At 47.3% G+C, this 63076-nt stretch overlaps 4 protein-coding genes across 4 annotated transcripts; 3 read left to right on the top strand and 1 right to left on the bottom strand.

Annotated features, from left to right (window-relative positions):
- The first annotated feature begins 20733 nt into the window (after positions 1–20733).
- LOC120109199 lies at positions 20734–23082 on the top strand. Its single transcript, XM_039122944.1, has one exon. The coding sequence runs from the start codon at positions 20734–20736 to the stop codon at positions 23080–23082; it is 2349 nt and encodes a 782-aa protein (XP_038978872.1).
- Positions 23083–48104: 25022 nt separating this feature from the next.
- Positions 48105–48898, top strand: LOC103695908 (protein RALF-like 33). The gene has a single exon (XM_008777354.4). It carries the CDS (start codon positions 48299–48301, stop codon positions 48656–48658), a length of 360 nt encoding a protein of 119 aa, XP_008775576.1. The 5' UTR covers positions 48105–48298; the 3' UTR covers positions 48659–48898.
- Positions 48899–54050: 5152 nt separating this feature from the next.
- LOC120109198 (translocator protein homolog) lies at positions 54051–54602 on the top strand. The gene has a single exon (XM_039122943.1). The coding sequence runs from the start codon at positions 54051–54053 to the stop codon at positions 54600–54602; it is 552 nt and encodes a 183-aa protein (XP_038978871.1).
- Positions 54603–58171: 3569 nt separating this feature from the next.
- On the bottom strand, positions 58172–60819 carry LOC120109197 (pollen-specific leucine-rich repeat extensin-like protein 3). Its single transcript, XM_039122942.1, has one exon. The coding sequence runs from the start codon at positions 60765–60767 to the stop codon at positions 58383–58385; it is 2385 nt and encodes a 794-aa protein (XP_038978870.1). The 5' UTR covers positions 60768–60819; the 3' UTR covers positions 58172–58382.
- Between the last annotated feature and the right edge of the window lie 2257 nt (positions 60820–63076).

Here is a 63076-nt window from a genome sequence, read left to right as displayed (position 1 = left end):
AGTGCTGTCATTTTCTTCGTACTGTACGTAGATGACATTCTCCTGATTGGGAATGATATTCCCATGCTAACCTCGTCAAGGTCTGGTTGTCAAAAGAATTCTCCATGAAAGACCTTGGGGAAGCATCCTATATTTTGGGAATAAAGGTCTATAGAGATAGATCTAAAAGGATGCTTGGCCTTTCACAGAAGATGTACATAGAGGAGGTGCTGAAGAGGTTCAGCATGGAAAACTCCAAGAGGGGTCTCTTACCCCTAAGGCATGGAATTCATCTCTCCAAGAAGATGTGCCCCAACACATCTGAGGAGATTCAACGCATGAGCAAGATTCCTTATGCATCGGCAATAGGAAGCCTCATGTATGCCATGCTATGTACACGACCTGATATAGCTCTTGCTGTGAGTGTCACAAGCAGATATCAGTCGAATCCAGGTGAAGAACACTGGACAGCTGTGAAGAATATTCTTAAGTACTTGAGAAGAACTAAAGATTTATTCTTGGTTTTTGGAGGATCATCAGAGTTAAAGGTAGAAGGGTACACAGATTCAGACTTCATGACTGATGTCGATGAACAGGAAGTCAACATCTGGATACGTGTTCTTGTGCAATGGTGGTACGGTGAATTGGAAGAGTTCTAAACAACCGATCATTGCTGATTCGACTATGGAAGCCGAATACATCGCCGCCTCTGAAGCTGCTAAGGAAGGCTTCTGGTTCAAGAAATTCATTGCAGAGCTGGATGTGATGACATCAGATGCCATAACACTCTACTGCGATAACAATGGCGCCATAGCCTTGCTAAGGAGCCAAGGTCTCATCAGAAGTCTAAGCATATAGAGCGGCGCTTCACCTCATACGCGACTATGTGGAGAAGTATGTAGAGGTGCAGAGAGTAGACTCCGCGGATAACGTGGCAGACCCTTTCACTAAGCAGCTGAGTCAGCAAAAGACTGAAGCCCACCTTGAGAAGATGGGCCTAAGATATATGACCAATTGGCTTTAGTGCAAGTGGGAGATTGTTAGATGTATGCCTAGAAGCCAATTTGGCTGACACATTGTTGATTCTAGGGACATAATTTGTACTTGACTATTTATTATTGAAATAAAAAGGCATCTTTTTCATTCATATTGTTTATGTGTCTATGAATCGTCCAAGAAATTAATAAGATGATGATACATATTCTCAAGAGTTGAGAATTTGAGCCATGTATCATTGGTGATTAATTTCTAAATGCTCCTGATCAAAGGATCATCACGAGGACGGTGATCGATCCGATCAGTGCACAGATCACTCTCCTTCTGGATGGACGAGACTTGAGTCCACAGTGTAGGGACACTGAAGTGATAGTGCAGGTGCTTGTTAGAGAACAAGGGTACTGAGCGTGACAATACAAGAAGTCACTTGGATGTCTATCCACTCGTCAGTGACTTGCTTGATGTTGCAGTAGTGTGACTGGTCCTTTGACCTGCGGCGCTTCGGCTACTCACAGTGAGGTTATTGTAGTTTGACTGCACACATACATGGTCTCTAGCCATATGGGTCCATGCAGTGTAGATTGGCTGCAGTAAGTTCACTGTAGGAGTAGGGTATGCACCTATATGGAATCTATCGACCTTGATAGATAAGGAGAGATCCTATGTGATTTATAAGACTGAGTTCGTAAGACCTCGGCCGGGGCAGTATGCACAGTGGAGAAAGAGTTTTTTCACTATCGAACTCGAGTCGAATAAATCTTGACATATGACAGACGATGGGGTTTGACGAGTTGTCCATGACCTCCGTCCTGTAGGGATCCACGATAGTAGGACTGTATCACATGTTTAACTGCACCTAGAGGTTCATCATTCCATTCTGCTGGGTAGCCACTACATGCTGCTAGGTGTCACTGGTGGATGGTGGGACTCATAGGGATTATCTTGATGATCGATAAACCCCAATGAGTTGAGTTGGAATCGTTCCAACCCATTGAAAGGAGTTTTCAATGATATAGTGATAGAGATCACAATATATCTCACTACCAGTCAAAATAGAACCTATGGGGTCACACACACTAGAAGTATTGACCGATCCGATGGTTGAAATCGTGATTAGGAATCACAAGAAATCAATTTGATTGATAAGAAGTTGAAGAAGAACAAAGGGAATTAATTAATTGGACTTGAAACAAGAATCCTACTTCGGATAGGATACCTAGAGTTCTAATTGGATTAGGACTGGGATTCCTACTTGGAATAGGATTCTTCAATCCTAATGAGATTAGGAGTTTTGAATTAAAATTGGATTCCTACTTGGAGTAGGATTCCTAGAAATCCTAATAGGATTAGGACTTCGGATTCAAATCTAATCCTAATTGGATTAGGACTAAATACATCCTAATATGGATTAGGGTTTCTTAAGTCACAATTAATTATTAATCTAATGAATCAATAAGACTCCTAATTGGATTAGGATTGAAGAGTTCAATTGAGTCAAAATTGATTCAAGTTCTAATTGGATTAGGACTTACCTAGATTGGATCCATTGGTTCACCCTTGGCTAAACCTAATAGGATTAGGGCTTGACCACATTAGGGCAATGCAAACCCTAATGGGGACTAGGGTTTACCAAGAGGGAGGGGCGCAAGCCCCTCCCCCTTGATCCATTGGTGCGGCACAAGAGAGGGGGCCGGCGCCCCCTCTTTGGAAAGATGTCTAGGGCTCCTACTTAGTAGGAACCCTAGATGGCTATAAAAGGAGGTGTGAGGCCGGCGCCCTTTGCATAGAAGAACTCCTCCTTCTCCTTGCCGTGAGCCTCCCTCTCCTCTCTTCTTGTGATCAGCCGCAAGCAAGGAAGACCAAGGCCAAAGGTTGGCGGCATCCTCTTCCTCCCTTCTTCCTTCCAACGCAGGGAAAAGAAAGAAGGCTGCGTGGGGATTCTTCTTCTTTCTCTTCTTCAACCTTCTTCTTCCTCCTCTCAAGCACTTTCAAGAGTTGAAAGAAAGAGAAGAGATCAGCCATCAAAGGAGTCTTTGCAAGGGAGCTAGCACCCCGGGAAGACAAGAAAGCTTTGATCGGTTCTCTACTTCGTGTGGATACCCGTAGAGGCCGGACGTTTGAACGGCTTCAAGCGAACCCTCTTCCAAAACCACGAATTCAGATTCGCGGTGATCATCTACCCGCGCAAGGTGAAGATTTGATCTTCCTCTTAGTTCTAAAAGTTTTAATTCTTACCTAATTACGAAAGGTCTCGAAACAAGCGTTCATGCGATGAACGTCGAACCCGTGCATGCTGATTCCGCTGCCATCTGAAAATTTTTGAAATATCAGCGGCATGGGCGGGTTCCCAACACTACCACCGAGGGGGCCGAGCGCTTGTCGAATGTGCTCATCGACAAGCTGGACGCACTTCAGACCTCGGTGACTGGGCTTCAGACGTCGGTGACTGAGCTCTCCACTACACATAGCAGAGCCACCACGTCTATTATCACGCAGCTGGGCCATGTTACAGAGGCAGTCGCCCTCCTCATGGAGCAGAGCCGATTGAGAGGAGGAGTCACATCCTCGAGAGGAGGAGCTACATCCTCCAGAGGAGGAGATGTATCCTCGAGAGGGGGAGCCACATCCTCCAGAGGAGGAGATGTATCCTCGAGAGGGGAGCCACATCCTCGAGGAGGTCATAGATGATTTTGAGTTGTGTTTTGTCTTCTTTTGTATTGTTCTTGCTTTACCTATTGTATGCTCAAATGTATTCACCTTCATATCAATACAATGAGTAGACATCTTATCTTCATTTCTGTGCCATTTGATGATTGACTGTGCCATTTGTGCCATTGATTGTGTGTGATTACCTCCTCTTTGGTATGATGACAAAAAGGGGGAGAAATGTGTAAGTATAAAATATGTAAAGGGGAGAAATATTAAAAAATATGTAAAAGAAATCAATGGAAATAAATAAAACGATAAACTCTTAAAAACACACATAAATTTGTTCTAAGTGGATTCGGTACCTCGAGGCTCATTATCTCTCTTTTGGGGCTCCTAATGGAGTAATCTCCAGAATCTATTCAAGGGATATTCGGAGATTAGCTGAATCCTACTCAAGAACAAATTGACAGATTTTTCCTCTAAAAACAAAAATTTTAGTTCAAAAATTTCAAAGCATTAAAAGAAAATTCAGAAAATCAAAACATAGTTGAATGCATATGTTGAGGGGGAAAATCTGAATTTTAATCAAGCTAAATCATTAATGTCATATAAGCCAAACAATTGATTGCAGAATATGAAGGCTTATATAATTCCAAATGAAAGGGAGAACTTTAACTCCGAAATTTAATGTTTCACTCCTTTCAAACTTGGATAAATTAAATTATCAGACATTTGAATTCATTTATGGAGTTTATTTCATTATTTACTGAGCAACTCATTTTACATATACTCAAAGTTTTGTCATCATCAAAAAGGGGGAGATTGTGGAGTGATCGATTAAAACCCCGTTTGATTTTGATGAGCTCAAAGCATTTGAGTATATCTTGTGATTACTAATGAATTCAATTGAGTGTTTCAGTGAAAATCCTGTCCAAGTGTCTCTAGACTTGGTTCATAGCATTTTGGATAAGTTAAGAAGTCTGCATGAACCAATGTCTGAGATACGAGTCGACTCCCGAGTTTCACGAGTCGACTCCAAACGTATCAAGGTCACTGGCACGAGCTCGAGTCGACTCCTGATCAGTACGAGTCGACTCCGACTGAAAACAGACAGAAGGACAGAAGAGCAGTTTTTCAGGTCTGAGATTCGAGTCGACTCCAGTGGAATGCGAGTCGACTCCCAGCGGTACACACAGAAAAAGTCAGAGAGCGTTTTATGGACTCTGAGATTCGAGTCGACTCCAGTGGAACGCGAGTCGACTCCCAGCGGTACACAAAGAAAAAGTCAGAGAGCTTTTATGGACTCTGAGATTCGAGTCGACTCCCGCAGTACGCGAGTCGACTCCGAGACTGTGCGACCATCGACAGACAGAAGACCATGTTACTGCCTCTGAGATTCGAGTCGACTCCCAGACAGCTCGAGTCGACTCCAAGACAAGCTTCACGTCAAAAGGCAGAAGACCAACTTTCGGAAACTGAGAGCCGAGTCGACTCCAAGGAAGTTCGAGTCGACTCTAAGACTGGATGAGCCAAAAGACAGAGAATCGGGAGTTCGGGCTCTGAGATTCGAGTCGACTCCCAGGACAGTCGAGTCGACTCGAGTGGACAAAATTCAAATTTGGATCCACGGACTACAGAGGATGAGCCGACTCCAAAATTGCCAGGTCAGCGCCAGAAGTTGGCGAGTCGACTCCGGGTCAAGACGAGTCGACTCCCAGTCAAGACGGCAACTTTAATTCAAACTGGGAACAGTTGCCGAGTCGACTCCGGAAAAGCTCGAGTCGACTCCTGCTACAGCCGAGTCGACTCCTGATCGCGCGAGTCGACTCCAACCCACCAACGGTCACATTGTCAGGCTGCGCAGAGTGTGCAGAACGGCCAGAAAAAGCAGAGTAACGGCTAGTTTCCGTGGGGGTTGGCTTAAATAGCCACAGAAGACTGTAGCAGGTAGAGAACACACATTCCACTCCTAGCATTCAAGTCTTCAAGCCTCTCTAAGTGCTCTTCACCGAGAAAAGGGAAGATCTGCATTTACTTGCTCCACCCAATATCTTCCCAGCATTCAAAGCTTCCTCCTTCTGCTTTCAAGTCGATCACTCTTTCAAGAGGAGACCGGAGTCCAGAAGCCACACCTCTTCACCATCTTAAAGCGTTTGAGGCTTCTAACTCCTTTACGATTATATTGTTTTTAAATCTGCTTTTTGAGAAGCTATTTTTTGTTTTCTTCTATCTCGTGTATTTACTTGATTCAATCGGAGGATTGAATCAAGGGGGGATTAAGGTTGGTTGGTGAGCCGGTTTAAAACCAACGAGTGTAAGGTTTGATTATGAGCCCGGAAAAAACAATCGGGGTTGGTTCTAGGTCGTGAGCCTGGAAAAAACCGACCGAGTTCGTTGTGAGCTCGTAAAACAACAAGTTCGGTTGTGAGCTTGCAAAACAACCGGCTGTAATCCAAGGGGTTTATAGTGAAATTTCCCAAGTGAGACTTGGGGAGTGGACGTAGGAGCAAGAGTTAGCTCCCGAACCACTATAAAACTTTGTGTTTGTAGTGCATTGTCTCTCATCTTCTTCCCCACACATTACTCACAGCACTTAGCTTTTAATTAAATAACTGGCTATGTATTTAGTTAATCATCCACAAAGTTTTAATTAGCTAAGTTAATTTTAAAAACCCATTCACCCCCCCCCCTCTTGGGTTGTCTATCTGGGCAACAGCGGTGCAGGCGGGCGGGCGCCTGGGCGCGCCATGGGCGCGCGCGGAGGCACGTAGTGGGCCGCGCACGGTCGTGCCTTGGGCCGTGCACGGGCGTGCCGTGGCTTGGGGCTGCTGGGCCTTGCCTTGGCCGACCTCGGGGATGCTTGGCCAAGGCTTGGCCACTCCTCCAAGCCAATAGTTTGGCCGGGGCCTTGTACTTGGCGATGCTCTCTTGTGGCCTTGTCTAGGCCTTGAATCCTCCTTGGTTGCGAGCTCCAATGGCGGTGGTCATGCACGGACGAGCGCACGACTTTGGCCATGGTTTGGCCCTCCTTTGGTACCCTCAAGGCCCGAAGTCTTCCATGGTTGGCTTCTTGGCGGTATGGCGGGGTTGGGTCCGCAACATTCCCTCCCCCTTGAAAAACTTCCTTGACCTCAAGGATGATGATTGGCCACCGCCAATAGGGTTCCCACGAACATCCTTCTCTTGGTCTTCTTCTCCAATGGATAAGCACTTGCCATCTCTTTCGTTTCCTCCAATCTTTTCTTAAGCATAAGGGAAGCTCTTCTTGGATGATGTGCTCCAACCGATCAATCCCATGGTTGTTGAAGGGCTCATACTCCATGTTTATTATTTGAACATCCCTCCACCTTGATGCTTCATGGGTCGTACTCTTCACCATACTTTTGGCACCCTTAAGTGCCCCATCATCACTTTCTTTGGCTTCTTCCATTCCTCCCCTTGGGAGGTAGACAAGCTTGAACTCAAACCGCTGCAACAACTCCCTAAATTTCTGCTGTTGTGGAGTTAGGATCTTCTCTAATAAGTTGGTTTTGCAGCCATGGTCATACGTCAACAACTTGCTGCTGCTAAGTGTGGCACCAATGTGATCCTCCATGTCTCCAGCTATTCCCCAATTTGAGCCTCCCGCAACAGCCATCTCATATTGCTTTGCTTCTTCTAAACTTGCTGCTGCAAGTTGTGCTGCAGCATCTTCCTTCTTGTTGCTTGCCTTCACTTCATTGGGTTGGCTGCAAACTTTCTTAGCGTGGCGTTCCTTGTTGTCATCTTCAAATAAGCTCACTTGAACGCCCTTGGGAGATGTCAATTTGCTGCTGTCCACTTCCAAAGTTGCAGCAGCTTCTTCCTTGCTGTCTTGGTCCAACAAATTGGCTCGGTTGAGGGTAGTAGGGGCTTCTGTTTTGCTGTTGTCACCCACAGATTTTTTTGCAGCAACTTAGGCCTCATGAGCTTCTATATCTTGATTGTAATTAGCCCAAGTTTGGAGGAATACCTCAGCTTGAGTTGTGGTTGGGAGGGCTGCAGAATTTGCTGGAATTTCTGTGGTTGCAGAATTTGCAGCTGCAGAATCATGCTCGTGCACGGCCACGGGATGCTGAATTTCTTCTTCATGACCCTCCACTGCGTACTCCGTTGTAACAGCAAATGGGAGTGGTTTTGGTGCCACAAGATGGGCTTCAAAATCAGCCCGTCGAGTCGCCTCCGTATGCGAGTAGGGAAGGCTTTTGCTGCAGAAATTTTGGGAATCAAACTTGGGTTCTGTGGGCTCCTTCTTGGGTTCTTTCATACTAGCATGGTTTGCCCCAAGCTTCATGCACTCCCGGGTTTCTCTAACTCCCTTTTTATCATTATCAATTGGGCCTCTCTCCACCTACTTCCCCCATAGCCATGCTCCCCATGGTGGCTAGCATAGCTACTTGCTCCTTGAGTACTCCTATACCCCCAATTCCTTATCTTTTCTTCTCTTCCTTTTTCTTCATCCCTCCTTACTTCTTTCTCCCTTCTTCTCTCATCTATTCTTCTTTCTTCTCTTTTCCTCAAGAATTCATCTTTCCTCTCTCTTTCTTCCCTATCCTTTAGATTCTTTCTAATTTTAGATAGGGTCTCGTTTGCCCTCTTTAAACAAGCCTCACTCTCTTCCATGATATTTACCACATCTACCCAATTCTTTCACTCTAACCTCCTTTGGTCGTCACCCAAGGGATGAACCGACCCTCCTTCTTATAAGATTGTGATAGATACACCACTCAATCACCTTCAATTACAACAAGGGTTTACAACCAATAATCCTCACAATCCGAGAGAAACGTGTTGTTGATCTACTTGCTCCCTACCCGGTGTAGTTAGGAGGGCACGAGGTACTACCAGTAGCCTCCCTCTTGTGCCGTCCCTCTATACCCTAACACCAAATAGTTGGGTCAAATAGTGCCGGGTACTACCAGTAGCCTCCCCGTTGGCACTATCCCTATATTGAGCAAAATAGAAAACAAACCGTCCTCTTTACAAGAAAATTTTCTCCCTCCCTTTTGCAAGCAAGGAATTTAAAATGCTGAAATTTAAGTGCTACTTGCAAATAAAGTACTTCTAGCTTACCCTCCCACACTCACACAAGAAAGTTTAAGTGCAAGAAGTAGTAAGAATATTAATGCTCACCTCTAAGTATGCGAGAATGTAGTGCTCCTTAATCCCGACCCGAATCGAAAATTTCTTGGGTTCAAGGGCGTTACCTCTTTGGAGAGACCTCCCTTGGAAGTCTCTCAATGAAAGCACCAATGATGGAGGGTGGCTGTCGGCCCCAAGCCACCACACCAAGTCTTGCACGATCGCTTCCTTGCGGATGACTTAGAGTTGTAAGAAATGGGCCGATCGGGTAACGCCGTGATGGTTTGAGCTTGCGCCGCGGTGTGCCAAGCTCTTAAGTGACCGTGGGAACCAAGGCAAGGGGAGGGTCTGCTGGTTGCAGCTTGGCCCGACCCTTGTCTGAATGAAAACAACTCAAGAACACAAGTGGATTTAGAGGAAAGCTTGAGGTGGTTTCTATTCCCAAAATGAAGCTTACAAAGCATAATCTAGTGGAACTATGATGGGTTCTCACTAGCCCAAGTCCTTAGAGAAACTCTAGGACCGAATACATAGGGACAAAGCCCTCCAAGCCTAAGGCCCGAAATACAAGAGACTTCAATGTTCAATGATCTAAGCTTACAAGCAAAACATCTAAGGGACACTATGATGGGTTTCCCCTAGCCCAGTCTTGGACAAACCCCAAGACCGAATACAATAGGGACAAGTCCTCCCAAGCCACTAAGGCCGAATGCACAACAATGCTAAGAAGCAAGATGAAAGATGTATGATAAGATCCCCAAATGATCCCCCCCCATGGCTCATTTATAGCCTTTCTAGTGTGCCCAAGGGTGGCTAAGGCATTGAGGTGTTCATGGCCCATGTAGGGCCAAAGGCTTGGCCAAGGCATGGCCAAGCCTTAGGCATAGGCTGGCAGCAGGTCTGGCCCTTGGCTGGCCCGGCTGTGGCCTTGGCAGGGGCTAGGAGGGCGGCTGGCAGGGCCTAGGCGCGGCTGGGGCAGCAGGCTGGGCGGCAGGGGCCTGGCCAGGGCGCTGGGCGCTGTGGCAGGGCGCTGGCAGGGCGCCTGGGCGCGGCGGGCGCTGGGAGCGCGCGGCAGGGCGCCATGGGGGCGCGGCAGGGCGCGGCACGGGCGCCGAGGCGCGACGCGCGCAGGCGGTCGGGCGCGCGCAGGCGGCGTGCGCAGGCGCTGTCGGGTGCGCGTGGGCGCGCGCGCAGGCGGGCCGGTCGGGCTCGGCGAGGTTCGCTGGGCCGAACCTCGCCCGGTCGTGCGGGCGGGCGCTGGCGGGCGCGCGGTGCGGGCGGGCGGGCGCCTGGGCCCGACCAGCGCGCGCGCGGCCAGCTGTTGGAGGGCGTCTCTCGGCCCCGAGCCGCCACAACCAAGCCTTGCACCTTGGCACCTTGCGGATGCCTTAGAATCGTAGGAATGCGGGCCGAACGGGTAACGCCGGTGGATCGAGCTTGTGCCGCGTTGCGCCAAGCTCTTAAGTGACCGTGGGAACCAAGGCAAGGGGAGGGCCTACTGGCTGCAGCTTGACCCGACCCTTGACTTGAGAAGAAGACAATCAAACACAAGAAGATATTGGTAGAGGAAAGCTTGATTGATTCTATTCCCAAAATGAAGCTACAAGCATAAATCTAGAGGAAACTATGATTGGTCTCCCCTAGCCCAAGTCCAAGAGCAAGCTCAAGGACCGAATACAATAGGGCAAAGCCCTCCCAAGCCTAAGGCCGAAATACAAAGCAAAGACACTTCTAAGACATAAGATGTAAAATTCTCCTCAAGACCCTCATTCCCTCCCATTTATAGTGATCTCCAAGTGGCCCAAGAGTGGCCAAGGCATAGGGGTCTTCATGGCACAAGTAGGGCCAAAGGCTTGGCCAAGGCATGGCCAAGCCTTGGGCATAGGCTGCTGGCCCGGCTGGGGCCTTGGCAGGGGGCTGGCAGGCCATTGGCAGGGCCTGGGCGCGGCTGGGCGCAGGGGCTGGTCGGCTGGGGCCTGGGCAGGGCGCTGGGTGCTGCTGGCAGGGCGCCTGGGCGCTGGGAGGGGCGCTGGGCGCGCCTGGGAGCTGGCAGGGGGGCTGGGGCGCTGCAGGGGCGCGGCAGGGGCGTTGCAGGGGCGCTGGGGCGTGGCAGGGGCGCGGCAGGGCCGCTGGCAGGGCGCTGGGGCGTGGCAAGGGCGCAACAGGGCCGCTGGCTGGGCGCTGGGGTGCGGCAGGGGCGCGGCAGGGCCGCTGGCAGGGCGCTGGGGCGCGGCAGGGCGCGGCACGGGCGCCGAGGCACAGCGCGCGCAGGGGGCGAAGCAGGGCGCGGCACGGGCGCCGAGGCGCAGCGCGCGTAGGGGCGCTGGCAGGGCGCGGCACGGGCGCCGAGGCGCGGCGCGCGCAGGGCCTGTCGGGCGTGCGGGCAATGCACGGGCTTCGACGAGGTTCGTTTGCCTGAACCTCGCCAGGTGCGCTGGCAGGGGCCTGGCACGCGTGGGCGGCCGTGGCAGGCTGCTGTCGGGCGCGGCAGGCTGGGCAGGGCGCGCGGGCGGCGCGCGCAGGCGGTGCGCGCAGGTCGCTGTCGGGCACGCGTGGGCGCGCGCAGGCCGCTGTCGGGCGCGCGGGGGCGCGCGCAGGCCTCTGTCGGGCGGGTGCGCGACTTGCGGCGAGGTTCGCTGAACCGAACCTCGCCAGGGGCGCTGGCGGGTCAGGCGGGCGCGCGCGGGTGCGCAGGCGGGCGGGCGCGCGCGGGCTGCTGGCAGGCGGGCGTGCGCGGGCTGCAGGCGGGCGGGCTCGCGCGGGCGGCTGGTGGGCAGGCGTGCGTGGCCTGCAGGCGGGCGGGCGCAGTGTGCGGCGAGGTTCGCTGGCCGAACCTCGCCCGGGCGCGCTGGGGGGCGCGCGCGCGCGCGGCGCCTGGGCGTGCGGGCGTGCGGCCAGGTGCCCAGGCTGGCGTGGTTCGGCTGGCTGAACCTCGCCAGGCCTGTGCCCAGCCAGATTTGGCCGCGGCAAGGCACGGGGCTGTGCGCGGCGGCTCGGACGGGCGCGGCATGGGCCGTGCATGGGTGCGCCGTGCTTTGGGCATGCTTGGCCGACTCTTGGCTGACCTTGGACATGCTTGGCCGAGCATTGGAAGCCTTGGCTTGGTCAAGGCATGGCCAAGTGTGTTGAGGCTTGGCCAAGGCTTGGCCAAGTACGAAGAGGCTTGGCCAAGGCTCGGCCACCCCTCCAAGCGAGGTAGTTGGCCCGGATCTTGAGTTGGGCCGTTGCACGACCCTCCTTTGGCATCATCCGGGCACGGGCTCCCCCATGGTTGTGGGATCCGACGGTGGTGCATGAGGGGGGTCCGCAACATTCCCCCTTCCTTAAAAATTATCCTTGTCCTCAAGGATATAGCATGGATACCGTCGGATAACTTTGGCATGGTCTTCTCAAATAGCTTCGTTCCTCTCCATTGCATGAACACTTGCCATAACTTTCTTCTTTCTTTCTCCTTCAATATCCCCCGGTGAGCTTCAAGCAATCTTCGAACCTTTGGAGGTAGCCCCTCCAACTCTTTTTCTTGCCGGTTGCCTTCATGATGTTGTGGGCCGGTCAACTTTAAGAATCTTTTTGATGCCGGCTCAACCTTGGGCAAGGGCTAATTAATCATGGCCTCTAACTTGAGGGTAGAGCACTTCAACTCCAGGTGGGTGAGGGTGTGTATTGCAAGTTTGATGTGGAAGTGGTGTTCATCCAAAATGGTCAACACAACCTCCACATGTTTCTTGTGTTGCTCCATGGGTTGAGAAGGAACCAAAATGTTATCAAAGGAAGCAAACTTTGTCGAGTAAGGCTAAGGTACCTCATTTGTTGTAGCTTGAAGGATGGACGATCTTTGCAAGGCATGCAAAGGGGGCTCGGCCTCCTCCTCTTTTGAACTACTTCCGGCCTCGTCATCATGTTCAAGCTCTTCCTTTTCTTCTTCCAAAATTTCAGATTTGGTGGCTTCTTCTTGGCTATCCACTTCTAAGATAGATGCTTGCTCGGTCTTGCATTGGTGCTCGGTGCTCCACTCGTCCTCATGCTTGGAGCATAGCTCCCTTTCTTCAATAACTTGTGGCTCTTCTTTTGGCAAGCTCTCGACTTCCTCGGGTCGGTCATTATTGCCATTTTCAACCTCTTCTTTATCTTCGGAAGGGGTTTGCGGTTGCAAGGAAGAAGATGCATGCTTGTTGAATTTTTCTTCGATGCATGTTTGCACTATCTCTTCTTGCTTCTTCTTGATGATATGCTCATGGCTTGCCCCAAGCTTCAAACATTTTCGGGCCTCCTCTAACTCCCTTTTTATCATCAACAATTGGCCCTCTCTCCACCTTCTTTCTCCATAGCCATGCTCCCCATGGCGGCTAGCATAGCTACTAACTTCATCACTCTTCCTCTCCCTTCTTCTCTCTTCTTTTCTCCACCAACTCTCTTTATTTTCTTCTCTCCTCACTTCTTTCTCTCTTCTTCTCTCTTCTTTTCTCCACCAACTCTCTTTATTTTCTTCTCTTCTCTTTTCTTCTCTCACCCTCATGTACTCATCTTTCCTCTCTCTTTCTTTCCTAGCCCTTAGATTCATTCCAATTTTGGCTAGGGTCTCATTTGCCCTCATCAAACAAGCCTCACTCTCCTCCAAAATGTTTACCATATTAACCCAAAGTAGAATTTGAAATTATTTTTTTAGGGTTGTAGGCGTTACCTCTTAGGAAGAAAACTTCCTAATGAATTCTCTCAATGAAAGCACCATTGTTGGAGGGCGTCTCTCGGCCCCGAGCCGCCACACCAAGCCTAGCACCTTGGCTCCTCGCGGATGCCTTAGAAACGTAGGAACGCGGGCCGAAAGGGTAACGCCGGTGGATCGAGCTTGTGCCGCGTTGCGCCAAGCTCTTAAGTGACCGTGGGAACCAAGGCAAGGGGAGGGCCTACTGGCTGCAACTTGACCCGACCCTTGACTTGAGAAGAAGACAATCAAACACAAGAAGATATTGGTAGAGGAAAGCTTGATTGATTCTATTCCCAAAATGAAGCTACAAGCATAAATCTAGAGGAAACTATGATTGGTCTCCCCTAGCCCAAGTCCAAGAGCAAGCTCAAGGACCGAATACAATAGGGCAAAGCCCTCCCAAGCCTAAGGCCGAAATACAAAGCAAAGACACTTCTAAGACATAAGATGTAAAAATTCTCCTCAAGACCCTCATTTCCTCCCATTTATAGTGATCTCCAAGTGGCCCAAGAGTGGCCAAGGCATAGGGGTCTTCATGGCACAAGTAGGGCCAAAGGCTTGGCCAAGGCATGGCCAAGCCTTGGGCATAGGCTGCTGGCCCGGCTGGAGCCTTGGCAGGGGGCTGGCAGGCCATTGGCAGGGCCTGGGCGCGGCTGGGCGCAGGGGCTGGTCGGCTGGGGCCTGGCCAGGGCGCTGGGCGCTGCTGGCAGGGCGCCTGGGCGCTGGCAGGGGCGCTGGGCGCGCCTGGGAGCTGGCAGGGGCGCTGGGGCGCTGCAGGGGCGCGGCAGGGGCGTTGCAGGGGCGCTGGGGCGTGGCAGGGGCGCGGCAGGGCCGCTGGCAGGGCGCTGGGGCACGGCAGGGGCGCGGCAGGGCCGCTGGCAGGGCGCTGGGGCGCGGCAGGGGCGCGGCAGGGCCGCTGGCAGGGCGCCGGGGCGCGGCAGGGGCGCGGCAGGGCGCGGCACGGGCGCCGAGGTGCGGCGCGCGCAGGGGGCGCGGCACGGGCGCCGAGGCACGGCGCGCGCAGGGGCGCTGGCCGGGCGCGGCACGGGCGCCGAGGCGCGGCGCGCGCAGGGCCTGTCGGGCGTGCGGGCAATGCACGCGCTTCGGCGAGGTTCGCTTGCCCGAACCTCGCCAGGTGCGCTGGCAGGGGCCTGGCACGCGTGGGCGGCCGTGGCAGGCTGCTGTCGGGCGCGGCAGGCTGGGCAGGGCGCGCGGGCGGCGCGCGCAGGCGGTGCGCGCAGGTCGCTGTCGGGCGCGCGCAGGCCACTGTCGGGCGCGCGGGCGGGCGCGCGCGGGCTGCGGGCAGGCGGGCGGGCTCGCGCGGGCGGCAGGCGGGCAGGCGCACGTGGCCTGCAGGCGGGCGGGCGCAGTGTGCGGCGAGGTTCGCTGGCCGAACCTCGCCCGGGCGCGCTGGGGGCGCGCGCGCGCGCGGGCGCCTGGGCGTGCGGGCGTGCGGCCAGGTGCCCAGGCTGGCGAGGTTCGGCTGGCTGAACCTCGCCAGGCCTGTGCCCAGCCAGATTTGGCCGCGGCAAGGCACGGGGCTGTGCGCGGCGGACTTGGACGGGCGCGGCATGGGCCGTGCATGGGTGCGTCGTGCCTTAGGCATGCTTGGCCGACTCTTGGCTGACCTTGGACATGCTTGGCCAAGCATTGGAAGCCTTGGCTTGGTCAAGGCATGGCCAAGTGTGTTGAGGCTTGGCCAAGGCTTGGCCAAGTACGAAGAGGCTTGGCCAAGGCTCGGCCACCCCTCCAAGCGAGGTAGTTGGCCCGGATCTTGAGTTGGGCCGTTGCACGACCCTCCTTTGGCATCATCCGGGCGCGGGCTCCTCCATGGTTGTGGGATCCGACGGTGGTGCATGAGGGGGGTCCGCAACACCAGCGCCTGGGCGCGCGCGGGCGCGCACGGAGGCACGCAGTGGCCGCGCACGGTCGTGCCTTGTGCCGTGCACGGGCGTGCCTTGGCTTGGGGCTGCTGGGCCTTGCCTTGGCCGACCTTGGGGATGCTTGGCCAAGGCTTGGCCACTCCTCCAAGCCAAGAGTTTGGCCGGGGCTTTGTGCTTGGCGATGCTCTCCTTTGGCCTTGTCTAGGCCTTGAATCCTCCTTGGTTGCGAGCCCCAATGGCGGTGTTCATGGGGGCTCCTTAGCACATGGTCATGCACGGGCGAGCGCAAGACTTTGGCCATGGTTTGGCCCTCCTTTGGTACCATCAAGGCCCGAAGTCTTCCACGGTTGACGTCTTGGCGGTGTGGCGGGCTTGGGTCCGCAACACGGGCGCGCGGGCGGGCGCGCGGGCGGCTGCGGTTGGCGGCGAGGTTCGCTGGCCAAACCTCGCCTGGGCGCGCGGGCGGGCGCCTGGGCGCGCGGGCGGGCGCCTGGGCGCGCGGGCGGGCGCTGGGCGTGTCTGGGCGTGGCCTGAGTGCGGCTGTGGCCTGGGCTCGCCCAACCATGGCCTGGGCGCGCCCAGCAGTGGCCTGAGGCGTTCTTGGGCATGTCTTGGGCGCGCTCGTGCGTGGGCGCGGGCGCGGGCTTGGTTGGGCACGGTCATGGGTGAGCTTGGCCGAGTGGAGAAGAGCTTGGCCAAGGCTAGGCCAAGCATGGAGGGGCTTGGCCAAGAGTAAATGGGCTTCGGCCAATGCTTTCTAAGCAAAATAGTAAACTCATACCTTGGCATGTCCTTTCGTGGTCCTCCTCCGGGCCGGTATTCCCCCTTGGTTGAAGGCCCCGACGGTGGCGCTTGCGAGGGTCTTCGATATTCTCCCTCCCTTGAAGAATATCCTTGTCCTCAAGGATAAAATGTGGGTATCGCCGGGTCATTTCTTCATAATTCTCCCAAGTGGCCTCTTCTTTTGGCATACCTTCCCATGAGATTAAGACTTGCCATTCTTTTCTTCGTTCTCTCCCTTTCCTCCAAATGCGGTATTTAATGGCTTCCTTGGGTTGGAGTAATAATCTTCCATCATGATCATAGGTGGGTAAGTCTTTTTCTATCAATGAAGGGTCACCCACCGCTTTCTTGAGTAGAGACACATGAAAGACCGGATGTAGCAATGAAGTAGTGGGCAAGTCCAACCGATATGCTACTTCTCCCATTCTTTCCACTACTTTGAATGGCCCATAAAACCTTTGAGATAGTTTGTGGCTAAAATTCTTCTTGAGGGATTTTTGAGTATAAGGTTGTAACTTTAAATAAACAAAATCCCCGGGATTGAAGGTTACCTCTCTTCGGTTCTTGTCATAGTACCTCTTCATCCTTTCTTGGGCCTTCTTGAGCTCCCTTGGGTTCACTCCCCTCTTCACTATGGCTAGGTCCCTCTTCTTCTATCCACCTCTCAATTTCTATCCCCCGGGCTTCAATTCTTCCTCCTCTCCTCCGAGGCCTCCGGTGATCTAACTCCTCCATTCGGTTAGCCCGTAGGCTTCCCGCATCACTCCTCCTCTCATCCCTTCCATGACCCCGCCGTGAGGCGTGCGACCATGGCTCCTCATCATTTGATCTTTTATGCTTTCTCTCTCTTTCTTTTTCTCCAATCCTCCTCTCTAACCTCTCCAAGTGAGCATTCATCCCGGCCAGGGTATTGGATAGATTTTTTAGGGTTTGATTTTGGCTTTCAAGGGTTCGGTTTAGGTGGGCCGAACTCCCCTCCAATGCCTCTAGCCGAGCATGGTGAGAATTTGAATTAGCTCCCGACTCCATTGTTTTGCTTCTAACAAATGCACCTCCAAACCTTCTTTGGCCATCACCCAAGGGATGAACCGACCCTCCTTCTTATATTTGTTTTGAAAGGTACACCACTCAATCAACTCCAATTACAACAATGGTTTACAACAAATAAGCCTCACAATCCGAGAGAAACGTGTTGTTGCTCTACTTGCTCCCTACCCGGTATAGTTAGGAGGGCACGAGGTACTACCAGTAGCCTCCCTCTTGTGCCGTCCCTCTATACCCTAACACCGAATAGTTGGGTCAAATAGCGCCGGGTACTACCAGTAGCCTCTCCGTTGGCACTATCCCTATGATGAGCGAAATAGAAAAACAAACCATCCTCTTTACAACAAAAATGTTCTCACTCCCTTTTGCAAGCAAGAAATTTAAAGTGCCGAAATTTAAGTACTACTTGCAAGTAAAGAACTTCTAGTTTACCCTCCCACACTCACAACAAGAAAGTCTAAGTGCAAGAAGTAGTAGGAATCTTAAGGCTCACTTCTAAGCATGCAAGAAAGTAGTGCTCCTTAATCCCAACCCGAATTGAAAATTTCTTGGTTTCAAAGGCGTTACCTCTTTGGAGAGACCTCCCTCGGAAGTCTCTCAATGAAAGCACCAATGTTGGAGGGTGGCTTTCGGCCCCAAGCCACCACACCAAGTCTTGCACATTTGCTCCTTGTGGATGACCTAGAGTTGTAGGTAAAGGGCCGAGCGGGTAACGCCGTGGTAGTTTGAGCTTGCGCCGCGGTGTGCCAAGTTCGTAAGTAGCCGAGGGAATCAAGGCAAGGGAAGGGTCTACTGGTTGCAGCTTGACCCGACTCTTGACTTGAGAAGAAAACAATCAAACTCAAAAGGATATTTGTGGAGATATTTAGAGGAACGCTTGATTGATTCTATTTCCCAAAATGAAGCTTACAAGCAAAACATCTAAGGAAAACTATGATGGATTTCCCTTAGCCCAAGTCTTGGACAAACCTCAAGACCGAATACAAAGAGACAAGGTCCCTCCCAAGCCACTAGGGCCGAAATACAACAAGTGCTAAGATAAAAGATGTAAGATGTTCAAAAGAGCCTCATTCCCTCTTATTTATAGTGCTCCCCAAGTGGCCCAAGAGTGGCCAAGGCATAGGGGTCTTCATGGCATGAGAAGGGCCAAAGGCTTGGCCAAGGCATGGCCAAGCCTTGGGCATAGGCTGTTGGCCTGGCTGGGGCCTTGGCAGGAGGCTGGCAGGCCTATGGCACGGCCTGGGCGCTGTGGCAGGGCGCCTGGGCGCGCGGCAGGGCGCCTGGGCGCGCGGCAGGGCGCCTGGGCGCGCGGCAGGGCGCCTGGGCGCGCGGCAGGGCGCCTGGGCGCGCGGCAGGGTCGCGTCAAGGCGCCTGGGCGCGCGGCAGAGTCGCGGCAGGGCGCCAGGCGGCGCTGCAGGCGGCGCGCACAGGGACGGTCGGGCGCGTGGGTGCGCGCGCAGGCCGCGGCACGGGCACCGAGGCGCGGCAGGCGGCGTGCGCAGGGGCGGTCGAGCGCGCGTGGGCGCGCGCAGGGCCGGTCAGCGCGCATGGGCGCTTGCGCAGGCGGCGCGCAGGGCTGGTCGGGCGCGCGTGGGCGCGCGCAGGGCCGGTCGGCGCGCGTGGGCGCTCGCGCAGGCGGCGCGCAGGGCTGGTGTTGAGGACCCCTGCAAGCCACGCCGCAAGAGGAGCAACAGTCGCACACCAACTGAGGGCCAAAGTAGCCATGCCAACCAAAGAGGGCCATCGGACCACAAGGAGGCCAACGGGGGGTCAAGCCAAGGCCAACTACTTTGCTTGGAAAGCCTTGGCCAAGCACCTTCATGCGGCCGAGCACGCCCAACCTCGGCCAAGCCAAACATGTGCCCATGCATGCCCAAGCCTTGGCCAAGCATGCCCAACCTTGGCCGAACCCGCCGCGCGCACCGCCCCGCCAAAGCCAAGCCACAGCCAAATCCTGCCGCAGCCAACCTCGCTTGCTACAGTGCGGCCAGGCCGCCAGCAGACAGCTACAGTGCGGCGAGGTTCGGCAGGACGAACCTCGCCTGCTACAGTGCCCGCGCCCACAGTGCCCGCGCGCCCAGGCCCGCGCACGCCCAGGCCCCTGCGCGCCCAGGCCCGCGCCCAGCCGCGCCCGCGCGCCCAGGCCCGCGCCCAGCCGCGCCCGCGCGCCGGCCCGCCCGCGCGCCCAGCAGCCCGCGCGCCCGTGCCCGCCCGCGCGCCCGCGCCCGCCCGCGCGCCCGCGCCCAGCCGACCGCGCCCGCCCGTGCGCACCCGCCCGCCTGGCGCGCGCCCAGTCCCAGTCCCGCCCGGACTGGGACACGCCCAGCCGGGATGCGCGACCCGGTCAACCGGGACACGCGTCCCGTGCGTCCGGTCCGCGGAACCCATGCAGATCCCACCCTCCATCCCTTTCCATCCAATGGCCAAAAAGCAAGCCAAAGTTCAGCCGCGGGAGGGCCCTTCTTGGGTGATCTTTAGCCATCCATCTCATGCCAATCAATGGTGGAAAAGCCTTGGAACCATGTGAAGACAAAGTGCCATGTTTTGTCTAGGGCTTAGGCTATAAAAAGAGATGTAAAGGGCCATTAAAAGGCATCAAGAGTTCTTCTAGAGTCATGTTGTTATGTCGGCCGTAAGGCTTGGGCGGCGTTTGTGCCGAATTCGGTCTTAGATCTTGTGTTCTAGGACTTGGGCTAGTGGTAGATCCATCAATCTCCACTAGATTGGGCTAGGAAGAGATCTCTTCAATCTCTTTCTAGATTTCTTTTGCTTTCTTTACTATTGTTCTTCGTTATTCAAGTTAGTGGAATATAAACCAAAGTTTGCTATCATTGTTGATCCTCTTCTTGAGTTATTCCACCGGGCGTTGCCTACAATCGGTCCATCATCAACGTTCTCAAAGGCACACGCGAGGAGCGCAAGGAAAGGGGCTTGGTGAGGGGCCTTGGACCGTGAGCCCCCATCAAATTGGTGCTTTCATTGAGAGATCCTTTCAAGGAGGTAACGCTTGAATACCAATCTTCCAGATCTGAATTTACGTTGCATATTCTGTTTGATCTAAAGTTAAAATTCAGATCATAGTTGTTGGGGAAGTTCATAAAAATTCTGCATCCTATATTGGGCTTGAATTTGTATTCGATTGGGGGATGTTTAATTTCTGTTTTTATTATTGTAAAACCCCTGTCGGAGGCTGATTGAGTGGTGTACACGTCAGAAGGGTTGGTTCATCCATTGGGTGACAACCGCAGGAGGATTGGGGACTGGTTTGTGAAGTTTCTGTGTTGCAGAAAAATTCTGCAACTAGGTGTTTGCTTGGGGTGTTAAGAACAGGGTTCTGAAGCTTTGATTTTGAGTTTTGGTGGAGAGTTTCAGAGCTTATTATTCACTGTAATAGGCATCCTCACGTGTTGATTTGGTTCTGTTTTGAGGGAGATATTGGCGGCTGAAGTCAGTAGACTGCTGCAGAAACTTTCTGCTATCCAGAATTTTTTTTGTACAGCAAGTCTTTGGGGCTTGAGTGGCTCTGGTTTTTGGGAGTTAAGAGGGGTTGTTGTCTCAAGGTTTTAGAGTCCTAAAACAGAGAGTTAAAAGGAGATGGAGTCCCCCCATTATAGCAACCAAGATAGGAGGTTAGAAGCCCTTGAAGTTAGTTCAGCCAACCTTAACCGGGCATTGGAAACCTTGTCCAATACTATGGCTGCAAATATGGCTGAAATAAGGAGAGAAAACAATGCCAACATGGAGAGGTTGGAAAGGAGGATGCTAGAGAGGGAACATAAGAGGGTGCAAGAAGAAGTGCCTAGGTCGCATGCCGCACGGCAGGGCCGGGCAAGGTATGAGAGCGATGCCATTAGTGTTCAGGGTACACATCATGTAGATCATGGCATTAGGCACCATGGGCGAATGGGAGGAAGGATTGAAGCCGAAGGCTTAGTGTTTGAGAGGTGGCTTGATGATGAGCGGGTTAGTAATGGCCATAACAATCATGATGAGGCCGACAGTGAACCCGAAGAACGTCCCTTCCATGCTCAAAGGCCTCATGGCCGAAGAGAACCCATGGCAAGGAGAGGAAGAAACATACGGGGTAATGACTTTGGAGATGATGACTATAGGGGTCCACGGCCTAGAGAAGAAGGGCTTAGGAAATCCAAAATTGACTTCCTAAAGTTTGGTGGAGGAGACCCGTATGAGTGGCTTGACAAGGCGGATCAGTACTTCGACGTTTATGACATCCCACGGGCTGATCGGGTGACCTTAGCCAGTTTCCACTTAGAGGGTAGGGCTAGCCGATGGTGGAGGTGGATCCGGGCCTTGTATGAGAAAGAAGGGAGAAGGTTAGGGTGGACGACCTTTATGGACGAATTCATGAAACAATGGGGACCATCCCCCGTTGTCAATCACCATGGTCAACTTGCAAAACTTAAACAGGAGGGCAAAGTCCAGACCTACATCGATGAGTTCCGGCAATTACAAACTATGGTCAGCGGATGGTCCGACGAAGCTTTGCTTGGTACCTTCATCGACGGCCTCAAACCGTGGCTAGCCAAGGAGATCAAACTCAAACAACCAACACGGCTACAAGAGGCGATGCGCATGGCGGAGATCCTAGACCAAAGCTACAACCCGGAACGACGTTCAACCAAGGATGGTGCCATCAGCAAGCTCACCAAACCACAACCATCCAAGGTAAATTTCAGATCAAAAGATATAACTTCAACAGGTTCCAAAAATCAGCAAAGGGAGGTAAAGAAATTGTCACGTGATGAGCTGCAAGATTACATAAAAAAGGGTCTATGTTTCAAGTGCGGTGAAAAGTGGAGCTGGGAGCATCGTTGTAAGACCGGCCAAGTCTATGTCCTTGATGCAAGCAGCGACGAAGAGCCCGCTGCATCTGAAAATTCAGATAGCAGCAGCGAGGAGGAAGATCACCCCGAAGAGACCGAACCATGTGCAGAAAATCAGCATGCCGAATTGTCACTCAATGCACTTTGCGGCGCACCAAAACCCTCCACAATGAGGCTCATGGCTTGGATCGGCAAGCATGAAGTCTCCTTGTTAGTGGACAGCGGCTCTTCTCACAATTTCATCAACTCAGCAATCGTACGAAAGGTTGGACTCAAAGGTACATCGGTTTCACCGTTTGAAGTCAAAATTGCTAGTGGTGAAAAATTACTATGTGCTGAAATTGTTAATAATGTAAAGATGAATGTACAAGGGGTGAGAGTTAAAGCCGACCTACATGTACTTCAATTAGTCGGCTTAGACATTGTCTTGGGAAATGCATGGTTACGTAGTCTAGGCCGGGTGGTGACCGACTTCGATGCAATGACCATGGAGTTTAAACTCGGTGGCCGAAAGAGGACATGGACGGCCTTGAGCAGCAAGGAAGTACGGCCTTGCGAGGCCAACATGATAGAAAAACTTTGCAAAGGAGGGGCTAGCTGCTTTGCCGTTGTTATGGCTAGCCCAAACCAAGATGGTCCTCTCCAAGATGATGCAGAAATCCAGCAGCAGCAGCAAGCACTTGAGGGGCTGCCACCACCAATCCGAAGGGTGTTAGAGGCTCATCAAAGTGTCCTCCAGAAGCTTACTTCCCTCCCGCCACAACGAGACTTTGATCATCCGATTTGGATGAAAGATGAAGCTGCTGCGGTCAATGTTCCACCATACAGGTACGCACACTTTCAAAAGAGAGAAATTGAGCGTCAAGTTGATGAAATGCTTAGCCAGGGGCTGATCCGACATAGCTCGAGTCCCTTCTCCTCACCCGTTCTATTGGTGAGAAAGAAGGATGGCTCATGGACGTTCTGCACCGACTATCGAGCTCTTAACGAAGCAACCATCAAAGACCGTTTTCCGATCCCAATGGTGGACGAGATGCTCGATGAATTGCATGGTGCCAAGTTCTTCACCAAATTGGACTTACGAGCTGGCTACCATTAAATCAGAATGAAAGAGGAGGATGTGCACAAGACGGCCTTCAGGACACATTCCGGCCACTACGAGTACTTGGTGATGCCATTCGGTCTATGCAATGCGCCATCAACATTCCAAGCGGCCATGAACGAAATTTTCAGACCCTACTTGCGAAGGTTTGTCTTAGTATTTTTTGATGACATCTTGATATATTCCAGATCCATGGACGAGCACCTTGAGCACTTGGAGATTGTTCTACGCACCTTGGAGGAGCACCACTTTCACATCAAGCCTTCAAAGTGTGCATTCGCACAAGCGGAGCTCGAGTACTTGGGCCACATAATTTCAGCTGAAGGAGTTCGTGTGGATCAGCGAAAAATTCAGGCCATGGCCGAAGGATATCACGGCCCTAAGAGGATTTTTGGGGCTAACAGGCTACTACCGACGATTCGTAAAGGATTATGGGCTGATTGCAAAGCCACTGACCACCATACTGAAAAAAGGAGGTTTCATGTGGACCATTCAAGCACGCAAGGCATTTGAAGACCTCAAGGAAGCTATGACACAAACACCGGTACTTGCCTTGCCCGACTTTTCCAAACCGTTCGAGGTCTACACCGACGCTAGTGGCGAAGGTATAGGTGCTGTTTTGGTGCAGGAACGACGACCCTTGGCCTTTATTTCCAAAGCATTAGGGCCAAGAAAGAAAGCTTGGAGCACCTACGCAAGAGAATTGTTGGCGGTTGTACATGCGGTGAAGGTTTGGAGGCCATACCTTCTCGGCCGACGCTTCACCATCATCACGGACCAGCAAGCCCTTCGCCATCTACTTCAACAGAAGATAGTGACTCCCGAGCAGCAAAAATTTCTTGTCAAGTTGCTGGGATTCGAGTACGACATCATCTATCAACCCGGCAAAGAAAACAAAGTGGCTGACGCGTTGTCGCGAAGGGAGAACGACCAGATGTTGTGGGTGGCTGAAGACATGAATGAGCCGCAGAATTTTGCAGCAATCAGCGGCGTTGATTGGAGGATTTGGGACCGAGTTCGTGAGGCATCAAAGCTTGACGCCCGAGCACAAGAAATCCAAGAAAGGAAGGTGGCCATTCAGGTTGGCTTCGCACCTATCTTCGTGTGAAGCACTTTTTCTATTGGGAAGGGTTGAAGCGCGACGTCAAAACCTTGGTGGCCGAGTGCGAGACATGCCAGAAGACCAAATACGATCCACGGGCACCCACCGGACTGCTGCAACCACTTCCCATCCCGAACATGATATGGGAGGATCTGACCATGGACTTCATCGAGGGTCTACCAGCAAGCAAAGGCTACGAAGTGATCCTAGTGGTGGTTGATCGGCTAAGTAAGTATGCACACTTCATACCTCTTAAACATCCTTACACAGCCAAGTCAGTTGCACATGCATTTGTGGAGACCATTGTTCGACTCCATGGAGTACCAAGGAGCATCGTCACCGACCGAGATCGAGTCTTCATGAGTACTTTCTGGAAGGAGCTGTTCACCTTGCAAGGAAGCAAACTGAAAGCCAGTTCCTCTTACCACCCGCAGACGGACGGACAAACAGAGATAGTCAACAGGACCTTGGGGCAATACTTGCGCTGCTTCTGCCATGAGCAACAATCACGATGGGAAACTTTCATACCCTGGGCTGAATTCTGGTATAATACTTCCTACCACTCATCCATTAAATTGAGTCCTTTTGAACTTGTGTATGGGAGGCCCCCTCCACTATTGACTACATATGAGAGGGGCACGACCCGAAGTGAGGAAGTTGAACAAGAATTAATGGCAAGAGACGAAGTCCTAGCAAATGTAAAAAGAGAGCTTCGGAAGGCACAAGAAAGAATGAAAAGGTACTACGACCAAGGTCGCCGAGAAGTTGTCTTCAACCCTGGCCAGTTTGTCTACCTAAAGCTGAAGCCCTACCAACTGAAATCATTAAAAGACAAGTTCAGCCACAAGCTATCTCAAAAATTTTACGGACCGTTCAGAATCATAGAACGCATCGGAGAGGTTGCCTACCGACTGGAGTTACCCGCCTCATCTCATCTGCATCCAGTCTTCCATGTGTCGTTGCTCAAAGAGAAGGTTGGTGACCCGACATTAGTTGCACCGGACCTACCCACATTTAAGAGGGTCGACTGCTTCTACAACCAGTTGAAGCTCTCAAGTACCGCATATGGAGACTAGGCCGAGAACGACGCAAAATCTGGCAAGTCTTGATTCAGTGGGGCGGCTTGCCCAAGGAAGATGCTACGTGGGAGGACTATGACGAGGTCTCTCAGAGGTACCCTAACTTCATCCTTGAGGGCAAGGATGTTCTTCAAGGGAGAAGGAATGTTGAGGACCCCCGCAAGCCACGCCGCAAGAGGAGCAACAGTCGCACACCAACTGAGGGCCAAAGTAGCCATGCCAACCAAAGAGGGCCATCGGACCACAAGGAGGCCAACGGGGGGTCAAGCCAAGGCCAACTACTTTGCTTGGAAAGCCTTGGCCAAGCACCTTCATGCGGCCGAGCACGCCCAACCTCGGCCAAGCCAAACATGTGCCCATGCATGCCCAAGCCTTGGCCAAGCATGCCCAACCTTGGCCGAACCCGCCGCGCGCACCGCCCCGCCAAAGCCAAGCCACAGCCAAATCCTGCCGCAGCCAACCTCGCTTGCTACAGTGCGGCCAGGCCGCCAGCAGACAGCTACAGTGCGGCGAGGTTCGGCAGGACGAACCTCGCCTGCTACAGTGCCCGCGCCCACAGTGCCCGCGCGCCCAGTCCCCGTCCCGCCCGGACTGGGACACGCCCAGCCGGGACGCGCGACCCGGTCAACCGGGAAACGCGTCCCGTGCGTCCGGTCCGCGGAACCCATGCAGATCCCACCCTCCATCCCTTTGCATCCAATGGCCAAAAAGCAAGCCAAAGTTCAGCCGCGGGAGGGCCCTTCTTGGGTGATCTTTAGCCATCCATCTCATGCCAATCAACGGTGGAAAAGCCTTGGAACCATGTGAAGACAAAGTGCCATGTTTTGTCTAGGGCTTAGGCTATAAAAAGAGATGTAAAGGGCCATTGAAAGGCATCAAGAGTTCTTCTAGAGTCATGTTGTTATGTCGGCCGTAAGGCTTGGGCGGCGTTTGTGCCGAATTCGGTCTTAGATCTTGTGTTCTAGGACTTGGGCTAGTGGTAGATCCATCAATCTCCACTAGATTGGGCTAGGAAGAGATCTCTTCAATCTCTTTCTAGATTTCTTTTGCTTTCTTTACTATTGTTCTTCGTTATTCAAGTTAGTGGAATATAAACCAAAGTTTGCTTTCATTGTTGATCCTCTTCTTGAGTTATTCCACCGGGCGTTGCCTACAATCGGTCCATCATCAATGTTCTCAAAGGCACACGCGAGGAGCGCAAGGAAAGGGGCTTGGTGAGTGGCTTTGGACCGTGAGCCCCCATCAGCTGGTCGGGCGCGCGTGGGCGCGCGCAGGCGGGCAGGTCTGTGGCGAGGTTCGCTGGGCCGAACCTCGCCCGGGCGCGCGGGCGGGCACGCGGCGGGCGCGCGGGCGGCTGCGGTTGGCGGCGAGGTTCGCTGGCCGAACCTCGCCTGGGTGCGCGGGCGGGCGCTGGGCGTGTCTGGCCGTGGCCTGAGTGCGATTGTGGCCTGGGCTCGCCCAACCATGGCCTTGTTGGGGTATGTGGAGACCTTTAGTGATGAAGAGAATTGAAGGAGAATCAATTCTGAATAGTTCCGTCTGGTGGACTGTCGGAGTCGACTCGAGCTACAGTCGAGTCGACTCGGGAACAGTCGAGTCGACTCGAGGTCTGTCGAGTCGACCCGAGAGGAGAAAGCCGCAAAAACCATGTTTCTGTCTGGACTGTCAGAGTCGACTCGAACTACAGTCGAGTCGACTCGGAGCATCGTCGAGTCGACTCGAGATACAGTGGAGTCGACTCGAGATCGTGCCAGTTAAACTGGAAGTTGTTCAGACGTGCCAGAGTCGACTCGGACTTCAGCCGAGTCGACTCGGGCTCGCGAAAAATCGTACGGACGATTTTCTTTTGGTGTTTTTGGTGGCGTTTCGACGGCTATGATCATCTGAAGGTCTTGAGACTATATATAGGACTCATGAGAGCCCTAGGGTAGTGTGATTGGCCGTATATTTGAGAGAGACTCTTGTTTGTGAGGCTAGGGTTCTAGAGAAGAAGAAGGATTGGGATCCTACTTCTTGTGCAAAGGGAATTCTGTGTGAATCTCTTGTAGATCGATCACTTGTGATCGTTCGGGTGTGTGCTATCTCTGTAATCAGTTCATCCTTATTGAGATTTGGAGCGGTGGAGGATGTAGGCTATTTGTAGCCGAACCTCGTTACATCTTTGTGTTTGCTTTGCTATTTTCTTCCTTCTTCTTCCTTTGATCTTTGATAATCCGTTGCGGTGCTCAAGTGTTTTACCCTACTGATACCAAGGGGTAATCTTTTGCCCTTCGTAGGCGGAGCGAAGAGGTGATCCTTGAGTCCGGAGTCGAGGGAGCGAGAGAGTGCTTATCCGTTTGTATCTCTCTTGCTTGTCCGACGTCGGTGGCGGCGCTGGTGTGAGTGGGTTCCGGCGTGGGGCGCCGACAACAATTGGTATCAGAGCTATTGGTTATTCTGCAATGGCGGATGAAGGGAAGTTGCGAATTGAGAAGTTCAATGGCACGAACTTCGGGTTTTGGAAGATGCAAATAGAAGATTACCTTTACCAGAAGGATCTCTATTTACCTCTTGGAGGTAGAGCAAAGAAACCAGAGAAGATGTCCGATGAAGACTGGGAGGTCCTCGATCGGAAGACGCTCGGCACCATCAGATTGTCACTTGCATCCCAAGTGGCATTCAACATCAAAAACGAGAAGACGACGATGGAGTTGATGGCAACATTGTCGCGGATGTACGAGAAACCCTCAGCATCAAACAAGGTATTTCTCATGAAGAGGTTGTTTAATCTTCGTATGAAAAATGGCGGCAGCGTAGCAGAATACCTCAACGAGTTCAATGGACTCACGGCCCAGTTGGAGTCAGTGGAGATTAGTTTTGACGATGAGATTCGGGCATTGCTAATCCTCTCCGGATTGCCTGATAGCTGGGAGGGCCTGGTGATGGCGGTGAGCAACTCTTCGGCAACGGGGAAGTTGATTTTTGATGACGTTGTGGGAGTGCTTCTGAGTGAAGAAGCAAGAAGGAAATCTTCTGGAGCTACGGAGTCGTCTGGAAGTGCACTAAACACCTCTGACCGGGGAAGACAAAAGAAGGACGGTAGATTTCGAAGCGACTCGAAGTCGAGATCCAGCAGGTCTCGAGCACCTCAGAACAAGGGAGCGAAGTGCTGGAACTGCGGAAAGACGGGGCACTTTAGGAGGGATTGCAAATCTCCTAAAGGGAAGCAAGGCGACCACACCGAAGGAGTCAGCAAGGATCTGGCAAATCTTGCTGAAGACGGTGATATGGATGCCCTCGTTCTATCTTTGTCTACCTGTGACGAGTCTTGGGTGATAGACTCGGGCGCGTCTTTCCATGCTACATCCCAACGGAAGCTTCTTGAAGGATATGAGAAGGGAGACTTTGGCAAAGTCTACCTAGGGGATGGAGAGCCTTGCACCATACAAGGAAGGGGAAGCGCGGAAGTGAAGTTGGTTTCTGGATCTTCACTTGAGCTTGAGGACGTACGGCACGTACCTCAACTGCAGAGGAATCTGATTTCTGTTGGACAGTTGGCGAGCCAGGGGTACAAGGCTACTTTCACAGCTGATCAGTGGAAGATATCCAGAGGTTCGTTGACGGTGGCTAGTGGCAAGAAGGTTGGGACACTTTATGTCACCAACGGCACGGAGAACTCTATTGGAGTTGTTGCAGCAGATGTGGACACCAAGTTATGGCATTGTAGACTTGGGCACATGAGTTATCAGGGACTGGAGGTGATGCACCAGTTGGAAAAGCTGCAGGGTCTCAGGAGTGTTGAGATGGACTTCTGTGAGGATTGTGTTCTCGGAAAGCAGAAGCGTGTTTCATTCAACAAAGAAGGTAAACCTCGAAAGCAAGAAAAGCTAGATCTCGTGCACACGGACGTGTGGGGGCCTGCACCAGTTTCTTCCATTGGTGGATCTCAGTACTATGTTACTTTTATTGATGATGCTACCAGGAAGCTTTGGGTGTTCTTCTTGAAGCACAAGTCAGAGGTATTTGGGGTCTTCAGGAGATGGCAGGTGATGGTAGAACTTGAGACAGGAAAGAGGTTGAAATGCCTGAGATCGGACAACGGTGGTGAGTATTGTAGCAGGGAGTTTGAGGACTACTGTGCAGATGCTGGGATCGTCAGGCAAAGGACAGTTCCAGGAACACCACAACAAAATGGAGTTGCTGAAAGGATGAACAGAACAATTAATGAGCGTGCCAGGAGTATGAGGATACATGCTGGATTGCCACAGCAGTTTTGGGCGGAAGCAGTTAACACTGCTGCCTACTTGATCAACAGAGGGCCATCAAAGAAACTTGAATTTGGGATTCCTGAGGAAGCATGGACAGCGAAGAAGATTGATTTGGCGCACTTACGAGTATTCGGTTGTACCAGTTATGTCCATGTTGATTCCAGTCAAAGAAGCAAACTAGACGCCAAATCAAAGAAGTGTATTTTCGTTGGATACGGAGGTCAACAGTTTGGGTACCGGCTTTGGGATCCCGAACACAAGAAGATCATTCGTAGTAATGATGTGGTATTCAATGAGAAAATGCAGCAGAGCACTGAATCAGAAACAAAACCTGTTGAGCCGTGTTTTGTGGATCCTGAAGAGGAGTCTACAAATTCTGGTCAGAAGACTCAGTCAGAGCAAGAACCTGAAGCATTGGCACCCCCTCCACAACTAAGAAGGTCCACTCGTAGTACTCATGGGAAGCCTCCTCAAAGTTATGATGGGACTCTTAGTTATTTGCTGCTCACAGATAATGGCGAACCTGAATGCTTCACGGAGGCATTGGAGGTTGATACCAGGAAGGAGTGGGAGTTGGCCATGGATGATGAGATGAAGTCATTGGAGCAGAATCAAACGTGGGATTTGGTGGATCTGCCCAAGGGGAAGAAAGCACTGTCAAACAAATGGGTTTACAGGCTGAAGGAAGAGCAAGGCGGGAAGAAGCGATACAAGGCCAGGCTGGTTGTAAAAGGATTTCAGCAGAGAGCAGGTATCGACTTCACAGAGATCTTTTCTCCTGTAGTCAAGATGAGTACTATTCGAGCGGTGCTGAGCATGGTGGCAGTAGAGGATCTTCACTTAGAGCAGCTTGATGTGAAGACGGCCTTTCTCCACGGAGATCTCGATGAGGAGATATATATGCAGCAGCCGGAGGGATACATTGCAGCTGGCACGGGTGACTTAGTCTGCAAACTAAAGAAAAGCCTCTATGGTTTGAAACAGGCACCCAGACAATGGTATCTCAAGTTCGATAGTTACATGCTTGAGATAGGATACAGGAGATGTCAGGAGGATCACTGTTGCTACTTCCGGAACTTCGGTACATCTTACATTATCTTGCTATTGTATGTTGATGACATGTTAGTTGCAGGAGCTAGCATGCATGAGATTGCAAAATTGAAGCTGAAGCTGTCAAGAAAATTTGCAATGAAGGATCTAGGAGCAGCAAAACAGATCCTTGGGATGCGGATCAGTAGAGATAGGTCTAAACATATCCTCAGACTATCTCAGGCGGAGTACATCAGCCGAGTACTCAGGAGATTCTGCATGGAGGGTGCCAAACCTGTTGGCACACCGCTGGGTGCCCATTTTAAGCTCTCAAAAGGGCAAAGTCCGAAGACGCGGGTGGAGGAGCTCAATATGTCAAAAATCCCGTATGCATCGGCAGTGGGGAGCTTGATGTACGCTATGGTGTGTACGAGACCAGACATTGCTCAAGCAGTGGGAGTTGTGAGTCGCTTCATGAGCTGCCCAGGCTTAGAGCATTGGCGCGCGGTCAAATGGATACTGAGGTATCTGAAAGGCACTGAGCACATGTCATTGTGCTATGGAGGTTCTGAGATCCGGTTACAGGGCTATGTGGACTCAGACATGGCAGGGGACTTGGACGGCAGGAGAAGCACGACAGGGTACTTGTTCACCTTGGGCAGTGGAGCCGTCAGTTGGATTTCCAGGTTGCAACCAGTTGTTGCATTGTCGACTACGGAGGCGGAGTATGTGGCAGCCACAGAGGCGTGCAAGGAACTAATATGGCTTCAAGGCTTGATGAAGGAGCTTGGGAAGGAACAGAAGGATTGCATGTTATATTCAGACAGTCAAAGTGCAATTCATCTGGCGAAGAATTCAGCTTTTCATTCAAGGACGAAGCATATTGACATACGGTACCACTTCTTGAGGTCATTGCTCGAGCAGGGACTCGTCAAGTTGGAGAAAATTCATACAAGTCAGAATCCTGCAGATATGTTGACGAAGGTCGTCACGGTGGAGAAGCTGAGGAGCTGTTCAGCTTCTGCTGGTCTTCATGCTTGAAGACGTTGAGGAGGCATCGTACCGATTTCACTAGGATGATCCAGTTTCAGTGGGAGCACAGAGGAGAACCAAGTAACAAGAGAATATACCCAAGGTCTCCAAGTGGGAGATTGTTGGGGTATGTGGAGACCTTTAGTGATGAAGAGAATTGAAGGAGAATCAATTCTGAATAGTTCCGTCTGGTGGACTGTCGGAGTCGACTCGAGCTACAGTCGAGTCGACTCGGAAACAGTCGAGTCGACTCGAGGTCAGTCGAGTCGACCCGAGAGGAGAAAGCCGCAAAAACCATGTTTCTGTCTGGACTGTCAGAGTCGACTCGAACTACAGTCGAGTCGACTCGGAGCATCGTCGAGTCGACTCGAGATACAGTGGAGTCGACTCGAGATCGTGCCAGTTAAACTGGAAGTTATTCAGACGTGCCAGAGTCGACTCGGACTTCAGCCGAGTCGACTCGGGCTCGCGAAAAATCGTACGGACGATTTTCTTTTGGTGTTTTTGGTGGCGTTTCGACGGCTATGATCATCTGAAGGTCTTGAGACTATATATAGGACTCATGAGAGCCCTAGGGTAGTATGATTGGCCGTATATTTGAGAGAGACTCTTGTTTGTGAGGCTAGGGTTCTAGAGAAGAAGAAGGATTGGGATCCTACTTCTTGTGCAAAGGGAATTCTGTGTGAATCTCTTGTAGATCGATCGCTTGTGATCGTTCGGGTGTGTGCTATCTCTGTAATCAGTTCATCCTTATTGAGATTTGGAGCGGTGGAGGACGTAGGCTATTTGTAGCCGAACCTCGTTACATCTTTGTGTTTGCTTTGCTATTTTCTTCCTTCTTCTTCCTTTGATCTTTGATAATCCGTTGCGGTGCTCAAGTGTTTTACCCTACTGATACCAAGGGGTAATCTTTTGCCCTTCGTAGGCGGAGCGAAGAGGTGATCCTTGAGTCCGGAGTCGAGGGAGCGAGAGAGTGCTTATCCGTTTGTATCTCTCTTGCTTGTCCGACGTCGGTGGCGGCGCTGGTGTGAGTGGGTTCCGGCGTGGGGCGCCGACAACAGGCCTGGGCGCGCCCAGCAGTGGCCTGAGGCGTGCTTGGGCATGTCTTGGGCACGCTCATGCGTGGGCACGGGCGCGGGCTTGGTTGGGCACGGTCATGGGTGTGCTTGGCCGAGTGGAGAAGAGCTTGGCCAAGGCTAGGCCAAGCATGGAGGGGCTTGGCCAAGGCTTGGCCAAGAGTAAATGGGCTTCGGCCAATGCTTTCTAAGCAAAATAGTAAACTCATACCTTGGCATGTCCTTTCGTGGTCCTCCTCCGGGCCGGTATTCCCCCTTGGTTGAAGGCCTCGACGGTGGCGCTTGCGAGGGTCTTCAACACTCGCCCGATAACGGGCGCGCGGCAGGGGCGTGGCAGGGCGCGGCTGGCAGGTTGTGGCGTGCGGCAAGGGCGCTGGCAGGGCGCTGGGTGCTCGGCAGGGGTGTTGGGCGCTCGGCAGGGGCGCTGGGCGCGCGGCTAGGGCGGCAGGGGCACTAGCCGGGCGCCAGGGCGTGCGGCAGGGCGTCGGGGCGCGCAGCAGGGCGTCGGGGCGCGCGGCAGGGCGCGGCGGGTGTGGAGTGATTGATTAAAACCCCATTTGATTTTAATGAGCTCAAAGCATTTGAGTATATCTTGTGATTACTAATGAATTCAATTGAGTGTTTCAGTGAAAATCCTGTCCAAGTGTCTCTAGATTTGGTTCATAGTATTTTGGATAAGGTAAGAAGTCTGCTGAACCAAAGTCTGAGACTCGAGTCGACTCCCGAGTATCACGAGTCGACTCCAAGCGTATCAAGTTCACTGGCACGAGCTCGAGTCGACTCCAGATCAGTACGAGTCGACTCCGACTGAGAACAGACAGAAGGACAGAAAGCTTCAACTCAGAAACTGTCAACGAGTCGACTCCCGAAGTGCGCGAGTCGACTCCAATGTTCAACGAGTCGACTCCAGGGTAGTAAGAGTCGACTCCAAGAGAAACACAAAGAAAAGTCAGAGAGCAGTTTTCGGGTCTGAGATTCGAGTCCAGTGGAACGCGAGTAGACTCCGATGGTTGGCAGGTCGACTCCAAAGAAGGTAAGAGTCGACTCTCAGAGGAACACAAGGAAAAAGTCAGAGAACGATTTTCGGACTCTGAGATTCGAGTCGACTCCCGCAGTACGCGAGTCGACTCCGAGACTGAGCGACCATCAACAGACAGAAGATCATGTTACTGCCTCTGAGATTCGAGTCGACTCACAGACAGCTCGAGTCGACTCCGAGACAAGCTTCACGTCAAAAGGCAGAAGACCAACTTTCGGAAACTGAGAGCCGAGTCGACTCCAAGGAAGTTCGAGTCGACTCCAAGACTGGATGAGCCAAAAGACAGAGAATCGGGAGTTCGGGCTCTGAGATTCGAGTCGACTCCCAGGACAGTCGAGTCGACTCAAGTGGACAAAATTCAAAATTGGATCCACGGACTTCAGTGGATGAGCCGACTCCAAAATTGCCAGGTCAGCTCCAGAAGTTGGCGAGTCGACTCCAGGTCAAGACGAGTCGACTCCCAGTCAAGACGGCAACTTTAATTCAAATTTGGAACAGTTGCCGAGTCGACTCCGGAAAAGCGTGAGTCGACTCCTGCTACAGCCGAGTCGACTCCTGATCGCGCGAGTCGACTCCAACCCACCAACGGTCATATTGTCAGGCTGCGCAGAGTGTGCAGAACGGCCAGAAAAAGCAGAGTAACGGCTAGTTTCCGTGGGGGTTGGCTTAAATAGCCACAGAGGACTGTAGCAAGGTAGAGAACAGATATTCCACTCCAAGCATTCAAGTTTTCAAGCTCTCCAAGTGCTCTTAAACGAAAAAGGGAAGATCTGCATTTACTGCTCCAACAACTTCTTCCCAACAATCAAAGCTTCCTCCTCCTGCATTCAAGTCGACCACTCTTTCAAGAGGAGACCGGAGTTCCAGAAGCCATACCTCTTCACCAGCTTAAAAGCGTTTGAGGGCTTCTAACTCCTTTACGATTATATTGTTTTAAATCTGCTTTTTGAGAAGCTATTTTCTGTTTTCTTCTATCTCTTGTATTTACTTGATTCAATCGGGGGATTGAATCAAGGGGTTTAAGGTTGGTTGGTGAGCCAAGTTAAAACCAACGTGTGTAAGGGTTTGATTGTGAGCCCGGAAAAACAATCGGGGTTGGTTCTAGTCGGTGAGCCTGGGAAAACCGACCGAGTTCGTTGTGAGCTCATAAAACAACAAGTTTGGTTGTGAGCTTGCAAAACAACCGGCTGTAATCCAAGGGGGTTATAGTGAAATTCCCAAGTGAGACTTGGGGAGTGGACGTAGGAGCAAGAGTTAGCTCCGAACCACTATAAAACTTTGTATTTGTAGTGCATTGTCTCTCATCTTCTTCCCCGCACATTACTCACAGCACTAGGCTTTAATTAAATAACTTGCTATAGTTTTTAATTAATCATCCACAAAGTTTTAATTAGCCAAATTATTTTAAAAACCCAATTCACCCCCCCCCCCTCTTGGGTTGTCTATCTGGGCAACAGCGGGCAACGCGGCAAGGGACGCGGCAGGGCGCGGCGGGCGACGCGGCAAGGGACGCGGCGGGCGCGACAGGCGGCGCGGCAAGGGGCGCGGTAGGCAGCGGGGCAGGGCGCGCGGCAGGCGGCACGGCAGGGCGCGCGGCAGGCGGCACGGCAGGGCGCGGCACGGGCGCCGAGGCGCGGCAGGGCGCAGGCGACGCGCGTAGGGGCACTGGCAGGGCGCGGTCTTCGGCGAGGTTCGCTGGCACGAACCTCGCTCGGTGCGCTGGCAGGGGCCTGGAGCGCGTGGGCGGCCGCAGCAGGCCGCTGTCGGGCGCGCGCATGCGGGCGTGGTCGGCAGCGAGCGCGCGTGGGCCGACAAGCGCCGTGCGGCCGTACGCGCGTGCAGGCATGTGGTCGGGCGCGCGCGATCCTGCGACCGGCGAGGTTTGGCCCACGCGCGCAGTCCTGCGGCTGGCGAGGTTCGGGCGGGCGAACCTCGCCCGATAGCGGGCGCACGCTTGCGAGCGGGAGCGGGCGGGCGCGGCCAGCGCGCGCGTGGCCGGGGCGCACACGGGCGCGCGCGGGGGCGCACGGGCGCGTGCGGCGGGCATGCACGGGCGCGGCTTGGGCCGCTCATGGGTGCGTTGTGCCTTTGGCATGCTTGGCCATGTCTTGGCCGACCTTGGAGATGCTTGGCCAAGCATTGGGAGCCTTGGCTTGGCCAAGGCTTGGCCATGGGTGAATGGGCTTGGCCTAGGCTTGGCCAAGTTTGAAGGGGCTTGGCTAAGGTCCGGCCACCCCTCCAAGCAAAGTAATTGGCCCGGATCTTGAGTTTGGCCGTTGCACGACCCTCCTTTGGCATCATCCGGGCGCGGGCTCCTCCTTGGTTGTGGGATCCGACGGTGGTGTTCATGGAAGGTCCTCAACACCACCCTGCCGTGCGGCATGGGCGTGCGGTATGATGGCCATGCACGCAGGCGAGTGCGGGACGCGCGTGGGGGCACGCTGCCAGGCGCGGCCGGCGCGGGCTCTGGCGAGGTTCGCTAGGTTGAACCTCACCCGAGAGCACTAGGGCGTGCGCGCGTGCGCGGGTGTGTGCGCGTGCGCGGGTGTGCGCGCGTGCGCGGGTGTGCGCGCGTGCGCGGACGGCTTGCGGTGAGGTTCGCTGGGCCGAACCTCGCCAGGTGTGCGGAGCTGGTCGGGCGGGCGCGCTGGCGGGCATGCACGGGCGTGCTGACGGGCTAGCAGGCGCGCGGCACTGTAGCTGGCGAGGTTCGCTGGCCTGAACCTCGCCAGGCCTGTCTGCTAGCCTGGGCTCGCCCGGTACTGTAGCTGGCGAGGTTCAGCATCCATAACCTCGCGTGGCATACTGTAGCTGGCAAGGTTCTTTGGTCTGAACCTCGCTCGCAGCATGGGTTGCACCCGAATGTGGCCGTGGCACAGCTCGGGGCTGCGCACAGTGGGCTTGGCCGAGTTTGGCCGTGCTCGGCCGAGACTTGGCATGTATGGCATAGGCCAACCATTGATGTGCTTGGCCGAATCAAGGGCTTGGCCAAGGCTCGGCCACCCCTCCAAGCAAAGTAGTTGGCCCGGATATTTAGTTTGGCCGTTGCACGACCCTCCTTTGGCATCATCCGGGCGCGGGCTCCTCCTTAGTTGTAGAATCCAGTGGCGGTGTTCATGGGGGGTCCTCAACAGACGTACCCATACGTGAGGCGGTGAGCCCACGGGTCGGGGAAGGCACACAAAACCTGTGACCTGTATCGAACATTTCCTGGTGGAAGGGGGGCCTAGTGGGGGCTGCTACGCAGGTGGGCTGGTCCCTCCCCCTCCCCTCTTTTATTTTACCAAAAAAAAAAAGTGGACCAAATAATATTTATCGAGATCCATGTGCATATCTGTACTATTCGGATATGAAAAAAAATTGAGTATCTAATTGGCATCTGTATCCCAAGATTCGTAATTTCGACTGAAGATCATGCCAATACATTACTGGTTCAGTATGATATGGTCAATATAATTGAATATATATCTTATAGCGATAAAGGCACCCAATATTATTTTAAGAGTAAATTATAAAACTCTTCTAAGATTAGGAATAAGTTACACTTACATTCAATAGTTTGGAAATCTACACTACCCCTTGAGATTTATATTTATCTAATATTTTAACCTATAACTTTACAAAACGTTAGTCTAAACGTTAATCTTAAATGGACCTTAATGCCACATAAAAAAATTAAAATAACCAAAATAATCTTGAATGACATAACAACTACCCGAGAACATAAAAAAATATATGTATTCTCCTTTTCACTCAGAGACAATTTTGATTTTTCATACAAGATAAATAATTTCACTAATGCCGTTAATTTAACTAATGTAAGTATACATTTTACAAACCATTAGGCATAAATGTAATAAACGTAAACTTCAAGAAAATTTTATAATTTATTTTTATTTTTTTTACTTTTAGTAATGGTACCGTCTATAACTAGACGATAAAGGATGGTTCAGCTCTATTTAGACTAATACGAACGAGTTTGGTCCATATGCTATACTGAATCCTTGTGCCATGTCGATACCCTACTAGTACAGTAAAATCGATATAGGGAGGTACGGGTCGGCAAAATTGATCTTGCTTATCTGTATCTAGATTCATCAAAAAAAAAAAGCGGAAATAGAAATAGATAGACAATTATTTGATCCGTATTTTAATATCCGATTCTATTTATTTAATTTTATATAACTCTCATAATTTTTTAAAAAAACTAAATGCTCATGTTAACATATTTTTAACTTAATTTACCTTATATGTAATAATATCTTGAATATGGTGATTATAAAGCTTAACTATCTAATTTATATCCATACTTATATTCACACTCATTCATTCTTAATAAATATGGACATGAATTTGTGTATATGACTAACATCTCATCCATATCCGTGCCAAAGAGACACTGTAAGAATGTAGGTATATTGATAAGCAACATACATAATATAGACATGCACCATTAGCTTCCTCTGCTTGAATTAAAAACATCATGCGCGGCAAGGAGTTTGTTAATATGTAGACTATGGCAATTTTGCGGCTTATATAAGTTTGGAACAAGGTAGGTATGATTAAGGTGGCAATGTAAATAAGGATGATAATTTTTGACTTGAACTTACCAAGCTATTGAAATAAATGGGTTTGGATGAGAGGGTCTTTTATAATCGGGTTGAGTATGGGTTAGCTGAAGCCAATCTAGTTATAATAGATTGGGTGCGAATTTGGCTTTCTAATCCAATGATTTGAACAATGGCAGGAAAAATACTTAAAAAAAAAACAAGAAAAGTAGAGAGAGCATTATATTTAAGATTTGTTATATTTTCTTTCAAATGCTAAATCCCCTTATGTTTCATTTTATTTCTTCGTTTGCTGCCCTCCAGCAGCAGCTTCTCTGGTGCCAAACATGGAGCCTCCTCTCCTCCCATGTCTTAGAGCCCAAAAGACTCATCTCATCCTCGTGGCCTTTTCGCTCCCCCTGCCGACTCCCGCCTCGGACACCAAGGTTTTGTTTGGGGAAGTTGTTGGCAGTAGAGCTTTTGGAAGTAAAACTGTTGGAAATAGAGCTTTCCGAAGTAGAGTTTTTATAAAAAGTTGTTTACTGTTTAATAACTACATTTCAAAAGTGATGTAGCACTTTAACATGTGTTTGGTAAAAAAACTGAGAAAGTACTTATGGTATGATAAAATGATCATAAATGACATTATATAGTATTATACAACATAGCATAATAAAATATAATATTTATTAATACATAAATATATGATATAATATAATATTATTGTAATGTAATATAATATTATTATAATATAGTACTATAACATTGTATACTATAAGATAATAATTTAATATAATATCAAATTATTTAACATAACATATCAATGTATTACAATATAATATAATATAATATAATATTTATAGTATAATACAATAATAAAGATATAAAATATTATAATTATTAGCATAAATTAACTTTTCATAATATAATATAATAATAAATTATTTAATATAATATATTAATGTATTATGATATAATATAATATTAATATTATTAATATTATATTATGTTGCAGTAATATTATCAATTTGGGCCTCCCCCTTCCAAAGGAAGGGTGAGACCACAAACCACCCCCAGATTTCAATATCATCTAGTGGGAACGTTGAGACCTTGTCACTTTTATTTCTTATTTTTTATTTTTTAATAAAATGTAAAATCAAAAATAAAAATATATTTAATACTATTATTTTATACTTGATTTTTAAAAATTAGTTTTTATTATGTCTAGAAAATAAAATTGAGAAATTCTTCTTTTAATATTTTTAGAAGTAAGAAACTTCTGCTTTTTACCACCATCGCCGCAATCTGCTATTGCCGCTGCCACCCTTGCTACTACAATTGCCGCTGCCACCCTTGCTGCTGCAATTGCCGCCATAATCATCGCTTCTACCATATTGTCGATACTCCATCTCTATCACCACTGTCATCACCATTATCTCGATGTCATTACTACCATCATACCATTGCCATTGTCATCATTGCTTGTCTTATCGTTAATGTCGTTTGCCACAACACCATTGCCACTACCATCGCTACCACTATTGTTACATCCACAACGCCACAACTGTCATTATCATCATCTCTACTATCTCGCCACCAAGTTTATAACCAACGGCATCGTCACTTTGGCTTACCGCCATCTTTTATATTTATTTTTAAAAAATATTTGACCATTATGAAATATATTTTTATTTTTTATTTTTGAAAATAGCAAAATCTTCTGCGCCTGACTATGTAGCCGTAAGCAGCTTTTAGAAAGATTAGCGCTTTCCGGTTTCTGGTTTTCACTCTGAACATTGGCGGTGGCAAAGCCAGCTTTTTAATCCTGAAAAGATCTGAATTTGGGGAAAAGTCTAGATCTTGAGGGCTTCTCGTGACCAATGATGGTACCAATTCCTTTGCATGTTTAGGAAGTTACTGCCCCGGAAGTTGGACTGCATGATCCACTACAGTTTCAGCTGATTTGATCATCAAGTATTTGAATTTTGGAGTGAAAATGGTAGTTATAATTTGGAGTCAAAATCACAATCAGTATAGAGCCGGAAAGGAAGAAGAGGAGGGAAGAAGCAACGGACTGAGCGACGAAGCGACGGGATTGAGCGCTTCTCCTAGCGCAGGAGTTTTCGTCGCTGGATTAAGACGACTTAGCTACTTGTCTGAAAGCGGAAACAGAAAAGGAAGGTGACTAACTTCATTCGGTAAAGCTAGAAAGCAACCGAAGCAGAAGTCGTTTTATCTATCACGAGCGCCTACCCGAACAAGAAGGATTTTTTCAAAGGTTCTTGCAAGAGACGGCAGCAACGAGCTCAGGAAACTGAACAGCGAGGAAAGGGAAGGGAAGGACGGAGGCGGAAAAGGACACGCAATAGAAAAATACCAAATGAAGAAACCTTGGCTAGACGAAGAAAACACAGAAGATAAAAAGCTAGGCAGCGGACTCCTGCCAAATAGCTCGCCCTTGTTTTCAGCATGTTACCTCGCAGTGGATCGAAGCTGCCAGTGGACTTCTTGGCATTGCGCAAACAAAACTGCCTGTGCAGGGAGTTCAGGGGGAAACTGCTCGGTGATCTCGATCCCTTTTCCCTTTGGCTTGGGACGAGAGGAGAAGGAATCGGTCTTTTCTCGGGTTCTATCTTTAGCATTCACCTGAATTGCCCTAGTCCTCAGTCCATTAATTGAGATGCCCTGATGCAACAACGCGTGAGAATTTGAAACAGAATGCCGCTAGGTCAACTCGAAATCATAAAGAGGTCCTTTCACGTATTATTGTAAGGTTTTTTTTTCATATATAATATTTTGGAAGCTTCATCAGCAAGTGCGAAAATGAATTATTGTATTACACCTATGGTCACTGACACAACATTGGTTCGTAACACACTGTAGGCACACGAACGATATTGTATGGTTAGGTCAATCGAACAATGCAAATGGTAATCAACTTAACAAATGATCGCATTCTCCATAAAATCACTGATTCAAATATTGCAATAGTTTGTGTTAGGACCCGTGCAGATGTGTGTTTCTCCCATATTGGTTATTCATTAGAGAAATCTTGGATACTTATACGAGACTAAGAAATCTAAATAATACCTTTCGGTTAGTTTTCTTAAGTAAATTATCGTTTGTTATAAATGGTATCAGAGCGGATGTAGCCCACGATCTATGCGGACTAAAGGACACTGCAACAGGAGCCTATGTGGATCGACCACGAGCAGATCATGGTCAATCCAAATGGATTTGAATCCTTAATCTAGCGAGGATGCTAAGGCTTAAACGGAAAAGTATGTGAGAACACGTGCTAATGTGTGTTTAGTCCTACATCAGTTGTTTACTGGAAAGATTTTGGGTACTTATGTAGAACTAAGGAACTCAAATTATATTTTCTTACTAGTTTTTTAGGTAATGTTCTAGATTGTTATAGTTTGATGTCATACTATAATATAATCTTGGGTAGTTAGATAAGTTATGTAGTGCTAAACCAGCCATTCGAGTATGTTTTTGATTTTGTACAACCAACGGCAACTAACAAGAGAGTTAGAGAGGAGAAAATGAATAAGATGGAGTACGGTGAAGCACTTGAAGCCTCTTTCCTATTGCTATCTTTAATTATGCATGCTTAACGGCCGAATGAGGTTTCTCAACGGCACTAAGAATTGCAAAAAATATATTGTAATTGTGTAGATTAAGGGACGACATTGAGCCAATTACACAATGACTAGGGCTTGTTTCATCTATTGCTAAGGATGATGATGTGGTCGGTTAGCAAGGCCAATATCATAATTCTAGTTATCCAAGGCATGTTAATTGAGACAAGATATGCCGTAGCAGTCCGAACCGAGTGGTATAAGGCATATCGTATCTGTTCGGTACCGGTATCCGATACGAGTGGCGTACCGACACTCGGATTCTAAAAAAAAATTATAGCATATTATACCGATACTATACTGTTGTGGGAATAAAGAGTTTCGAACTTAGTCCCACATCGGCTAGGTAGCGGAAAGGTCTGTGCCTTAAATGGATGGGGGAACCCTTTCCCTCGCAAGGCGCCTTTTATGGGGCAAAACCATGCGGGAGAAAGAGACTATGAAACCCCTCCCCAAAGCGGATAATATCTTGCGAGGGATGCACGAAGTCCGGTACCGAGATGGTAAATTTTGGATTGAGATATATGTCATGGGAGAAGAAGCAAAATTGTTAGCTGAACATCTGTACTGGAAGAGGACTCAAACGCTATGATAGAAACACTACAAAGCAAGGACAAGAGAATCAATCAGTGCAGGAGCAAAAGTGGAGGGGAAAAAAACAGGAGGAAAGGGTTACAATAGGACAGATGAAACCACAATAAAAAGCAAGGAATCTTGGGAAGCTTTAAAAAAGGTAGATACTAGACAAAGGTTGTTTGGTAGAATACTCCCGTTCGGGATGGTGACCTTGAGATATTAAAGCACTAATCAAAGGTATCAACGACATAGAACCGTAACTAAAACGGAGGCGTTTAGGGACTTCATGAAGAATAGATACTTAGCAGAAAAATTTATGGCAGGCCACTCCCTTGGAGAAGGTGACATGGCTTCAGATATGGAAGTGCAGACTGAAGGTAGGTTTAGTAGCTTTGAGTGGAAGCTGAGCCTGTCCATCAAAAGGCAAAGGAAAAAAATACAGGTAAACTGTAAAAGTGCAGACACACCATTAAAAGAAGAAGGATAAAAACACTTACATGATAGGCACCTTGTAACAAAGAAATGACAAGGCATGAGAGCTGAAATGAGGAGGAGTTGTCTGATCAATGTTGGTGCGGAGTTGTTTGATCAATGTTAATGAAATGCATTGTGCTTATGCCTTTCTTTTTCATTGTCTATATCCCTGAACAATCATCATCTTATATATACAAACTTTATAATTTCCTTTGGTTCTCATACACCTCACATATTTCTAAATGCTTCGATGTCTGCGAACATGATAATGGTAGATTAGGTTATAATGGTTTGTTGTACTCTTTGATGCAGGGACTAAAAGGCATAAAAAGCTTCCTTTAGGGTTTGTCTTTCATGTAGGGATTGCTAAGTTCGTGTCAAACTTGCTGCTCAGTATGTTCTCCCTCCCTTTCATTTATCATGGTATTTCATACTGCTTGCAGTACAAAACTTCTTGTTCCCTCCATTGAACTTTATTCTCAATCCTATTCCACTCTTGGCTTTTAAGTGCCTGTTGGTAGATGGTAATGCAAACTGATTCCTTTGATGGATCAATTGAAGTTTTTAGCAGCTCTCATTCTGTTTCCTTTCCTTTTTTTCCTTTTCTTTTAAAGAGCGGTGAGATAGACTTATTTATATATTTTGTATTTTCCTACACTTCCCCTCCCATATGGGCCGGACTTCCTTTTAATGGGTCAGCCCAACATGTGACATTTTTAATAATAAGGTTAAAGTGTGCGGAGATAGAGTTCGAACTTAGGACCTCTGTTCTTATACCATGTTATAATTACCACTTGTCCCAAAAATTTAAATTAATAGGATGAGGTAGATTTATTTATATATTTTATATTTTCTTATATTATGTATATAAAGAAGATACAAGATAGGAATAAGGTGGATAATTTACAGTATATAATGATTCTTTGATTTCATTTGTCTGAAACTTCATGTACCCGACATGTATGATGCAAACAAGTTGCTGATGGCTTGGCAAGATTGAAGACTGGAAGCTAATACAACAACTGGAATGTTTCAAACTTGTTAGTTGTGAGTAGGTTTCTAAACTGGTGATGCAAGGTAGTTGGTGGCTAACAATCATGAGGCCTTGCTGCTAATGCTTGAGGCTTCTGTAATGTTTAGAATAATTATTCTTCTGATTCTTATTATAACAGGATTTATCGCCAGTGGCAACTCTTATTTGATGTGATTATTTTATGGAGAAGACCAGAACTGGCTTCTGGAATTTGGAGGGCAGATTTCTTTTTGTTTTTTTTTTTTTTGATGAAGCTGGGAGGGCTGATTCAGTCACCAACTTCAAAGGTTTTTAAATTGGGAAGTCTATATCAGTCATGTGTTTATTTTGAGTATACATACACTCAATATATTGACCAAGTTTTCATATTAATCTCATGATTTGTTGAGATCAATGCTTTTGGTTAAAGACTTCCTCTGAAAAAATAATTTTAGTGATGCTTTTGCTTGGTGAGAACACTGTGAACCAAAGATTGTGTTATCATTAAATATTTATATTGGGGTTTTTACAGAAAAAAGTCCGCCTAATATCAAATTAGCACAACAAAGCTACAATTTTTCCCACCTATTTTCAGGATATTAATCATGTTAATTGTCCTTTCCAGTTTATGTAATGTTTGCAGTACAATTTTTCTTCTGAAACTTCTTGTGCTGCAAATTATTCATTCATTTATGTTGCGAAAGCTTTTTCCAAGTGAATCATTGCTATGAAAACCTAGGCCTCAAATCAGGCCTCATAGTTGGGTGCAGTTGAATCTCATGGTTTTCTGAATAGGAAAGCACCAATCAACTATGTGCATGGATGCGAAAACCGTCAAGGATCATGAAAATTTCAGCAAAGAACTAACATCTAGTTGTAAGGATCGTCAGAGATCGAGCAAATGTATGACAAGAAAACTCAAAAGATGCTACCTTTAGACACATCTTGCCACCTTGCTCTCCTATAGACTTTTGCTGAATGCCACTCAAGTGATTAGTGAGCCATGAAAATTAATGTGGTCATCCATTTGCTTTAAGCTCACAATTGCATACATGAATACCACCAAAAATTGCATCAATTTTGTAATTCTAGCTTGCCATCAGCTTTGTGATATCACTGATACAACATTTACCAACCCAAGCTTTTAATCATTAGGAACAAGATGGACATAAAGTAGAAACATTGCCTATGGAATCTTTCAGCACTATCTTTTCTTCTAAATGTGGACACAACAAAAGTAGGTTCTGACAAAGTCATCTTCTTCACTGTTGTAAACTAATAAAGTTTGCAAGGCTTAAGAGAAAGGTAGGAAGTCAATGTTTATGTTTTCTCATGAGGGGTGGTTGATGCTTAATTTATCTGGTCTAAGAGTTGGCATGCTGCATGATGTGAGTGTAGGCCAGGCGAAAATGGCGGCATGTGGGAGAACATAGGAAAAGAGGAAAGAATGTGGCTGGGTTTAATTCCATTGGGTTTTGGCAATTAAACTAAGAAGACGAAAGTTTTATGATAAGAAGACGAGGAGAGTGAGGAAGAAGACTGCTTCCAGGGGACATTGAGGACGCGGAGACACCGACGCTTCTTGGTGGGGCCCTTCAAAAGGATGTGAGGGTCGCTCCGTATCACTGACGCGGCTCTCCACTTTTCTATTGAAGTAGTTATGGTTTTTAAGACAGCGAACCCGCCAGAGTGGATCCCGGGTCAAAGACGCGGCACTAGGACCGCTGCTCTACAATATCCGTAGACTTTTAGATGAGTATAATCTCTCGTCGGCTTCACACGCCTATAGAAAGGTAAATAGCGCTACCAATTGGATGGTCTCCTTTGTAGCTTACCATTCTGGAGCTTTAGTTGGATAGACCATGTGTTGTATTGTCTTTTTTTTATGGCTTTGTTGACTGTATTCACAATCATTGCATATGAGCCACCGTTGTACCAAAAAAAAAAATTCTCTGCAATTTTAAGGCTTTAGGAATTTTTCAATTTTGATTGGAGTAGAATTTTATTAATTTTTTAAAAAAAATTCAGAGAAAGAGAATATTTAATTGTATTATAATTGTCCATTCTTGAATACTTGCATATCTAAATTAGGGCACCACGCTGTGTGCTCTCATTAAGCTTTTTGTTAAATTTTTTATGTTAACTTTGATCCCCAATAGCACTAACGCTCCTAGAAGAGCACCCTGCCTTAAGGGTGGCCATTATCTAACTTATTGATTTAATTCTAATATAGGTACCATCTACTATCTACTATATATAATGGAAAATCCTTCTATAAGAAAAAGTTATAATACTTTTCTTTTACTATATGCATCTTGGGCCCATTGCCCACAATTTTTTTTTATTTTTCTTGATATCTTTTTGCTTTATCTTTTACTGAAGTTTTAGAATGCTATAGAGTTTCTAAGTTTTCTTTTTAATTAGATTGCTTATGCATTTAAAACTTTTTGTTAAAACTAATATTTTATAATTAGAGAGAGACTCAAAATTGAAAAGAAATAAATACGGCAGGTCGCCTAACCTCTCTTTCTTAAGCCTAATTAGTAAATAATTTTTTCATGAAATCACATTTAATTACAATCTCCCATGTATGCATGCACATGCATGACGCAATTCTAGTGCTATATAAACACAATAATTTTTTCATATACCTAATAGATGTGTTTCCCTACATAAAGAAATTGTGCCCATAGATGGATTGCAATCTAGAGATCTGGTCTTTCATCTTACATGTAAATTTATAAGTCTTAAATGCAATTGTGTTGCGACAGTATTTCAATATTCTGTTATAATTATAAAAATAATATGATAAATATTATATTATAATAAAAAAAAGGATAACTATATCTCTTGCTACATCAAACAACCAAATAAAAAATTTGTGATTATAATTGCAATTTTTATTTGTATACAACCAAATAATTTTATAATTTTAATTGGCCCTTTTCTATAATTTTAATTTCAATTGTAAGCATTCGAAATGTAGCATGTAATTGAATCTTTCTAGGCAACACAACCATATGATATCTTATTGATTAATTTAATTGAAACAAATGTCATATATCTAGACACAAGAACCTTTAACAAATAATTTCCTTGACAAAGTGAATATGAAAAAAAACACAGAAGGACAAATAAATTTAGTGGACAAATACAAAAATAAATACAAATAGGTAACGGTCACTGAATTTGTCCACTAGCTAGTACAAACTACAAACATAAGAGTAGAAGACAATAGAAAAAGAATTACTACACTCTCTCTCTCCACCTCCTTTGCCAGTGCAGTGAACTTCATTCTACCCCCTCTGCCCTCCAAGTCAAAGGCCACACCTTGTAATTCCCCCACAATACCAATCCCAATTAATCACACTCCAACTCCAAGCCCTTATAATCCCCTCCTCTCTCTCGGGTAGTTCTATATACACCCCCCCTATTGCTCAGGACACCCCCCAAAAACCAAAAAAAAAATACCCAAACTAACCTTTAGTGTAATTACCATATTGCCCTTGAAATTTTCTCAGTACACCCCCCTTCCTCCTTCCTCCTCCTCCCCTCCACCTCCCCGTCCTCCTCCTCCGCCTCCCCCGTCCTCCTCCGCCACCTCCTCTCACTCCTCTTCCCCACCTCCCCGTCCTCCTTCCTCCTCCTCCCCATCCCCCACCTCCCCCCCTCCTCCCCTCCACCTCCCCGTCCTCCCCCTCCACCTCCCCCTCCACCTCCCCGTCCTCCTCCTCCGCCACCTCCCCGTCCTCCTTCCTCCTCCTCCCCATCCCCCACCTCCCCCTCCGCCTCCCCCCGCCTCCCCGTCCTCCTCCTCCGCCTCCCCCCTCCTCCTCCGCCGGCGAGGTGCTCGTTGCTCGGGAGATGGCCGGGGAGGTGCTTGAGGCGAGGTTTTTTGGGCGGAAGGGAGAAGCCGGCGGGTGTTTTGGAAGGGAAGAGCGGGGTGGGGGGGGTTTGGGGGGTGTAGAGAGCAATTTAGGTGAGGGGGTGGGAAGGGTGGGGGGTAATTTAGGAATTTTTAATTTTTTAGGGGTGTCCTTAGCAAATGGGGGGGTGTAGAGAGTAATTAATTTTTTTTTAATTTTTGGGGGGTGTCCTGAGCAATAGGGGGGGTGTATATAGAACCACCCCTCTCTCTCTCTCTCTCTCTCTCTCTCTCTCTCTCTCTCTCTCTCCCCAGACACCCTCTTCCATTCCCCTCTCCCTCTGTTTGCTTGGAGCTAAGGTAAAGAGAGAGATACCAGAAGAAAATAAAAAGACCTTTTTTTCCCCTTCTTCTAAGAGAGAGAGAGAGAGAGAGGGAAGGAGAGGAATTAAAGCAAACACCTCATCTGCATTCCTCGCCACGACCACTCCATGGCGAGACGAGCGGAACTTCCTTTTCTTCTTCTCTCCCTCCTCCTCCTCCTTCTCGTCGCCGGCGCTTCCCACTCCGGCGGCGGAGTAGGGGAAGGCGCGGCGCCCTTGAGCTGGATCCCGGGGCTGTCGACGTGCCAGGGGACCATAGCGGAGTGCCTCGCCGGGGAGGAGTTCGATCTGAGCTCCGACGTGGCCCGCCGCATGCTGGCCACCTCCAACTACATCTCCTACAACGCCCTCAAGCGCAACAACGTCCCCTGCTCCCGCCGCGGCGCCTCCTACTACAACTGCCGCCCCGGCGCCCAGGCCAACCCCTACAACCGCGGCTGCTCTGCCATAACCCGCTGCCGGCGCTAACTCTCTCTCTCCCCCTGTTCTCCGTTCTTCGCTAAAAAAAAAAACTTGAGAGAGAGATTAATTTGGTATGTGATGTTGTTGTTGTTCTCCTCTTCAAAACTATATAAATAATTGATACTGCTTGCTATTGTTGCTGCTGTTGTTGTATTGTCTTTGTAACCATGCTTTATATGCCATCAATGTAAAAAAAAAAAAAAAAAATTGTGAGTGCTAATCTTTCATGATTTTTTTTTTGTTGAACCACCAATGCTCATATTGTGATTTATGTAAGGAAATTATTGTTGAATTTTCTGTTTATAAAACATATGTTTTCTTAGAAATTATGATTAGAGTTATTGGTTGGTATAAATTGGTTTAATGGAATTAAGAGGATTCTTCTACTTTTTTTGGTTTTTGGGTGTCGGTAATGATAATTAAGTAGCTTAATTAAAGTTCATTTGGTAGGGAATTAGAGTGTTGCTGTTGATTTGGGTGGTTGGTCGGCGTCTCTTGTTCTACTTGTCAAAGAAAAAGGAAAAGAGAAGGAAGCATAGGAAGGAAGGAATTAGGAGGCCAAAAGGGGGTAAATAAAATAAAGGGAAAGGAAACGGTAATAAGAGCATCTAAAACTTTGCTGTATAAATTATTAGAGAAGTACTTTTTTATCAGAGTTCTAACGGCTGTGATTCGGTGGGATGGGTGAACTTTAATTCTAACGTCAGTAACCACCCATGTGATGTGCATGGGGGAAACTATAGTAGGGCCTGTTAAAAAGAGAGAGAGAGATAAAAAGAGAAAGAGAGATGAACTCTTCCACGACTTTGAATTCCAATAATGGGTGATGTGGACTGGCTACCTTTTATAAATTTTTATGGTTTTGTTGCTCACTCTCTCTCCTACCTTGATTGGATTTTTATATAGAGTTTTTTTTTTAACAGGGTTACCCTTCTAAATATCAATTTTTTACAAATATTTTTTCAAAATTAATATTAATATATATATATTCTTGTAGAATAATTATTTTGCTATTCTATTTTTTTTATTCTTATTTTTGCATATATATCTGTGCCATCTAACGCTGTTAAAAAATTAACGGTTTCAAATTAAAATAACTTAAATATCCTTAAATGGCAGATGTGTAAAAATAAATACGGTCCGTGCGCCGTTTTTCTTCTCTACCATGATTTATACGACAATTGTGATGGGGGACAAAAACAAAATTTCAAAATTTTATTTTATTTTTAATTAAAATAAATATGATTTTTATTAACGGTGTTAGAAGAACAGTTATATTAGGAGTATTTGTGCAAAAATAGTATTTTATAAGAATACAAAAATAAATATAAATTTTAAGAAAGTATTTATGTAAATTTGAATTTTTAATAGGGTATTCATGTGAAAAAAAAATCTTTTTATATATTATTAACCATTCACGAGTGATTTCTTTTGACTTCCCCAAGTTGGCCCTCTTTTTAAGATGGTGTGTAAGTGAGTGGAAACTGTTTGAAATAGTTTGCACATGAAGATTGGTTTTAAGTATTACCCAAAGATGATACTAATATTTAGATTGCAATGTAGGATAGAGAAGACTTTGATGGTGTATAAGATTTGATTTTAACACCAAACCATTCTACTTGGGAAGGGGACAAGGATTCAATTACTGTTGGAGTCAGCCTCGAGGGTTGGGGTGCATGGGGATTAGCCCCTCTCGATCTTAAAAAAAAATATATATATATACATAGATGCAGATATCGTTACTGTAAATAACTAGGAGATCAAGATGCCTTTGGATCATGAACCACTATACATTCTTCATCTATGGTAAGTAATCTATAATCACTTCCTCAACTACTATCTCAATATTTGTCGACAATTCATTACATCTTGTTATAATATGATAAATAAAAAAATGCTTATGATTTTAAATTGAAGAATTCATGCTTTCCTAATGTTACAAGATAGATGTAAAAAAACAAAAAACTAACTCATGTCATTTTAACTCAAATTAATTGAAACTATCAAGAACTTATATGGGGCTAGGGCAATTACCCATGGAGGAAAGCTACAATGATAGAGACTCGACACCAGTCGGGAAATCATCGAGTAATTAGAGCTTGAGAAAGTAAATGCTCTCTTCATTTTAAGATTTCCTCTTTTTCTGAATGGTTGCTGCGACATCGTTTTCAATTTCCTATAATTCAAACCTTATTAGTCCACTTAGAGCTTTTATTTCTGTCTTTATTAGCTTGTTTCTACCTCAAATCACAACAAGGGGAGTTGCAATACACTAATCCATTGGTACCCACCCACTCTTGTACAAATTCCTTTGCAATGGAAGATGGTGTCTAATAAGAAAATATTAATATCACAGTTATGAACTTTGAAATAAACTACTTCTAGAACGGCCTTTAATTAAAAAAAAAAAAACTTTTTGTTTATATTTCTCATGCCTCTTCTCAAAATGTTTCTTATCTGATTTCTATGGATTTCCAACAAGTACCAGCCATAGCCAGCTGGAGTTTTGGCAGGACATTGATATCCTGCAATTTAAGATTACAACTTGCATTGTGGGTAGGAGTGTTTCAAACCTAAAACACCCAAGTTCTGTAATTAAATAATGTCCATGTGCTATGAGACCTTAATGGCAGGAAGATTCCTATGAAAAAAAAGTGGATGGCTGTCACATATATAAATATTTATATGATGAGGCTCCTTTTGGGCTCTAATGTTTCCATTCAAACCTAAAGAACAAGCATATCTCTTTGTAGGAGTTCGACATTGGAATCAAGCAAGAATTCAATAATGCATGATCTCATATTTCCCCATGTAACAGACCCATTCCATAACTGCTGGCCATTATTTACCCAGTTCAGCCAGGAGTGCATCAAGCCACTGTTCACCATTTCTTTATTTCCCTGAGCCGCTATATCATTCATCGATATGGAACCTTTATCTTTCGATATAGATTTGATCGAATCTAAGTGAAGATCCATTCGAGTATAGTCAAATCTATCCCTCTCCCTCATGAAACTGAGAGACAGGCTACCTGTGATCACCAATCAATTTAGGAATATGAAAGAGAATCCATCCACAGAATAGTCCAAAAGATGGCAGGAGACAATTAATTGGATTGATCTTTTTGGTCTGTGGTCCTCCTTCCAAGAGATGGCCCTTTTGGTAGGGCATTGCAAGGAACTTAGTTACCCAGCAGTCTCAGGGCCACTTCTCCTGAATCATAGAAGGCCACATGCAGTCTTTTAACACTACGGGATAAGCTGAACCATGAGGTTCAGTTGCAGTTTGATTCAGAGCATTAAATATGATTACTTCAGATACAAAAATCTGAGCTATATTTCTGTTGGTATGCTTTAGATGTTCTTAGATCCTGACACAAATGGATTCAGATGTCTAGATTTCATATTTGAACTCATGATCAAGATCGAGTTCGAGCCAGCATTACCCACTCGATTGAAAAGCCGGAAATATAATTGAAAGATAGGGCACAACTGTCAGAAGAAGGCTTCTCACTGAAGGATTAGCCAAAATTTTATATCTACATAATTCATTTCTTCTAATATAACCTGTAACAACCTAAAACCTCACCCAAAATGGCTAGCCGGAAGGTATTATTTGGGTTTCTTGATCCGGTATAAGTACCCAAGATTTACCCGGCGAATAACCGATGTGGGACTAAACACACGTCCGCACGGGTCCTCACATACTCCCTCCGTTCAAGTCCCGACGTCCTCGTCAGACTAAGTATTGAAATCTATTCAAATCTAATCACAAACACCACGATTGGCCCGTGGTCAGCCTCAATGGATCCGAGCTGCAGTGTCCCCTAGTCCACATAGGTTATGGGCCGGGTCCGTTCTGATACCATTTGTAACAACTCAAGACCTTACCCAAAATGGCTAGCCGGAAGGTATTATTTGAATATCTTGATTCTGTATAAATACGCAAGATCTACCCAGCGAATAATCGATGTGAGACTAAACACACACCCGCACATAACCACATATTTACTGAGTAGTATCTGACACATATTTACTGAGTAGTAACTGAACCTTTAAGATCTTGTTTCATAATGAACATGTTCATTAGTATATCCATATCTTGATGAAAGCTCTTGTTCGTGGTGGTGAATAATTAATAAAACTTCTATCCATTGGCAAAAGCTCACATCATTAGCACAAATGTGACCCCAACTTTCTGTGTTAGCAGTGCTCAATTTTTTTTTTTTTTTGATCTTTCCTTCTCCTCTAAGCAGTAGCTTAGAAGTCTCAAAGTTGTATGCAAGCTAAGAAGGGCATCTAAGTGTCACGTCCATGAAACCACTTTTTGCATTACATGGCTTTGCCATGTTTAATAGATGAACCGATCCAGCAATCAGTTTCCATGTACCTTTCTTTGTGTATATTGCCTGATAAGTGATAAGAACAAAGTGAATCCGGTTCATTTCTCACCAGCCCAACTCAATTGCAAAGAAGGAACCCACCAATCACCAGAGGATTCTCAACCATGCTACTTTTGCATCATAGAATTCTATACCATCATGGATATTCACCATGTCATCTATTGCAGAGATGGACGGTTTTTCTTCATCGCCACTATAACAACCCAGAACCTCACCCAAAATGGCTAGCCGGAAGTTATTATTTAGATTTCTTGATCTTGTATAAATACCCAAGATCTACCCAGCGAATAACCGATGTGGGACTAAACACACGCCCGCACGGATCCTCACATACTCCCCCCGTTCAAGCCCTGACGTCCTCGTCAGGCCAAGGGTTCATATCTATTCAAATCTAATCACAAACACCACGATTGGCCCGTGGTCAGCCCCAATGGATCTGTGCTGCAGTGTCTCCTAGTTCATATAGGTTATGGGCTGGATCCGCTCTGATACCATTTGTAACAACCCAGAACCTCACCCAAAATGGCTAGCCGGAAGTTATTATTTGGGTTCCTTGATCCTGTATAAATATCCAAGATCTACCCAGCGAATAACCGATGTGGGACTAAACGCACGCCCGCACGGGTCCTCACAGCCACAATGTACCATGCATCACACTAACGGTACCTTATCATACTCTAGATATGGTGGCTACCTATGAGAATATAAATTTTTTTAGTGCAAAAATTATACCGTAGAGAATTTGAACTCGATAAGATTGTCCCATTAATTTATACAATCTAGACACCCGACTTGGACCAAATCCATCCATGCATCGCTGGCAACCCACTCCTACACGTGCTACGCCTCTCCGAACCCATATTGCCCCTTGTTCTTACATGTGTCATCCCCAGAGTAACACTAGCTCCTTTATAACATGGCCTCGATGACCTTTTCCTCCACTTCTCCCCTTCTCTCCTTTTTCACCACCTCCCCTCCCTCCTTTCCTTCTCTCCTATGGCCTCCCAAAGCTTGAAACACCGGCCCAAAGATGAACGCACCACTACCACCACCAACACCACCACTATGAAGAATAAAAAGGCCAAGAAGCTGGCCATGGCCAAGCAAGGCCTCCGCTCACTCGCCATCGCCATCGCCGTCCCTTTCATCCTCACGGCCCTCACCACCTACATCTCCGGCACCGCTGCCTCCACCGTCTCGAAGCCCTTCTGGCACCTGCCAATGTGGGCCTTCCACCTTGCCTCCATCTCCACCTCATGCCTCATGGGCCTCTCAGCCTGGCTTGTTTGGGCTGAAGGTGGCTTCCACCGCCAGCCCACCACCCTGCCCCTCTTCGTGGCTCAGCTCTTATTGGGCCTCTTCTGGGGCCCTCTTGTTTTTCGGCTCGGCGCCACTAGGATGGGTCTGGCGGTCTGCATCACCCTCTTCGCCACTCTCTTTGCTTGCTCTCAGAGCTTCCACCGGGTGAATCCAATTGCTGGCGATCTCGTCAAGCCATGTCTTGCTTGGGTCTCCTTCCTTGCAATGTTCAATTATAAGCTTATATAAAGTTTGCCTTTGTGTACACTTTTTTTTGAATCTCCTATACAAAGTTTTCTTAGCTGATTAAAATGTATTTTATGTTGGTGTTAATTCTATGTCTGCTACATTTCCTTCATTAATTGTAATTAGAGAACTTATAATGTGCACGAGAAATTGCGTCGAGTGTAGTTATTCACTCTTAATTTATTCAAACAGTCATTTTATGACATGCTGATCCAAAATTTAGACTCATGCTTTAATGATGGTGGGTATGCACCTCGACAAAATTGGATGCATGTAAATTTAAAGTTAAATCTTACAAAAAGTAAAAACGTGGTTTGGCCATTATAACTATGTCCAAATTTGAAGGAGATAGATGGAATTGGAGATAATTCTCTAAGACCAGATTTTTTTTAATAAAAAAGAAAGGGAGGGTAAAGGAAGGGAGTGACGCCAAATTTTTTTCTTTTTTTTTTTCTGAGAAAGGGAGCTCGATACGCCGGCACTTTAATTATCATAATGTTTTGGACTATAGTGCAAAATAACCTAACAGGCACTTCACTGGCCGAGGAAGTCCTTTTATGTACAATTAGCAAAGATTATCCTGATATTTAGTGAAAGTAGATAGCAAGAACTATAGATAAATAACAAGATGACGAGCCTCGTAAGTTGTTATTTTGATGCTTACATATTTAAATATGATGCCAAAGATTAAAAATTAGCATCTTCGGATAATTATTATATGCAAGTTCTTATTGGGATGAGCAAGAAATTATTATATCTTTGTGTAACCTATTTCTATGTTTTAATCACTTCTGCGAAACTGCTACATGATAGTAGAAATTCAAGAGCATAATAGATGAATAGAGTGGGTGTAATGTAGTAAAACCAGCATTGCCTTCAGCCCAAAAGCCTGACTTGCATGAACCCAAGTTGTAGTGATTTCTGTACCTCCTTTCCTTCTATTTGTTATCTGAATTCCCATCTTTAATTCTTTTCTTTGAAGGAAGAGATCATCTTTGATCTCTCAAGTTGATCCTTCTTTTCTGTTTTCTCAATTGTGCCCACAAATTAAGTACTTACATGATTTGACAAATGTTGGGCACGTTTCTATGTGGTCTATAAGGTTTAGTTGTTGAATGACTTTGGATGATAGACAACTATCCACTAAATATAGTTACGAGATAGTTTTCTTGATGAAAAGAAACTAGCGAACGATGTTTTGGTTATCTGATAAGGGTCTCTAGCCTAGTTTTTTTTTTTTTTTAAGCTTGTGATATCCATTGGTTTTATGGCTTTTGCGGAGGCATAGGTTAGAACACTCCTTCACCTTCAAGTTTTTTTGGATAAACTCTAATCAAAATACTTAAACAATTATGGCAGGAGGTACGCATTACCAATACTACCGCTGCAAAATATTATTTTGGTTGAGATAGTTTCATACGGCCAATATCTCTTAAAATAGACCTCCCAATAGAAAGCTCAGAAAAGCAAGATCTGGGTTATAAGACTTTGCATCAACCAAATAGTGGACCCAAATGATGAGGACAACATTGTTTCATCAGCCACTTTTATAAAAGATAAATTGGTTCCTAGCAAAAAAAAAAGAAGATAATTTGGTGGTAGAACACAACTAATGCCACGCTTATTCCAAATTATTCCTCTTGCTGCCCAGTGTAACTCTGAACTGTGCCAGATTAATATGCAGCTTCATCATCCTCTCTTCTGAAGCATTTAGCTGTGATCATATTATGCCCCTCTACAAGATTATGATGATGTGGTGAGATTTCATGAGATAAAAGGAAAATATATAAAGCTTAGAACTGCTATTGCAGTTCTGTCAAGTTAAGCATGAAGAACCTGCAGAAGGATCCATGTTCACACACAAATAGGCCCACATCCACCATGACATCTTAAAGCAGCACTATAATTTAAAAAAATTACTCGCCATTTAGGGCATGACTGAAGTATATGTCTTCCCTATGGACTCGGTATGATGGTGGTCCCAAGGATCCCTAAGCTGAAGAATTAATTGGATGAAAGCTCGATACTTCTCACCTACTCAAATGAGATTGAAAACTACCATTCTGCCGAATCAGAAAAGGTTTCGAAGAGCGCAGAAGGTCAGTTCGGTGGTAAGATCTCAAGAAGAGGTTCATGGGTAACTTTGGAGTTTGAGAAATAAGAGCAACCACAGTTGTACCAAATCAGTATGTTGGAAATATCCATAGAAAGTAGAACATGAAGCATTTTGCAGTAATCATCAGCAACATCCAATTGAAGACCAAAGCATATGAAACAAACATTGACACAATGAGCAGCAGGCACCAAAGCAGCAAGGAGATAAGAATTGAAGGGAAGCAAGTATACAGAAAGAAAGAGTGGGGAAATCAACAAGGCATTGGCAGAAATAGTATTTTGCATGCAAATAAAAAGTCATATAAAGCAGCAAAAAAAAGAAAGAAAGAAAAATCACCGGAACAAATTCTTCTTGCGAATTCTCTTTCACTGTATCTTAGGGAATTTTCAGAATTTACTGTCTCATTCTGTCATTATTTTCCACAGTAAGCATCCACATCAACCATGATACTCGGAACAAAACCAATATGTGAACCACCACCAGAGGAGATCAAGGAGAAACTGCAAGAATGTTCTCACGTAGAATGACCATCTAACTGTTGGTGATCAGTGGCAGCAGCAGTGACAAGCAATCCTTTGATACCCCGGACATGTTAACATATGTATGTGTGAGTAGAAGAGACGAAAATAAGAAGATAAAGAATTTGAGAGAAATGTAGAACTAGCATGGAAATTGCACCAATTAAGGACAGTGATGAAGAAGTCATTAAGATGATACAAAGATAGCTCCTACTAGGAAAGGCATCCAAATTGCTAGAGGGTCTCCAGAAAAAGGGAAAGGAAAACCTCAGCTAGCTAACATATAAATGAAAGCTATGAGAAAACACTAGAAAAAACTTCGAATAATAACACCAAAGTTTGCACTTAATAAAAACTTGGAGAGTAAGGTATTATAAAGTCCACAGCAAATAGTTCAGACAATGCTTATAGATCAGTTAAATTCTGATCACATGCATTCCCAGATAATAGAAATAAAAATTCCCAAGGAAAGTTGTGATTATAAGTGCTTTGGTTTATGATGCATCTACTGAGATGAAAACCCCATTAACTAGTGTTAGCCAGTATTTCTCGGTCTCGGCATAGACACATCTTTGCCAAAGTTCTAGAAAAGTAACTTCTCGTTAGTCATCTGAACTTCGACGAGAACATAACCCTTGACCAGCTAGCTGGTAGTAATGTAACATTGGTATGTGCAATATCATGCGATTATCTTAGTCACGCTCGAAGTGCTCGCATCATTCTATTTGCTTCCCTTCCCATTAATTGCTACCCTCAATGACCTCATATGAAGCATAAAAATTACTTGTGCTGTCATCAATCTATTATTCGAAAAGCACACTATAAATGCATGCATGACAAAATAAAGTTTATGTAAACTAACTAGGGAGGAATGGTTCTAAAATAAGTCTTCCCTAAAAAAAAATCAGTAGAATTCACAATCACATATTTTTCCAGAGTAAATATGAACATTTAAATAAGATTCATTTAACAAAGAAATGATAGATTTACAAGTTGTTGCCTTGCCCTGCCCCCTCCTTTGAATGGCCATATATAAAAAAGTAAAAACCAAGTGCTCCGTTATAATATGACAAATTGTGGGAGATTGCTTTCTCGTAACAATTTGCTAAGAGAAGTTGTGGTTCTCAGAGAACAGAGGGCTAACTAAATCTAGTTATAGCCTGCGTAGATTGGTGGAGGCGGTGATGCATAGCTTGTTCCACTAATTGGTGGAAGGATGAAGTCATCTTGAGGCGGTGGAGGAGATGAAATTGGTGGTGGTGGAGGTGAGGAGACTGGTGCAGGAGGAGAGAAGACAGGTGGTGGTGGGGAGAAGATAGGTGATGGTGGTGGAGAAGCAACTGGTGGTGGGGGTGAATGCATCGGTGGTGGAGGAGATGCTAGTGGCGGCGGTGGTGAGTGGATCGGAGGTGGGGGAGAATGGACCACTGGTGGGGGTGGTGAGTGAACTGGAGGAGGTGGTGAGAAGATAGGTGGCGGTGGTGACTGGATTGGAGGTGGGGGAGAATGGACCACTGGTGGGGGTGGTGAGTGAACTGGAGGGGGTGGTGAGAAGATAGGTGGCGGTGGTGACTGGATTGGAGGTGGGGGAGAATGGACCACTGGTGGGGGTGGTGAGTGAATTGGAGGGGGTGGTGAGAAGATGGGTGGCGGTGGTGAGTGGACAGGTGGAGGTGGTGATTGGACAGGTGGAGGTGGTGGTGATTGGACAACAATTGGTGGGGGTGGTGAACTCATTGGAGGAGGTGGGGAAGGGACATTAGGTGGGGGTGGTGAGTTCATCGGAGGAGGTGGTGAGAAGATTGGAGGAGGTGGAGACTGGGCTATTGGAGAGGGTGCTGAGTGTACTGGAGGAGGTTGGGAATACACTGGTAGTGGTGGTGAGCTTATTGGTGTTGGAGGGGGAAGAGATTGAGTCGGCGGTGGTGGTGAGTGAACACGTGTATCAGGTGCCTCCGTGGATTGTGGTGGTGGTGGTGAGAACACCAAAGGCGGTGGCGGAGGAGAATGCAATGGAGCTATAGGAGTGTCACTTGGTGATGGAGGTGGAGGTGAGTGCACTGGAGATGGTGAGGGTGGTGATTGAACTGGTGGTGGGAAGTATACTGGGGGGACAACTATTTCCTTTTCTTGTGGAGGTGGAGGTGAGTGCACTGTTGTTGGAGATGGTGGAGGTGATGACTGAACTGGTGGTGGTGAATGAACAGATGGATGTGTTGGTGTCATTGGCTTTGGAGCCGATGGCTTCACTGGCTTCGGAGATGGCGATGGCTTCACAGGCTTCGGAGATGGAGATGGCTTCGTCGGCTTCGGAGATGGTGATGGCTTTGAGGGGATGCTGGGAGAAGCTCTACACTTAAATCGGTTACAATCCACTGGACGATTCACAATTGGTGCACACATCCTTGCAGATTTTTGCTTTGGCCTCTTTGGAAGGCAATTGTTGATGTCGTCAAACACAATATCCGATCTTGCTCCTGGCATGCACTCCTTAGCCTCACCTTTGAAAAAATTATATGAGAACGTAAGGTTGATGAGGCTTGGTAGTCGACAAAGACTCTCTGGTACGATGCCAGTGAGGATGTTGTGCGAAAAATCTAATGCCTCAACTTTGGTCAACCCGACAAAGCTCTTGGGCAACACTCCAATTAATGAGTTCCAGCTAGCATCGAACACTGTTGCATTGCCCAATGATCCAATCTCCCATGGTAAGCAGCCAACCAGCCCATTATTCATCAAGACTATTTCATTGAGGGTAGCTCCCATTCTTCCAACACTAGTTGGAATACACCCTCCAAGCTTGTTGTTGGCGAGGACGATGACGGAGGCTGTCGAGTTACCGAAGTTTTCAGGGATATGGGAGTTGAAACGGTTGTCATTGAGGAAGATGGCATCGAGCTCCTTATCGAAGAGCTCTGATGGGATGGGGCCCTCAAAGTCATTGAACCTAAGATCAAGGTACTTGAGATTGGGTAGGCCAATGACAACCATGGGGAAGGACCCGACAAAGCGATTGTTGCTTACATCGAGCTCGTGGAGGAGAGCGAGGCGGGAGAAGCTCTTTGGGATGACGCCACAGAAACGGTTGGAGTTGATATGGAAGATGGCAATGTCATTGAGGAGGCCAAGCTCGACAGGAAGATAGCCAGCAATGTCGGCACCATTGAGGTCGACACCAGCGACAACGGTGACATTAGGATCATCAAGGGCCTTGGAGCAGAAGACACCATTATAGGTGCACACTTCGGGGCCGACCCAATTGCCGGTGAAATTGAGGGGGTCAGAGTAGATGGCTTTCTTCCATGCTTGGAGGGCGATGTAGGCGCGGCGAAGGCGAGGGTTGGCAATGCGGACGCCAATCTTGATGTCAAATTCGAAATCGTCAGGGAGGTCCCCATTCTCTCGAAGAGTAAGTAGCTGGCGATGAGCGATGAAGGCTGCTTCGGCATCGGAGAGGGCTGATGATGAAAAGATAAGGGATGAGGAGAAAAGGAGGAGGAAGAGGAAGGGTAGGGAGCGGCCTAAGGCCTCCATATTGGGTAGTTTGAGGAGTGACACCACCCTTGGAGAACCCAAGGCTGCTTAAAGGGAATGGAGATTGGAGAGGAGAGGCAGGTTGTTATAGAAGGAAAAACAAGGGATGTTTGCGGATGGTTGGCCTCGTTTGGAGGTGGAGTTAGTTTTCTTTAGTTGGTTTGATATGGTAGGTTGAAATGGACCGCTTGCAAGTGACCAACGTGAGAAACGGATACATAGCAATTCCCACGGAGTGTAATGGATGGGCAAAAATGAATAAGCTTGAACGGGCTTGCACCACTTTCGGACCCCATAGGTTGGCCTCCACTTTATCTCAACTTGTCTGGCTTAGTCTAATAGATGTCGTAGGTAGAACACAGACCTCAAGAAATATTATATTTTATTTTATTTAAAGAGATTTTATTTTATTTTATTTTATTTTAGACCAGTGTTGGAAAAAGATTGAAAAGCTGCAAGTTTTTTTTAAAGGTGACATGGTTATTTGTTTCAATCATACTCACAAAACCCAGCATGCATGCCTATTGTTCTTCACCACCCAGAACTTATGGAGGGTTAGGGCCTGTTATTTCAACCATGGAAAGCTCTTAGCATCAGCAACTAACATGTGGTAGGGTTGGTGAAACAAATTCCCAAGAAAATACCTAGTTTATATTTCATAAAGATCCATCCTCCAATCAATCAAGAGTGCTGCAATATTTTGTCTATGCAGTCCCTTAAATAACCATTGCATGATTGGTCTATGTAAACTGCGCTTTTTATTCACAATTCCAACAATATAGGAGATTAAAAAGCTTATCAAATTGCAAGAGATACAAATATGATATTTTTGGCCAACGAATTGGATCAGCGGCTATTTGTCATAAAAATAGAAAGAAAGAAAATCCGGCATGCTAACCATTTTATTTAATGATGCATAATTGCACATAGGAGCACATAGATTAGCTAATATCAGTTGATATTTATCATGTTGATTTCAGATCCATGGAGATGAGGATCTGGCTTCATGTGCCAAGCATGAGAGACCCTCATGGTGGTGCATGCAACCAATAATAGCTGCCAATTTTCTGAGCTCCATTCATTAAGCATGTATCTCGGTGCACCATCGTAGGAACTAAAGGCCGTCGTTGGCTGCATGCATGGCCATGCTGTTGAATGCAGTGTAGGCAAAAATTTCTCCTCGTGAAGTGTTTATAGTATGCGATCAAAACAAAGTGAAAGACTTATAATGACTTATTGCTTGTGGCGTGAAATGGGAGAATCCATCTCCATGTTATATAGGTGCTAGGATTGAAGCACCGCTCATATTATGAATCTCACAATATGACTTAGAAACTCGTGTTGTTTCATACCATTAAAATGATCCTATGTTTGCTGGACTTGCTTTAATTTGTTCCCACTTTGAGCATGACATAAGATCATAATCAAATTCATGAAGTAATTGGCATGTCTAATCTAGATCAGGTTCATCATTATGTTTGTTGCTAGAGTTTAATCAGGATTAATTGGAACTTAGATTAGGTAAAAGCTAACATTACGATGTTGTTGGTCGTAGAAGATATGCCACTCTTCAAATTTCAACTCAATGTCATGTTTTAACATTAAAATCTGATAATACCTTTTGCAATTAGAGTTATGTTATAAAAAAATATTACAATTCCCTCGTTTATAAAAAAAAAAACATAGCATACTTAAGTTCTTTTGAAAACAAATTAAAAATATTATAAAGATATTTGAATTTCGACAAAATTAGAGTTTTTAGAATTAAAAATTTAATCACTTTTATACACTGACTGAGTTGGGGGGGGGGGGGGGGGGGGGGTGGAGAGAGAGAGAGATTATTGTCCTCAAATCAATTGTGGGGTTGGGGGTGTATCTTTTGTGTGAGAAGGATTCACCTTCCTTCACGCGTATCTGCTTTTGGATCATATAGTAGTCACTTTGAGATCCATGCAGATGGATGAATAAAAATGTTCGGAGTGCTTGAAGATCTGTGCAATGTGTGATCCAATAGTCCACGTCATGAACCAAGATCGATCATTCTTTTCACACCCTCAATTTAGATAGAGAATTCGGATTTTGTTTTTCTATTTATGATAGAGACATAGGGTATATTTGGTTGGGGGTAGTTAGACTCTAAAATTGAAATGTTAATGAGTGACTCCCATTCTAATCATTTGTTTTAGGGATTCTAAATTTCATTTCGATTCTAGAGAAAAATGGCAATACCCCAATCCTCCAAAATCTAATCCCTACTCTTTTGTTGTATTCACATCCCATCCCTATTCCGATCCGGTCACGAGTCAAAT

This window comes from Phoenix dactylifera, unplaced genomic scaffold (assembly GCF_009389715.1).
Source record: "Phoenix dactylifera cultivar Barhee BC4 unplaced genomic scaffold, palm_55x_up_171113_PBpolish2nd_filt_p 001898F, whole genome shotgun sequence".
NCBI lineage: Eukaryota > Viridiplantae > Streptophyta > Magnoliopsida > Arecales > Arecaceae > Phoenix > Phoenix dactylifera.
The sequence above is the reverse complement of the archived record's forward strand: the minus strand, read 5'-3'. Positions and strand labels throughout refer to the sequence as shown.

Excerpts from the sequence above, each read along its gene's own strand:
- LOC120109199 (XM_039122944.1), top strand. The coding sequence starts at position 20,734 with ATGGAGTCCCCCCATTATAGCAACCAAGATAGGAGGTTAGAAGCCCTT.
- LOC103695908 (XM_008777354.4), top strand. The coding sequence starts at position 48,299 with ATGGCGAGACGAGCGGAACTTCCTTTTCTTCTTCTCTCCCTCCTCCTC.
- LOC120109198 (XM_039122943.1), top strand. The coding sequence starts at position 54,051 with ATGGCCTCCCAAAGCTTGAAACACCGGCCCAAAGATGAACGCACCACT.
- LOC120109197 (XM_039122942.1), bottom strand. The coding sequence starts at position 60,767 with ATGGAGGCCTTAGGCCGCTCCCTACCCTTCCTCTTCCTCCTCCTTTTC.